A 55,068-nucleotide genomic window follows, 5' to 3' on the forward strand; every position below is an offset into this window, starting at 1 on the left:
GGTGTATTAGGGCAGAGAAATCTTCCGTGGTAGTGACGCAAATATTTTGATTGTCATCAAGCCTTCACATTGATGGCAATACCCGGTCCCATTCATTACAACAAAGGCACTCGGTTTCTGTCGGCATAGGTTGGCATGTTCCACATTTACACCACCAGTCCGTGTTCGTTCTGATTCTCCCTTCGTCTTACAGCTTCCAACGTTTGTAACTCCTCGTCTGTGTATTCTGGCTCAACTATATGGTTCTTGATCTTGGTTTGATACACAGTAAAATTCCTCTGAGTCTGACAATTCCTCAAAGTCAGCCATGATCACGAGTCACGTTTGTTTTGTTTACGGTCTCGTGTGCTGCGCCAATCACTCCGCCCAAGTAGCCACTCAGCCCAAGTAACGTTAGCTGTGCTCCTACGCCTAGTGAGAATATAGTTCCCAGTATTTATACGATTAAAAATAGTCTCTGTCTCATATAGCCTTGTTATTTGTACACGCTGTGACTAAACAGATCACAACATGTAAATAGGAAAATGTTTGCATTATTTTGTCACTTATTGGGATTACTATGCTACCAGTATCCATTTACATCCAGTCTTTGTGCTAAGCTAGGCTAGCGGTGGGTGCGTCAAATAACACTTACAGAACGCGCAGAAATGAAAAAGGTATGTATGGACTTATCTAACTCTGGGGGATACTGTGAATAAGCTAAAGTCCCAAAAAGTCGGAGTGTTCCTTTAAGGCACGCAAGTTGGTTGCACTAGGAAGGAGCAGAGACGTGAATATCATGCACAATAATTCTTTATTACCAATAAAAATCATCATTTTTAAAATCTCATTTAAAATCAACTGGGCGTGCCAGGCAGGACATGCCACCACAACTGATCATTTATGTGATCAAGGAAGGAAACATGGTCGTTTTAACAAACACTCACAATGGCATACAATAACACTACATTCAAGAGCTTTGGCTGAGGACTCAAGGGCAGGCAATACCTGGCTCCACACACACACTCTGGGGCAACTCACACCACTGCACACAAAATCCGTGCGTCTCACTGCACACCACACCCTGTGTTCAAACCATCACCAATCCACAGAAAAGGAAAAGGAGGATTCCTGGCTGGAGCCCCCAGCATCTAGCAAAAGAAACACACACTCAAACGCACACACACACACACACACAAACACACGCTTCCACAATACAGAAATAACTTCAGAATAAATCAAGTTAATGTAAACACAAATTATTACTAATAAACACGAACACTCTGGGAACAATAGCTCCCACTAACAAATAATCTCAAAATAAAGAAAGAAACAAAAAAAACAAATTATACCATCGTCATTCCAGTCATAAGACACAAGCCGTAACTATTAATCAAAGTGAACAAGCAAGGAAGAAATAGACTGTAGGACAACAGCGATTCCTCGCATTAAATAGGCCTTCTGAATCGAGAGCAAAAGATTTGCACGACAGATCTCGAACACCCGACAATGAAGTCAATCAATCACTCGTAACGAACCGCTTTTAGATGGTTTGGTTTCACTTTGATCCTGTCGCGTAAACTGGTCTGTATATCTCTGAAACAAGCCGACGATGAAATCAGTCAAGCGCCGAACCGCCCACCTCTAGATTATTTGCTCTCACTTTGATTCTGCAGCGTTGCATAAATGAGTTCACACATGCCTTCAACAAGCGTAGGCAATCGGCACCACACTCGAAATGCCCGCACGTGGGAAGCGAAAAGGGAACCCCCGAGTCAACAGGAAGCAGCGTATCCTAACAGGCTGAAAGAGGCTATTTATGGCCAATCGGAAATGACGTGTCCCAATACTTAAAGGGAAATTTACGGCGGGAAACTCTAGCTTAATTTGTTTAAAGTGGGCAACATGGAAAGCAGGGCACTCGGTCACAATCTACCCCCGACATTTTCATCGTCGACCCGACGATGGATACTTTTTGTTCACCTAGGATTTTTAATGCCAAGGTCGGAACAAGGCAACCACCGCACTGGATATCGGACTATCGCCTGCCCCCCCCCTCATGCCGTGGTCTTCCTACAGCTCGAGGGAGGCGGTGAGGATTAGGATGGTGTCCTGCCATCAGCCTTCTTGTGCGCCTTACCCCCGTAAGTCATGGGTAGTCGTGGCCTAATGGTTAGAGAGTCGGACTCCCAATCGAAAGGTTGTGAGTTCGAGTCCCGGGCCGGCAGTAATTGTGGGTGGGGGGAGTGCATGTACAGTTCTCTCTCCACCTTCAATTCCATGACTTAGGTGCCCTTGAGCAAGGCATCGAACCCCCAACTGCTCCCCGGGCACCGCAGCATAAATGGCTGCCCACTGCTCCGGGTTTGTGCTCACAGTGTGTGTGTGTGTTCACTGCTCTGTGTGTGTGCATTTCGGATGGGTTAAATGCAGAGCACAAATTCTGAGTATGGGTCACCATACTTGGCTGAATGTCACTTCACTTCACTTTAACCTGCTCAAGAGGAGTAGGCTCTGGGGACAGCACTCTGGCCATCACCTCACCTGTGGTGCGTGCTATAACCCCTGCATTCTCTTCCTCCTCTGGGAGATTGTCTGTGACGGTGTGGTCCCCTCCGGAACCTCCTACTGGGACCTCAACCAGTGGCACTGACCTCTGCCCCCCTTGAGGGGGGTCGGGTACCACTACAAACCAGTCTCCGATCTCCTCCTCTTCCGCAGCAGGTGCTATTGGTCCCCCCAAGTTACATTCAGGAGCGTTAACCAAAGGACTCTCACCCACCCAAGGTTTTATTGCAGAGCGATGTACTTGCCTCACTTTACCCAGATTGTCCACTGGAGCAATAGAACATACCTGCTCACCCGCTTTCACAATCTGGTATACTACCGGGCCCCAGAGGTCATGTATTTTATGTCTACCTCTCACGTTAAAAGCCCGAAGAAGCACCAACTGACCCTCCCGCAAAGGTTCCTCCCGGACATGCCCATCATGCCTGACCTTGCGACATTCCGCCGCGGTTCTTAGCTGCTCTCTCACCCCCTCAGAAGCTACTTTGAGCCTATTCTGATGTTCCAGGACCCACCTCTGCACACAGCCAGCCTCTGGTTCCTGGACTCTCCCAAGCAGAAAATCGACTGGTAGGCGTGGCTCCTGGCCAAACATCAAAAAATGCGGGGATTCCCCAGTACTCTGGTGGGGGGTAGTATTATATGAAAATAGCACCTGAGGAAGACACGACGGCCAGTCACCCTTCTGAGAGTCGGGCAGAGAACGCAACAAATCGTGCAAGGTCCTATTAAACCGCTCGCACTGCCCGTTACCAGCCGGGTGGTACGGAGTAGTGCGAGACTTCTCAACACCATACAAGTCACAAAGCTGTTGGATGAGAACGGCCTCAAAGTTCTGACCCTGGTCTGAATGTATACGACTCGGAACACCGAGTCGACAAAACCATTCAGATACCAGAACTTGTGCCACCGTTTCAGCCCGCTGATCTCTGGTAGCCACCCCCCATGTGTATTTAGAAAATACATCCATCATGAACATAATGTTCTCGATGCCAGACCGGGAGGGTTCCAGAACTGTAAAATCGATGGCCAGAACTTAATTTGGCCGGTAAGCCAACAGGTGTCCCATAAAACTACTGTGTGCTGAGGGAAGGCCCTTTGCATGCTGGCACCGCTCACAATGCTGGCACCAACGTGCAATCTCAGAGGCCATGTCCGGCCAATAACACCGTTGTCGAACCAGCTGGGTAGTCCGTTCCACACCCTGGTGCCCATGCTGCTGATCTAACTGCATCAGACCCTTGTCCTTCATAGACATCGGCAATATAACCTGCAAGATTTCTTCCCCACCGTCTGAGCGTCTCACCCGACGATACATTACCCCATCCTGCTCCACCAAGCGGTCCCATTGCCGAAGCATGGTGACCACTGGCTTTACTAACTGCCTACGTTCCCCCGATGTCGGGGGCACTTGTCGTCGCCAGAACCGTAAAAGTTCTCCAATATGTGGATCAGCCCTCTGACTGGAACGCATATCTCCCAAAGATGGGCCTGGGAACAGTGTTATCTGGCTCACCTGGGCAACCGGTCCTGCCTGGGCTACTTGAGCTATCTCTTCTGGGATAGCCAGCCCCGGAACTAGACTTTGAATGTCCTCCCTGGTGGGTGGATTCAGTCTAGACAAAGCATCCGCATTCCTATTGCAGCGACCCGACCTATACCTGATCTCAAAATCGAAAACAGCCAACTGGGCTGCCCAGCGCTGTTCGGTGGCCCCCAGCTTGGCTGTAAGGACGTAGCTGAGAGGGTTGTTGTCTGTGAATACCACACATCAATGGCCTAATAGGTACTCCCTAAATTTTTCCGTCATGGCCCACTTGAGCGCCAAAAACTCCAGTTTCATAGAGCTATAATTATCCATATGGCGCTCAGTGGGCCGAAGACCACGACTAGCATATGCTATCGTTCGTACCTTTCCTCCCTGCTCCTGGGACAGTACTGCCCCCAAACCCCCATAGCTGGCATCAACCTCCAGGACAAAAGGCAAGGAGAAATCGGCATAGGCCAGCACTGGGGCCATAGACAGTCGCTGCTTCAACTCCTCAAAGCTCTGTTGACACTGTATAGACCAGGCATCGGCAAAGTCCTGCTCTGAACACCTCCGACGCTTTGTATTTGTCAGCCTTGCTACTAGCCCATGTAATGGGGCAGCTACTTTTGCAAACCCCTCCACGAACCGACGGTAGTAGCTGGCAAATCCCAGGAAGGAACGCACCTCACCTGCAGTAGTGGGACAACGCCACTGGGTCACTGCCTCAATCTTACTTGGGTCTGTAGCGACCCCTTCAGATGAGACCACATGACCCAAATACTTTACCTTCCTCTGAAAAAATGAACATTTCCCCAATTTAGCTTTTAATCCCTCCCTCTGCAGACGATTCAGGACCACCTCCATCCGAGAGAGATGTTGATCTACTGAGGCCGAAAACACGACTATATCATCGAGGTACAAAAGGAGGGACTGTCCCTGTTGGTCACCAAACAGTCTTTGCATCAAACGCTGGAAGGTACTAGGAGCGTTACACAGCCCAAAGGGCATTCTGTTCCATTCAAACAAGCCAAATGGAGTACAGAAGGCCGTTTTGTATCTATCCCCCTCCGTAACCGGTACCTGGTTGTACCCACTGGCGAGGTCCATGGTAGAAAACCATTGGGCACACGTCAGTGAGTCCAAGGTCTCCTCGATACGAGGTAACGGAAAAGCATCCTTCCTTGTGCTCGCATTCAGACGGCGGTAGTCTACGCACAAGCACAGACTACCATCCTTCTTTCTCACGAGCACTATAGGTGATGCATAGGGACTACTGCTCTCCCTAATTATTTGTGTCTCGAGGAGCTGATTTATGTGTGCTTTCACTACCTCATACTCGGACGGAGGTATCCGCCGATGTCGCTGCCTAATGGGAGTATGATCTACAAGGGGTATGTCGTGAGAAATGAGACCTATGCACCCAAGATCCCCCTCATATGTGGAAAACACAGACTCATAATTCAACAGCAAGGCCCGAACTTTCACCTGGTCTGCCATTGGCAGTACAGACAGATCAAGGGAATCAATCTGATCCCGCACCGAAGTAACTCGAGCCGCCTGTACGCTTGCTGACACTGCCACCGGCTGAACCTCGCTAACTTCGGAAGGCAAACTCACCACATCCACATATCTTAACGCACCAATAGTAACCCGTGGATACAGAACGATATCAGTTGTACCGACATTTACTACCGGTATATATACGGCTCCTCGGACCACTCTCACCAAGGCAGGGGATGCTAACAAACCTGCTGGGAGACCTACCTCTGGTGGTTCAAATAAGACTGTCCCACTGGAATACTGGGTTGAACAGGTAGCAGCTACTAGCTTTAATGTCCCCCCGGGAAAACGATTCACATGGCGACCTTGTACCCTGACTTGACCCCTGACAGTTACGACAGGCTTAATGTCTGCCTGATGACAGTGTTGCAGTGCCTGTGAAACAAAGGAAGGAGCCTTTGACACAGCCGGTAGCTCGAAGAGAGCGGAGCCATGCTGACCAAAGAGCTCCTGATAGCAGCGGCCCAAAACATTCATTCCCAAGACCCCAGGGACTTGGCCAGCCAAACCACCAGGAGGGTCCCGGACCACCAAAACCCCACACCCCAAGAGCGACCGACCACAAAGTTCAATATCTAACTCCAGGTACCCTATATACGGAATCGACAAACCGTTCGCTGCTCGCAATTGCAACCACTGGCATGAAAGGAGTCGTTCTGGTCCCCAAGGTTTAAAATAAGTAGTAAAACAACTTTCTGTGACAGTCGTCACCATAGAGCCAGTGTCCACTAGACAAGACACAGGAACACCTCCCATGTGGACGACGAGCTGCGGACAAGACGACACCAGACGAGCAAGTGAGTCTGGGCTAATCAGGTGACTTGAGCCCCTCCCTTCCCCAACCGAGCAGTGGCTCCACTGCTCGGTGGGTATTAGTTTTCCGGCGGCTGGCCGAATGGAGCTGGTCCCCCTCCCCGGGGTGGACCTGCCGGCATGGTAGGCTGAAACCGGGTAGCTCTACGCTCCCCCTCGCACTCTCTTGCGAAATGTCCCGGTTGGTTACACCGCCTGCAAATAATATGACTAAATCGCTGTACTCCACCCCCCAGTTGAGTTCTCTGAATATGGGCTAAACTTTGAGTAAGTTGATTTAATTGTTGTTGCTGCATTTTCATCATCTCCTTTAATTCACGCAACTCAGATGACCCTCCTGGAATGTTACCGCCAGGCTGCGACTGTCCATGCACCCCATATTGTATACAGTGTGCCGTTGGAACGGAATAGCTACGTCCCCTTGCACCCCCGGGGGTCCCCTCTCGCTCCCAATGAATTGCCTCACTACGCACTTCAAGCAACGTACTCTCGGGGCTACGTCGAACTAACTTTTTTAACTCACGTCTAAGTGTATTATCGCTAACATTTTCAACAAACTGATCTCGTAGTAAGGCCCCAGAATTGGGCATTTCGTGTGGCGCCTGTCCTTTAACCTTCTCCCATAAGCTCATCAGGGCCAGGGAGAATTCCACAAGGGTCTCCCCTTCCTGCTGTCGCCTAGAGAAAAACAGTTCCTGTAACGCTACATATGATCGCGTACAACCATACAATTCGCGCAATGCTGCGATGATTTGGTCTGGATCTCGAATATAACGAAGCTCTTCACGTGCCTAGCCCTCCAAATGATCAATCAAAAAGAAGGCTTGGTCAACGGTAGACATATGACGTGCCCTCATACAAGCACTTGCCTCCTCTACCCATTCATTAATATCAATGCCGGTCCTACCATTAAATTTTGGGCACTTATGATCCCTCGGAATAAACACAAATCGCTCGAGTGGGCCGGTATCAGGAAGTGAAAAACTACCTGCTGAAGTCGGTGCCACAATAGATGGGTTACTAGCTGAAGCATTAGGAGCTGGGAGCATGGCTGATGTCCCCTGGCGCAACTGCTCATTATCAGTCCGCAGCTGGGCCACCAGTGCCCGCAGCTCCTGCAATTCTTCCTCCATTCCACAGGGTTACCTAAATGGGCCGAGACCAAATCCAAAAAAAAAAATAATGGCTACACCACCCAAGCACTACTGGCCGCACAGGGTCCCCGTTGTCCTATTCCTGTTCAACAAAATAAAACAAACAAAAAACAAAAAAAACAACAGCACAAGATGAACAATATATTATTCACATCTCTGTCCCACACTAATGCGTAATCCTGCCGACTACGCCACAATGTGGCATGATTTAGACTGCAACTTTATAGAATAGAATAACAGGCAGCTTTAAGAAAACCGACTACGCCACTCTGACATCACACAGAGAATAATTGATACACTATCTTAAGGCACGCAAGTTGGTTGCACTAGGAAGGAGCAGAGACGTGAATATCATGCACAATAATTCTTTATTACCAATAAAAATCTCATTTAAAATCAACTGGGCGTGCCAGACAGGACATGCCACCACAACTGATCATTTATGTGATCAAGGAAGGAAACATGATCGTTTTAACAAACACTCACAATGGCATACAATAACACTACATTCAAGAGCTTTGGCTGAGGACTCAAGGGCAGGCAATACCTGGCTCCACACACACACTCTGGGGCAACTCACACCAATGCACACAAAATCCGTGCGTCTCACTGCACACCACACCCTGTGTTCAAACCATCACCAATCCACAGAAAAGGAAAAGGAGGATTCCTGGCTGGAGCCCCCAGCATCTAGCAAAAGAAACACACACTCAAACGCACACACACACAAACACACGCTTCCACAATACAGAAATAACTTCAGAATAAATCAAGTTAATGTAAACACAAATTATTACTAATAAACACGAACACTCTGGGAACAATAGCTCCCACTAACAAATAATCTCAAAATAAAGAAAGAAACAAAAAAAAACAAATTATACCATCGTCATTCCAGTCATAAGACACAAACCGTAACTATTAATCAAAGTGAACAAGCAAGGAAGAAATAGACTGTAGGACAACGGCGATTCCTCGCATTAAATAGGCCTTCTGAATCGAGATCAAAAGATTTGCACGACAGATCTCGAACACCCGACAATGAAGTCAGTCAATCACTCGTAACGAACCGCTTTTAGATGGTTTGGTTTCACTTTGATCCTGTCGCGTAAACTGATCTGTATATCTCTGAAACAAGCCGATGATGAAATCAGTCAAGCGCCGAACCGCCCACCTCTAGATTATTTGATCTCACTTTGATTCTGCAGCGTTGCATAAATGAGTTCACACATGCCTGCAACAAGCGTAGGCAATCGGCATTATAAAAACACGCAACCGCTGGCGTAACACCACACTCGAAATGCCCGCACGTGGGAAGCGAAAAGGGAACCCCCGAGTCAACAGGAAGCAGCGTATCCTAACAGGCTGAAAGAGGCTATTTATGGCCAATCGGAAATGACGTGTCCCAATACTTAAAGGGAAATTTACGGCGGGAAACTCTAGCTTAATTTGTATAAGTGGGCAACATGGAAAGCAGGGCACTCGGTCACAATCTACCCCCGACATTTTCATCGTCGACCCGACGATGGATACTTTTTGTTCACCTAGGATTTTTAATGCCAAGGTCGGAACAAGGCAACCACCGCACTGGACTATCGCCTGCCCCCCCCTTCATGCCGTGGTCTTCCTACAGCTCGAGGGAGGCGGTGAGGATTAGGATGGTGTCCTGCCATCAGCCTTCTTGTGCGCCTTACCCCCGTAACCTGCTCAAGAGGAGTAGGCTCTGGGGACAGCACTCTGGCCATCACCTCACCTGTGGTGGGTGCTATAACCCCTGCATTCTCTTCCTCCTCTGGGAGATTGTCTGTGACGGTGTGGTCCCTTCCGGAACCTCCTACTGGGACCTCAACCAGTGGCACTGACCTCTGCCCCCCTTGAGGGGCGTCGGGTACCACTACAAACCAGTCTCCGATCTCCTCCTCTTCCGCAGCAGGTGCTATTGGTCCCCCTAAGTTACATTCAGGAGCGTTAACCAAAGGACTCTCACCCACCCAAGGTTTTATTGCAGAGCGATGTACTTGCCTCACTTTACCCAGATTGTCCACTGGAGCAATAGAACATACCTGCTCACCTGCTTTCACAATCTGGTATACTACCGGGCCCCAGAGGTCATGTATTTTATGTCTACCTCTCACGTTAAAAGCCCGAAGAAGCACCAACTGACCCTCCCGCAAAGGTTCCTCCCGGACATGCCTGACCTTGCGACGTTCCGCCGCGGTTCTTAGCTGCTCTCTCACCCCCTCAGCTGACAGCTGACCAGTGCTCTGTTTGACCGGTCCCAGTCCTGCAGATGCAGTCATTCATCTAGTTAGCAATAATGTATTCATATTCTCACAATAAATGTTGTTACTTTCATTTTTAAATCCGTAAGAAAGTACATCCGTTAAGTATACTCGTACAAATATAAAATACTACTTTTTTTCTCACAGGACAGCAGCATTACAAAAATATGGTCTTTTACAACATGATGCATTGTTGTAGATTTAACTACCCAACAGTTTTACTCCCAATACCTTAAGTATATTAGAGTATGCAAGATAATACTTTTACTTAAAGGACAGTTCAGCCAAAAATTAAAATTCTGTAAACATTTACTCACCCTTAAGTTGTTCCAGGTTTGGAATTTTTTTATTTTTGGGTGAACAATCCCTTTAGCAAAGGTTTTAAATATGACAACTAGTAGTTTTCCCCCAATATGGTATTAGTTGTTATTCTAGTTTACTAAAGTATCGCAATATTTCTTGTACTAATTATGTTGTCATAGCTCTAAACAATTTCTCTTTTCCTTCTTTCTCTAAATCAGACCAGACCCCTGTACTGCAGGATAAAGCTGAATGTGTCAGCCCTGGACAGGTGTCTAATTGTTTTGTTCTGAGCAGCCAGGCCCTGAAAGAGCTGCAGGATCTTCTGAGAAGTGCCACAATCCAGACCCTGGTGTTTCTGATCTGTCTGCCAGTGGTACATAAAGATGGTCTCCAAAGTGTTTGACGTGCTTCGTTCCACTGTCCACCGCATTGTCCTCCGAGTCTCTGAGGAGGTGCTGACCATTCACCAAGAGACTCACCTCCTGAAGACCCCAGAACACATGGAGGCAGCGCTGGGCTCAAACTGATGTTAATCCTAAACTATGCTGTAAATGGTTGTAAAAATTACTTTCAGTATATGTATAGAACAATTTGTTTTAATGTGTAAAAAAATATTTACAGGACAAAAAAAATAAACGCATAAAATGTTTTGTGAAAAAAATAAGCTGCATTAAAAAAATTACAATGAGTACTTCTCTTTTATTTACACGTGAATATGAAAAACAAAAATACAAAATGTACAGAAAGTTTATGAATAAATTACACACTAAAAAAGAAAAATGTATACAACTTATGCATTTCATTTTTAACTTGCATCACAAAAATAAACTAGAGAAATTAGGTTTTTCCATTGACAATATGATATTTTAAAAAAATATATTGAAAGACTGTAATATACCCATTTTCTCCTACTGTTATCTCTTGGCTAATGAAGAATGTGTGTGTTAAGCATTCTCTTAAGAAGAGAAAACTTGTGCTCTTCTCTCATTCTCTGTAGTTTGATGTCCTCCCTGAGCAGCTCCACTCGCTCTCTCACCTGTCCCAGAACACTTTAGCAAATAAACCATGCCTGCTAATAACAACAGCACAATGAATTACACCAAAAAAAAAAAGTACATTAACTTTGTATTTTTAAGTCTTTCCCAGTAGGCTCACTTGCTCCAGAATAGTAATAAAACAAGAGAAAATGGAAACACCTATGAAAAATATAAAGACAGCTTTGTAATCTTAACAATAGAAAATATGACACAGCAGGATATGCATACAAAATACTGCAGTGCTTAAGTTTGGTTAAAACATTTGTAGACATATCTTGCATGACAGCACTTCAAAAACACAACAAAGAGAAAGACAATTGTCTTATATAGCGGCTGTCTTATGTAAAAAATTTTAATAAAAAACCTTGCTTTTAACACTTTCGCTAGGTATTTGAGTGAATGAAAATACAATAGCCTACTTACATATTAATGTGAAGTCCTCCACAGAACTCTCACCTGCCACCCTCGTCATATGCACGCAAGTGATTCTGGGATATGGTAGGGTGCGAAGTGTCCATAGATGTACACTTCATTTTCATGGGAATTGAAGGGTGCATTTGAAGTCGCTTTCGAAATTCGTCAGCCTTCGTCGCGCCTAGGTGATGCATTCGCACTTCAAATGCGCCCTTCGAAGTGCGCATTCTGACTTTGGGACAGCTGTGACGCAATCGCACTCCACATCCGCACTTCGGAGTCCACGCACTTCATTTTGGGACACCCTTCATCGCGCTGCTGTGACGCATTCGCACTTCAAATGCGCACTTCGGAGTCCATGCACTTCACTTTGGGACACAGCTCATGTGTCCTTTGGAACTTGAACAAGAGTAGGACTTGACAAATACACATAGAAACAGCGTATCCTTGTGGCGCGGCTGACACAGAAGAGCGTACGCAGTTTGAGTGATGTGGAGAGACACAGAGGAGACTGTTGACAAAGAAATTGTTGAATAAAGTTATTTGTTTTCTCTGCTTACAAACCATATTCTTATCAATTCATAATGTGCTGAAACACTGATTGACAGATGTACTATTCTGATGATGCTTTTCATACTTTCATGGACCTTGACAGTGTAACGTACTACTAAATAAATTGTAAAAAAAAAAAAAAAAACTAACATAAGTAAACCTCTATGAACATAAAAAACAAATAAATAAAACATTCATTACCCTTTTAATAATGCTTGGGGAAGAAACAGAAAACTGCTGGCAAAAAGCAAAGAAACAATTGTATCCAGGTCTCCCTTCGGTTTAAATAACCATATTGAGACTAATCACAAACAAAGCAGTCTATCACCATCTTTTGTCCCCAACAAACTGTCAAGTGGAAAACAGTTACTATGGAAGTGAAATTTGTGGCAAAGTTATGGCCTAGTGGTTAGAGAGTTTAACTCCTAACCCTAAGGTTGTGGGTTCGAGTCTCAGGCCGGCAGTACCACGACTGAGGTGCCCCTAGAGCAAGGCACTGAATCCTCAAATTGCTCCCCTGGCGCTGCAGCATAAATGGCTGCCCACTGTGTGTTCACGGTGCGTGTGCACTTTGGATGGGTTAAATGCAGAGCACGAATTCTGAGCATGGGACACCATACTTGGCTGTATGTCACATCACTCAAATGTCTGCTTTTTGACACTAACACAAAGATGACACCATAACAGGTACACACCTGTCCTGTATAGAGAGGTTTGTTGTCCTTATTCTCAGTAAACAGGAACATGTCTATAAAGTGGATGAGAATACTGGGAGCAGAGTCGGAGGTTATGGGGCCATACACCACCCACCTATAGATGACCATGAAGATCAGGTATCCAAACAGACACAGCATGAAACTCAGCTCCGGGATCAGCACCAGAAACACACTGCTGATATCATTGAAGTGTCTACACAGCAGGAGGAAAAGAGCAAGTAAGTTGTAAAGTAAATGTTCTCAGTTCACCTGCCCTTGGCACATGGCAAAAGGTTATTTTAAACTCTACACTATTTACTTTTAAAGGAGCCATGAATTGAGAAATCAAATTTCTCTTTGATCTTTTGAAATACAAGAATTTAAATACAAATATAAAAGGTACTACTTCATCAGCGCTTCTTTATCCCAGCCTACTCGTGTTTTATATGGACAATCAGGAAAATAACACCAGCAAGATCAATGGACTAAAAATAACATTACTTTCCAAAGGATCCTAATGTTTATTTTCAACCATACGATTGCCTCACTAGAGCAATACTGGACCCAACAACAATGCCACAAAATGTAAGAAACTGATCATTCAGAGTGGTATAATGTCAGAGGGCTAAAATCAGGGTAAAATCAGGAAAATTGCCTTTTTTTTCTAAATTATAACAATTTCTGATCCACGAAACAATATAAAATGCAGTTCATACAGATGCATTTAAAATGTTAAAAAAGACACCAATTTGCAGAAAACATGAATAAACTCTCAAGATCAGCAAAGAAAAAATGTATTCGAGCTGGTTACTTTCGTAACCTCAGTTCCCGGAAATACGGGAAATGAGTACTGCATCGCTGGAAGTTTATGGGCAAAACTCCTTTTTCACAGAGGACTGTTATAATCACACAGTGTAACTGCAATGCCATTGGTTTGTGCAGTAAATTAAAAACGAACGAATCACTTGGCAGTGGAGCTGGACGAGCCTATGGCAAAGAAACCCACCAAAATGGGCGGGACCATCTGGCTATTTAAGCAGGCATTTTGCCTTAGGATCTCAGGTAAATTTGACTGAAGTGACAACACGAAGTCGTGCAGCGTCATGGCACAGCAAGGAATCCAGTACTCATTTCCGTATCTTAAGGAACTAAGGTTACGTATGTAACAGAGTACATTTCCTTTCGATACTTCACCCGTACTGTATCGCTAGATGCTTATGGGAAAACCAATACAATCCTCTGAGGGGATGTTGCTCTGAGATAGCATGTCTGCTCCTTGGTTCAATACGGTGGGCAAATGTGCTGCCCTCAGTGAACGCAGGTGGAGATGTGTCCACTCCAAGAGGTGTTTTACCATCTTGAAAAGTTGTTTCGAGGTGAGCTTGCCTTGGCGATTTCTATAAGATACCACTGTCATGCTGTCTGAGCGGATTAGCACATGGTGTCCCTTCAGGTCCGGTAAGAAGGTCTGGAGGGCTCGACATACTGCAATCATCTCATGGCAGTTAAAATGGCCTGCCCTCTCACAGAGCTCCCCAACCCGTGTTGGATGCATCTGTCGAGACAAACTTACTTCTGTGAGTCATACCCATAGTCAAGCCCTGCTTGAACCACTGTAGGTCTTTACAAGAAGCCAGAGTGGTCACACAACATATTGAAAATGTTTTTAATTTTTCTCGCTATAACAGCAGCTGTTTGTGTGGACACTTTTGGAACGGGCCCAGTATACACAACAGTTTTTGGGACAAACATACTTCCACTGGCACCCGGAACCAATCAGAGTGCTTGGGGGCATAACAGAGGGTGTTGGGGGGGCGGTCCAGCACTAGTGAGATTTTGCCCCCTCCTCTTCCTGTCCAGCAGATCAAGACGATGCCTGATGCATTGATGAAAAAGATGCATTGGGATCAGCATTTATAGACATTCTGAACTCTATTGGGGTTAGACATCACGTTTCAGGACCTACTCATTGTCGAAATCATACTCTAGATTTAATACTGTCACATGGAATTGATGTTGATTGTGTTGAAATTATTCAGCCAAATGATGATATGTCAGATCATTATTTAGTTCTGTGCAAACTTCATATAGCCAAAATTGTAAATTCTACTTCTTGTTACAAGTATGGAAGAACCATCACTTCTACCACAAAAGACTGCTTTTTAAGTTATCTTACTGATGTATCCAAATTCCTTAGCATATCCAAAACCTCAGAACAACTTGATGATGTAACAGAAACTATGGACTCTCTCTTTTCTAGCACTTTAAATACAGTTGCTCCTTTACGCTTAAGGAAGGTTAAGGAAAACAGTTTGACACCATGGTATAATGAGCATACTCGCACCCTAAAGAGAGCAGCCCGAAAAATGCAGCTGGAGGAAAACAAAACTAGTATTTCGTAACTAGTATTTCGTATTGCTTGGCGGGAAAGTAACCTATCCTACAGAAAAGCATTAAAAACTGCTAGATCCGATTACTTTTCTTCTCTTTTAGAAGAAAACAAACATAACCCCAGGTATTTATTCAATACTGTGGCTAAATTAATGACAAATAAAGCCTCAACAAGTGTTGACATTTCCCAACACCACAGCAGTAATGACTTTATGAACTACTTTACTTCTAAAATCGATACTATTAGAGATAAAATTGCAACCATTCAGCCGTCAGCTACAGTATCGCATCAGACAGTGCACTATAGACCCCCTAAAGGAACAGTTCCACTCATTCTCTACTATAGGAGAGGAAGAATTGTATAAACTTGTTAAATCATCTAAACCAACAACATGTATGTTAGACCCTATACCATCTAAGCTCCTAAAAGAGGTGCTTCCAGAAGTCATAGATCCTCTTCTGACTATTATTAATTCCTCATTGTCATTAGGATATGTCCCCAAAACTTTCAAACTGGCTGTTATTATGCCTCTCATCAAAAAACCACAACTTGACCCCAAAGAACTAGTTAATTATAGACCAATCTCGAATCTCCCTTTTCTGTCCGAGATGCTAGAAAAGGTGGTATCCTCACAATTATATTCCTTCTTAGAGAAAAATGGTATATGTGAGGATTTCCAGTCAGGATTTAGACCGTATCATAGTACTGAGACTGCTCTCCTTAGAGTTACAAATGATTTGCTCTTATCATCTGATCGTGGGTGTATTTCTCTATTAGTTTTATTGGATCTTAGTGCTGCGTTTGACACAATTGACCACAACATTCTTTTGCATAGACTTGAACACTTTGTTGGCATCAATGGAAGTGCATTAGCATGGTTTAAATCGTACTTATATGACCGCCATCAGTTCATAGCAGTGAATGAAGATGTATCATATCGATCACAAGTGCAGTATGGAGTACCTCAAGGCTCAGTACTAGGGCCGCTACTCTTCATGCTTTATATGTTACCCTTGGGAGATATCATCAGGAAACATGGTGTTAGCTTTCACTGTTATGCTGATGATACTCAGCTCTATATGTCTTCGCGGCCCGGTGAAACACACCAATTTGAAAAACTAATGGAATGCATAGTCCAAAAAACTGGATGACGAGTAATTTGCTAAAAACTGCTAAATTCTGAAAAAAACAGAGGTGTTAATTATAGGACCTAAAAACTCTGCTTGTAATAACCTAGAACACTGTCTAAGACTTGATGGCTGCTCTGTCAATTCTTCGTCATCAGTTAGGAACATAGGTGTGCTATTTGATCGCAATCTTTCCTTAGAAAGCCATGTTTCTAGCATTTGTAAAACTGCATTTTTCCATCTCAAAAATATATCTCAATTACGGCCTATGCTCTCAATGTCAAATGCAGAAATGTTAATCCATGCATTTATGACCTCAAGGTTAGATTATTGTAATGCTTTATTGGGTGCTTGTTCTGCACACTTAGTAAAAAAACTACAGCTAGTCCAAAATGCAGCAGCAAGAGTTCTAACTAGAACCAGGAAGTATGACCATATTAGCCCGGTCCTGTCAACACTGCACTGGCTCCCTATCAAACATCGTATAGATTTTAAAATATTGCTTATTACTTATAAAGCCCTGAATGGTTTTGCACCTCAGTATTTGAATGAGCTCCTTTTACATTATAATCCTCTACGTCCGCTACGTTCTCAAAACTCAGGCAATTTGATAATACTTAGAATATCAAAATCAACTGCGGAATCAACTGTATAGATTTTAAAATATTGCTTATTACTTATAAAGCCCTGAATGGTTTTGCACCTCAGTATTTGAATGAGCTCCTTTTACATTATAATCCTCTACGTCCGCTACGTTCTCAAAACTCAGGCAATTTGATAATACTTAGAATATCAAAATCAACTGCGGCCGGCAGATCCTTTTCCTATTTGGTGCCTAAACTCTGGAATAACCTACCTAACATTGTTCAGGAGGCAGACACACTCTTGCCGTTTAAATCTAGATTAAAGACCCATCTCTTTAACCTGGCTTACACATAACATACTAATATGCTTTTATTATCCAAATCGGTTAAAGAATTTTTAGGCTGCATTAATTAGAACCGGAACCGGAAACACTTCCCATAACACCCTATGTACTTGCTACATCATTAGAAGAATGGCATCTACGCAAATATTTGTCTGTTTCTCTCTTATTCCGAGGTCACCGTAGCCACCAGATCCAGTCTGTATCCAGATCAGAGGGTCACTGCAGTCACCCGGATCCAGTACGTATCCAGACCAGATCGTGGATCAGCACCTAGAAAGGACCTCTACTGCCCTGAAAGACAGCGGAGACCAGGACAACTAGAGCCCCAGATACAGATCCCCTGTAAAGACCTTGTCTCAGAGGACCACCAGGACAAGACCACAGGAAACAGATGATTCTTCTGCACAATCTGACTTTGCTGCAGCCTGGAATTGAACTACTGGTTTCGTCTGGCCAGAGGAGAACTGGCCCCCCACCTGAGCCTGGTTTCTCCCAAGGTTTTTTTCTCCATTCTGTCACTGATGGAGTTTCGGTTCCTTGCCGCTGTCGCCTCTGGCTTGCTTAGTTGGGGTCACTTCATCTACAGCGATATCGTTGACTATTTAACTGAACAGCGATGACATCACTGAATTCAATGATGAACTGCCTTTAACTATAATTTTTCATTATTGACACACTGTTTTCCTAATGAATAGTGTTCAGTTGCTTTGATGCAATGTATTTTGTTTAAAGCGCTATATAAATAAAAGGTGACATGACTTGACTTGACTTGATGTGCAAGTTCCAGCATCAGCTTGGGCCCGGATCCTTGGCACTGTAAAACACTCGGCAAACCCCTCAACAGCGAGTCAAAATAGGAGAATCGAGGAATGGGACTATAACAACATTAGTAGATCGAGGAGGAGGAGACGGGGAACCAGCAAACATTCAAACATAATTTTAATAAACAGATAAACAAACACAAAATAGCCCAGGCCTGGTCCTCTCTCGTCCTTCCCCGTCTTTACTCCTCTTTTTTTAATCCTTTTGGAGCTCCTCCGGGGGCACATTTTCATTAACTCCACCAGTCTAGCTCCAATCCCACGGCTCTCGGCCCCACTCATTACAGGGACCTTGTCAGCCTCCTTGATTTCAGTGAGGTTTATAGCCACAAGTGGCGCACCAACACCACTAAGCTGGCCATTGGAGGAGTTTGGGCTGAAAGACCTGGAGCACGGACATGAAGTGCAGAGCTGAGGCAGCCTACCTGGCACAGGAGTAGGCTCCAGCGAGGGTAAACGTCGTCCTGCAAGGTTTGGACAGGTGAGTGACCTTCCCTTTACATTCAATGGCAGTCGGTGGGCAGAGGTGCGCAGCCACTGACTCATCGAGGGGAGGCAGTTTCTCATTGCCTTTTTCTTCAGCACTATCTACTGATGATAGCGCAGAAGAAGAGGATGCACAAAGGCGAGCCGAGTAGGGATAACGCCACGATTCCGTTAGCTTGTCGTGGACCTCGCTGAAGAATCCCTGACGTCACCCAGGCAGGAATCATTTGTCCAGATGGTTAAGAGTGGCCTTCTCCAGGGTAGATCACTCAAATCCCAGCTCCTTGACAGCTTTAGAAAGGACGCAGGAAAGTTTGGCATCCATCCATAGTTTGGCGTTGCTGGGAACTGAAGATGGCAATGGGGTGGGGTCAATGGTATAGCCCGACATCTCCTCCGCGTCTGGTGCTGCTAGAGACATGCTGTCATCTAGCAGTTCAACCTCAATTCCACAGAATAAGACCATGTCGCTCGCATCCACTGAGGGACACTGGTCTGGTTGTTCGAAGAGGATGGGAGAATCCTCTCTGTTTTGCAAAGACAAGGCTTGCAGCCAAGTGCTGAGTCCCCCTGCCCTGCTGTTTTTTCCTCACAGGTAAAGAAAACACGAGGGCAGTAGGGGCGGAGCTGCTCACCGAGAAGAAAGTGATCTGACCGGGGCTTGCCCAGTCAGGAAACACACTATGAGTGGCTGTTGTCAGCATGCAGTGCAGTCCTGTATGCTCTTTTAGAAAAGGAGATTTGCTTTTTTTTTAGCTCGCCGGATGGTGGCAGGGGTGAGCTGGTATCTGTGCCAGACACTGAAGTGCCTCGGAGAGCAGGCGGGAAAGGCAGAGTGGTGCAGGCGACTCAGCTTCTTGTCGGCAGCGAGGCACGTCAACGGCGAGCGCTTCAAGTCCCCTAGATCAGCTAAGGTAAAATCGATCTGAGATCCTATTGCTTAATGCCGCTTATATAGCCAGATGGCCCCGCCCATTCTGGCAGGCTCTGGTGAGCTCCAATGCAGAGCCAATGGTCGTGCAGTTACATTGCATGATTATAAAGGCTTCAGTCCTCTGAGAAAAATAAGTAATACCCATAAGTGTCTAGCACGCAGTACGAGTGAAGTATCGTAATGGAAACATACTTACATGTAGTTGAATAAGGATAAACACACACCAAAGGTCATATGGAAGACTCCAATAATGACAGACATCTTCATCTTATAGCTGTTGAGGAACGTCAGATGATTATTGGCCAGACCCCAGATCTGAAGGAGATAAAGAATTAGCAAATCTGTGGTTAAAAACAAATAAGCACAACTTCTTGGATGCTTCTGGGATGAGTTCCACTTTGTTTTATGACCTTTCCTCACTAAATTGTAAAACACAATCTACTCCACTTTCCTGTGGCACTGCAGTTTTAAATGTATGTAAATTCATGCCATGATGAATCAATCTTCTATTGATCAAATGGTTTCATATGATACATACTCGTGGGTCAGAGTTCACCAAACTTGAACTTCGGAACGCAGCGCAATCTAAAAGCTCTATACATGAGTTTGCATTTCTGCTCCAAATGGAAATCAATGGAAAGACTAGTACAGTGTGACTGACCCTTAAGCCCTTGATCCCTTGGAATCCGCTATGGAGTTTATTAGCAATTTTTCCCTTACTAATTTTATTGATGCACCACTCTTCATGTATATAGGTATTATGTGTTATTTATTTATAGGTATATATGAATTAGGGCTGCACAATTATGACAATCATAATTGACAATCATAATTGTAGATTATTCCTTTGAAATTGTAATTGTGATTATTAATTATAAATTATCACAATTTGAATTTAAAGATGTTTATAAAAATATGCATGGTATTATAATGTTTAACTAACACTAAAAACCCTTACGATAACATGTAGAAAAAAAAACACCCAGAATAACATACATAAGTGGACTTTGAATGATTAATTGCCACTTTGAACGATTACATAATTGTGGCATCTGTAATTGTAATCGCGATTAGAAATGAGATTAATTGTTTAGCCCTAATATGAAGGTATATGTACTTTATGTATAAGGTATAAGCTGTTATAAATAAACATATAAAAAAATAACTGATACGATTATATTAAATTACAGTAGCTATAATTGAATAATTGTTGTAAGAGTCATTTGGGGTGGAGGTAAATTAAACGTGATCTGCGGTGACGTCACAATTGTGTTGCATTGTGGTGTAGAGAGCTGCCTGAAATATACATAAGTATGAAAATCGAGGGCTCGAGGGTCTGTCCATATACGTACAGTAAACCTCCCTTGTCCACTTAACAAAGTGGAACGCACAAAGTGCTTAGGGAAGAGTGCGTGTCTAAAGGTAAAGTGGAACACAGCCCTAGAGATACGCAGACTTGATTAGTTGGTTCAAATGAGTTTAATTAGCACTCGGCAGCCATATCACCCTGGAGCCCAAGACCGGTTTCCCACTGAAGCTAAGCAGTGCTGAGCCTGGTCAGTACCTGGATGGGAGACCTCCTGAGAAAACTAGGTTGCTGCTGGAAGAGGTGCTAGTGAGGCCAGCAGGGGGTGCTCACCCTGTGGTCTGTGTGGGTCCTAGTGCCCCAGTGTAGTGATGGGGACACTATACTGTCAACAAGCACCGTCCTTCGGATGAGACGTTAAACCGAGGTCCTGACTCTCTTTGGTCATTAAAAATCCCAGGATGTCTTTCGAAAAAGAGTAGAGGTGTGACCTCGGCATCCTGGCTAAATTCGCCCATTGGCCTCTGACCATCTTGGCCTCCTAACAATCCCCATATCTGCTGATTGGCTTCATCACTCTTGTCTCCTCTCCACCAGTAAGCTGGTGTGTGGTGGGCGTTCTGGCGCACTATGGCTGCCGTCGCATCATCCAGGTGGATGCTGCACACTGGTGGTGGATGAGGAGATACCCCCAGACTATGTAAAGCGCTTTGAGTGCCTAGAAAAGCGCTATATAAATGTAATGAATTATTAGTATTATTAGAGATAAACTCATCAGGAAAGTGACTCTTTAGGAGCAGGACTGGACACCCCTGACATAGGACTCTTTCCAGTTTTCTGCTTGAGGGTTTAACTCTTGCAAGTGAAGAAAAATAGTCATAAGTATTATAACTTTAATGCTGCAGTGTTAAGTAAAATAATAAAAAAATTATTAAATTAATAGTGAAGTTAAAAGTATCAGTATTACAATGTTAAATAAGAAAAATATGATGAACATTATTATTATTATTATTATTATTATTATTATTATTATTATTATCCTGTTATCCTCCTCAAAGCAATATTGTCTTAACTTGGAGATGGTTTAAATCTTACACCCTTAATTTTGTGGCATTTCTTCCACTGTTATTGGATATTTTTATCTTGTAAGGTATTGTATCAAAGTTCCAAAATTCCAGTATCGAAAACGCAAGTTTTTAGAGAGTGTTTGCATGTGTTTTAAGTTTTTTTTACTTCATTAGTGTTTTTCCTCAGTTTTGAATCCTTCTCTTCCAGAATCATCCAGAGAGCCACCAGCGTCATCAGAAGACCGTGTCCAACGTCCCCGAACATGACGGCAAACAGGAAGGGAAACGTGATGATGGTGTAGACAGCTGCAGACGTGTGAAAACAGACAGTAAAAGATCAATTCAAGTTTATTTTGTATAGCGCTTTTCACAGGCTCTCAGGATAGGGGAAGGTTTGTGTGTGGAAGCTGTGTGTTTGTGGAACATTGCAGAAAACTGAATAAACAAGGAAGCAGTACATTGCACCTGTTCATAAGTAATTTTTGAATGAGAAAATAGTCCAGCATATGTTTAACTACTTCTAAACAGAAAATTTTGTGTGAAGCTAAACCAATCGCAGCCTCTGTATAACAGCCCTTCATCCGTCCATTGTGGACAAATCTGGCCACGAAGGTCTCAGGTGTGATCCCAATTTATTTATATGTATTGTTATAAAATGCCATGTCACCATCTTCGATAATAATAAATCTTAAAATGTATTTATTTGTGATTTTTTTTACCTCTAAAATTACCATATTTTAATGTAAAATATGCTTATTTTTATTTTATATTTAATATTTGGTTTACTTATTAAAGGGACTGTAAGTAGGAATTACTCCCATCTAGTGGTGAAATTGTATTTTGCATTCAAACAAATTTTGCTCTCCAGCGCCTCGCTTTTTCAAATGCGCGTTGCATCTACGGTAGGCGATATGTACCAAAAAGCTTTGACAGGATGTCTTCTAATAGCACTTCGTTTTGGCGACGATGTTTTCTTCTCCTGTGGCGCGGCATACGTATGGTCCATAATAAGAATGCAATCCAGACTTTTAAACTTGCCGGTGCAGTTTCAAGCGCCTCTCACTGCTCTGCACCTGCGTTTCTGGCTCTGACCGAAAACGCGTTGTGGAAACGCGTTGGCTTAGTACTTTTTGTCCCTCTCTGCTATTATAGTTTTGCAAGATGGCGGAACTACATGGAAGCCTCTGTCGACCTACCCGTCCCATGTATATAAAGATAATAAATTCTTCATTTACGAGGATTAGTTTAAACATTGGCATAGGTATTTGTACACCATTGAGGGCATATTTATGAATAAAAATATTGATTTTAGATAATAAAATACCTAAAAAGTTACTTATTGTCCCTTTAAGTAAAAAAAAATATATATATATTATAATAATTCCAGTAAATTCAGACAGTCAAAACCTAAAAAATTGGAGACTTTGGTGACATCTGGTGGCTCAAGATGAAATAGAAATATAAAAAACCTAAAAATACTACAGTCAGCTAAACAATAACTTTTTTATATGTTAGGTTCATATGAATTTTAATTGAAGTGAAATGTTAATTCAATGGGGGCATGATTAAAGATAAATAGTGTCTTATACGTGCTATTAAGTGCTTATTATTTATAAATACTAAAATTCTTAAAAGACAGATTCACCCCAAAACCCTCTTGACATCTACCCAGCCAGTTGACACCAGGACTTCTGTGGACACCGAGCTGATCCGTGTCCTGTCTAAGGCTGTTGAGGAACTTAGGCAGGAGTGCTCTGCGCCTGAGGAGCCCTCAAGCAGCTGACTAGACAAGTGGTTCCTGCTCGGACACCGCCAGGCCCCTCCCCAGAGGGATGCAGCTGTCTCCCTGAGGTCCACGAGGAGCTCACGATGTCGTGGCGTGCCCCTTATTCTGCTCGCCTCGAAACATCTTTCTCTAATAACCTCACTGCAGCTGACTGCCAGGCTGCTTCAGCATTGCACTCCATGCTGGTGCTTTAAGTGTACCAGGCCAAGCTCCTCTGCACCATGGACGAAGTGGGGCACAACTTAGCCACATTTAAGGAGTTGCGCAGTGCTACATACCTGGCCCTGCATGCTACTAAGGCCACCGCCCAGGCTATGGGGTGTTCGATGGCCAGCTTGGTGGTGTTGGAACGCCACCTCTGGCTGAATCTGACAGGCTAAGTCCCGCTGCGGCCGGACCACTCTCCAAATTGCCTCGTCTCACCTTCCGGTCAGCCAGTTCTGTTTTGGGTGCTCGAAGCAATGTGTTTGTTGCCTGCACAGAGCCCAACATAACACCCTGGCAGCAAGGTGAGCCAGACATGCAGTGCAACCCTGGCCCCATGGACAAAACCCAGCTGGCAGGGGGCAGCGGTGGGGATAGTTGGCAGGCAGAAAGTCACCTTCACAGATGCTTCCAAGACGGCCATCTGACATTTGGCATCTGGACGAGTACAGAAAGCAAGCAAAGCCCAGTCTCCTCCTTTATGCTCCCCCCTGCCACAACCACCCCCCCCCCCCCCCCCCCCCCCGATCGCTCTGATCACCCAAGTCATCAGACGAATCAGGGAGGATGCCCACAATATCCTCCTGGTAGCCCCTCTTTGGAGGAGCCAACCAAGGGCACCTGCCCTTTAGACGGGACCTCCTCTCTTAAGCGAACAGAACGATATGGCCGATAGGAGTTAGAGCACACTCCACAAGGGGCATGGCCTCCTCATTGCCGTGGTCTAGTGGTGTGTCTACCGACTGCCTCCGTGTCACTGGGGTTAGCGTTGTCCCCTACGTGTTCCCAGGCCCCTTGGCACCTGAACTGTAGGAGGTCAACAATATGACTTGTGTAATTACATCCCCAACTGGTCTGGGATATTTTGCGTATTCATTACAAGCCCTTCTTAGTGCTCTGGGTGAATACCCGGTCATCCTTCCTGATAGCACGGCATGATTGTATTGTCCCCATAGCGTCTCAATGCAGTACGAGTGTAGTATCGAAAGGGAATGTACTCTGTTACTAACGTAACCTCTGTTCCCTTAGATATGGAATGAGTACTGCATACTTTGCCGTGCTTTACGCAAGGACATCTCATGTCATCGCTTCAGTCGAATTAAATCAGCTTGCCTGGATGAGACGGCCGCTTATACAGCCCGATGCCCCGCCCCGCCCCTTTTGGTGGGTTGGACAGGCTCGCTCACCATAGGCTTGTGGAGTTTCACTGCGTGATTGAAAAAGGCTTTAGAAATCGGAGAAAAAGGACTTTTCCCTGTAGCGTCTCAGCCTAATGGCTTACGACATAGCACTCATTACGTATCTAAGGGAACAGAGGTTACGTTAGTAAACAAGTACGTTTTCTTTCTGGTTCCAGATGACTGGATAATGAATTTTAAATATCATTTTATACAGATCAGTTTGTGAGAGAAAATCCACAAGAATGCATCCATGACCTTTACAAGAACTTATTCATTTCCATTGTTTTTCTGGGATTCATTCGATTTTCAGTATAGAAAGCACACTGTTTAAAATGTCCAGGTTTCCTTTAAAATCACCAAATCCAGATCACCTACCAGTCGCAGATCTTCTTCACTTTATGACCGATCTGAATTCCCCAGAACGAGATTAAAAACACGGTCCACTGCACCTCCTCACCCTGAGGAAATACCACTGAAATCTCTCATCAACTTTACAAAACAAAAACAGATATACAGTCTACCCAAAATTTATTCAGACAACTCAGACGCCATTTCTCACAATATATCACAGTTTATTTTCTATGGTTTAGAAAATGGTAATAAAATATGACCAAAACTCAGAACTGTATCCAAAGAAATTCATCTTGATAACGTCAGATAACTTTGATAGAAAGGCATGTAATGAATTCGACTGAATATCTGTCAGCAGTTAAATTAAAGCACACAATTATATAATACCAATTCAGCTCAACCAGTTACCAAGCAATGCTTCATATTGATCAGTCTGTGGTGGGAAAAGTTTACATTAGCAATTAAAGAAAAACAGTTAAGCAAAACATCCTCAGGTCAAAGTGTCTGAAAAATTTTGGGGTTATCAATTTCACTGGTAGTCCAATGCATGAAGAATTTTTGGGTATAATGTGTCACAGTTTATTAAAAAAAAAATTATATCTGGTGTCTGAATAACTTTTGGTTGGATTGTACATGTTTCTATAATCTAATAAATAAAAAAACACTATAATCTTATTGTAATGGTTCTTACATGTACACCATCATCTGGTTATACAATAACCTAATTGTCACTGCCATGCCGTCATCTTCACTCGCTCCACCCTCTCGTTCACTCTCCCCTGAATACTAATCACCCTCACCTGGCCATCTCATCATCTCATGCCCTTTATAAACCACTCTCACTTACCAGTCACCGTCTGGCCTCGTCAATACCACTGACAACAGACTCACCCGAGCTACTCACCTCTGAGAAAACCACTTACCTTCTAAAGTCATCATTCCTGTTCATCAGCCTTCCGCCTTCCTTCGGAGAACCTTCCCGATCTCTTCCTCCAGCTCCTAAACCAGAGACATTGGTTACCATTCAGTTAAGTCACAGAGTAGGATATCTTCAACTTCATTACTCACCTTTGCATCCCGGCCCTGTTGCACTTGTTTAATAAATCTCATTTCGACTTACCACCTGTCTGCCTCTTGTGATTCCGTGACACTAATAATATTTAATAATGATTTAGGTCTCACAGAATCAGGATGTTTAAGTTTTTCTTCCATCTCATGAAAGTCCACAATGATGTAACCACGACATGCCCGCCATAACAGCCTCTCGAAGGCGGGAACTTTCCACGGATGGACCACGCCGGCCACAAAGCTCAGCTGGACGTCCTGCCGGTTCTCTGCCAGAGCCACCGGCTCGAACGACACCAGCGGAGCCTATGATGCATAAACACATGAACCAGACAGACTGACGCTGAAGTGGAGGAGGAGGAAGTGGACGTATTGTGACAGTAAAGTGCAGTTCCTACCTGTGATGCTGTGAGGGAATGTGTCTGTTTTAAAACCCCTCTGTACTGACACAGCTGAGTGTACGGAGACCGCAGACTGTCTCTGTTCCTGGACACCTGCACATGTGTGAAATCACAAACGGACAGCATTACAGACTATATGAAACAACTTCCACCATACTTAATAAACAACACTAATGTTATGCATTAACAGGGAAATGATGACTAGACACTGGTACAGGAAAGCACTGGAAAACATTTACAGTTAAAGGGATTTTCACCCAAAATAAAAACTTTTCCGTCAAAGCTGTTCCAAAACTGTTTGAGTTTCTATCTTACATAAAACAGAAATTAAATTATTTTGAAGAACTTTGGTAACCAAACAGTTTCTGGTCCCCACGGACTTCCACAGTATTATTATTATTTTTACCATACTGTGGAAGTCATGGCAATGTTCTCAGTATTTAGATTTTTTTTCAAATCGTTGTACAGGTCCTTCTCAAAAAATTTGCATATTGTGATAAAGTTCATTATTTTCCATAATGTAATGATAAAAATTAAACTTTCATATATTTTAGATTCATTGCACACCAACTGAAATATTTCAGGTCTTTTATTGTTTTAATACTGATGATTTTGGCATACAGCTCATGAAAACCCAAAATTTAAAAAAATTAGCATATTTCATCCGACCAATAAATGAAAAGTGTTTTTAATACAAAAAAAAGTCAACCTTCAAATAATTATGTTCAGTTATGCACTCAATACTTGGTGGGGAATCCTTTTGCAGAAATGACTGCTTCAATGCGGCGTGGCATGGAGGCAATCAGCCTGTGGCACTGCTGAGGTGTTATGGAGGCCCAGGATGCTTCGATAGCGGCCTTAAGCTCATCCAGAGTGTTGGGTCTTGCGTCTCTCAACTTTCTCTTCACAATATCCCACAGATTCTCTATGGGGTTCAGGTCAGGAGAGTTGGCAGGCCAATTGAGCACAGTAATACCATGGTCAGAAAAAACATTTATCAGTGGTTTTGACACTGTGAGCAGGTGCCAGGTCGTGCTGAAAAACGAAATCTTCATCTCCATAAAGCTTTTCAGCAGATGGAAGCATGAAGTGCTCCAAAATCTCCTGATAGCTAGCTGCATTGACCCTGCCCTTGATAAAACACAGTGGACCAACACCAGCAGCTGACATGGCATCACTGACTGTGGGTACTTGACACTGGACTTCAGGCATTTTGGCATTTCCTTCTCCCCAGTCTTCCTCCAGACTCTGGCACCTTGATTTCTGAATGACATGCAAAATTTCCTTTCATCCGAAAAAAGTACTTTGGACCACTGAGCAACAGTCCAGTGCTGCTTCTCTGTAGCCCATTTCCTGCACACGCCTGTGCACGGTGGCTCTGGATGTTTCTACTCCAGACTCAGTCCACTGCTTCCGCAGGTCCCCCAAGGTCTGGAATCGGTCCTTCTCCACAATCTTCCTCAGGGTCCGGTCACCTCTTCTCGTTGTGCAGCATTTTTTGCCACACTTTTTCCTTCCCACAGACTTCCCACTGAGGTGCCTTGATACAGCACTCTGGGAACAGCCTATTCGTTCAGAAATTTCTTTCTGTGTCTTACCCCCTCGCTTGAGGGTGTCAATGATGTCCTTCTGGACAGCAGTCTTACCCATGATTGCGGTTTTGAGTAATGAACCAGGCTGGGAGTTTTTAAAAGCCTCAGGAATCTTTTGCAGGTGTTTAGAGTTAATTAGTTGATTCAGATGATTAGGTTAATAGCTCGTTTAGAGAACCTTTTCATGATATGCTAATTTTTTGAGACAGGCATTTTGGGTTTTCATGAGCTGTATGCCAAAATCATCAGTATTAAAACAATAAAAGACCTGAAATATTTCAGTTGGTGTGCAATGAATCTAAAATATATGAAAGTTTAATTTTTATCATTAAATTATGGAAAAAAATGAACTTTATCACAATATGCTAATTTTTTTAGAAGGACCTGTATCTTGGCCAAATATTGTCATCAAACCATACATCAATAGAAAGCTTATTTATTCAGCTTTAAGATGAAAATTTTACACTTATGACTGGTCCAGGATCACAAATAACAAGATTTTCAATTTTTGGATGAACTAAATTAACACAGTGTGTTCTAACTAATCGCAACACTATACTGTGACACGTAATAAAAGGTATCTTCTCCATGTTAATCTGAGTTTTTGTCCTAACCAGCCATGACAGCAACATACAAAATTTCTATTTTAGAAACAGTTTCTATTTCTGCAACATATAAACTATGACATAGGTATATATCTCAGGTACTTATGTGCTTTATTCAATGTTAAAGCGTGTGAGTTTAAATATTAAATAATTTACCTCAGATCTTGAAAACAAATCAAAGCAAACAAGCATTTTGCATAACAAATATGTCACTTAGTATGTACAATTAATAATATAAAAAAATGCTTAACATTTATGAATTGGATTATAAATATTCTGTTGCGAGTGCAATGTGCTTCCAGAGAGAGCCCGCCCACACACACTTCTGATTGGCTGTGATATTTGATTGATTCTGTTGATTGATTCTGGTGCGGACAGACAAACCCTTATGAAAATTAACCATGGTTTTACTACAAATAAAACCAAAAAACCATGGTTACTATAGTTAAACCATGGTAACCACAAATTAACCATGGTTTTGCTAAATTAACCATAGTTTAACCATGGATTTGTAGTTAATCTGTGGTTATACAAATGGTAGTCAACACGCCAAAAAACCATGGTTTACTACAGTTTTACTATAATAAAACCATGGTTATTTTTCGTAAGGGAATTGTCACTGGAATCTTGTTGCATCGTGTGTAAATAGGAGAAAGTAAGAAAGCAAATTAAGAACAAGAAAGCAAATAGGATCAGTTTTGATGAAGTTTTTTATTCCTTTCAACAAGCAGACATAAACACATTTGCATGGAAACACACACACAAAGTTACAAACCTCTCTGAGCTCTCGGGCCAAGCGCTCACTGTCCTCCTCAATGGAGAGGAGTTCTCTGGACTGAGGGGCCGGAGGGGTCGGGATGGGGGGCTGCAGTTTCTGAGAGAGACTGCGGACAATCTCCTGCTCCAAAAACACTGGAGCAAAGAAAGAGACTGTTTAAAAACCTTCAAGTCAACATAAAATGCCATTATGTAAAAAAGTGAGCTAATGAAGACAAGTTTATTCACCATATGCTTTAGACATGTAAAATATAGTATAGTTGTAAGGTATATAAAGTGGCAAATTCAGAATAAAACTGAGAAAATAAAGTGTAATGATATAAAAAATAAATGAAACAGAATTCTTCCACCAAACAATGTGGTTCCAAACAAAGTGGTTGCCGAGCAACACACAGAAGTAAACAAAGGTGTATGTTTGTAGAGTGATTTAAATCAGCTTCGGAATCTGAATCAAGGACTGAAACTATCTGTTTTATAAAGGTAATTATGCTATAAATAATGTTCAGTTTCCTGCACAGACTGATCGTTTCACTTCATAAAACATCAATATATTGTCAGAAGCCATGTGCATTCATATGGTGTTCAGTGAAATGCTTTTTTTATTCTCAAAAACCTGTAGCCGCTGACTAGCACTTTATGATCATGGACCACAGTTTAAGTAAAAAATCTAACGTTACTTTACCATTCTACTGAAGAAAAAACTATAACTTGAGTAAATTAACAGCAAACTTTCATCATAATAAACCTCTTATTCTCACCAAGGCTGCATTTATTTAGTCAGAAATACAGTAAAAACAGTAATACTGTGAAACATTATGATTACATTATGAGCAATAATACATAAGGTGTCTTTCACAAATCTATAATATCTGCTATTATTGTTGTGATTTTATTTGCACTAACATTAATCAGCAGTAAATTACTGCTTCACCTACTCATACAATTTTTAGATTGCTTTGATTGCAGCAAATAACACAGATATTAAACTATTGTTTAACAATTTAAAGACGTGCATGGCCTAAACGCCATCAGCTCATAACAAACTGCTCCAAAGCAAGGAGCGGTTACATTTAAATGAAATGTTTTTTCCACTGTTCTCTATGGAATAATGTGTACTGATGACTCCTGCACAACAGCACTAGGAACCTGTGTGAACAGAAAGAAGGAAGTCAGGATCATGGGAGCTAAGGAGGGACAGACTCATCGAAGGTTTTCTCCAGTTCCTCACATCTCCTCACCTCGCTCACAAACTTCCTCTGGAACGCATTCACATTCGGATTCAGCTGAGATCAGGATTTCAAACAAAGACACGTGTCATTATCTCCTTTGCGACATCGGCAAGTCAATGTAACACGTAAAGAATAAAACTAATGGTTTGTCAGTTATTGGTTCTCTCACATCTCTGAACTCCACGATCTCCAGCTCTCCCAGTTCACTGACACAGTTGTAGGCCGATGCCGTCTGGAGGAAGATCTGGACCAGACAGACCTCTTCACTGTGGAACAGAGAGCCCATGACCTGAAACACACACAGATCACACAATCAAACAGCAAGAATGGGATCTGAAGTTCTTATGTGAACAGACACAGCACTTCCTTTTCTACCTCGAGTCAGTAAGCGTGCGAGCATGGGCGTGTGTTCCTCTCGGAGGACTTTTTTAGGTTTCATAATGACACCTGTGACTGTAAAATCACGGGCTTACATGAGCAATGTCAAACTACATCAAGATTTGTAACGGTTTATTTTCAGGTCAAAGACGTTAAGCATAAAAAAAATAAAAAAAATAAAAAAAAACAAGTGATTTTATGTCCATAGATAGCATATTAAATTCAAGTAAAGTATCTACTTGTAAGGTTTCAAAAAAGTTTTTGGAGAATAAAATGTGGTTGAAATAATGTTACATCGTCATTCAGTGTAACAATATTTATGTAAAAATTCAAACAACTTGCTTCTTCTGACGTGTACATATTAAAATATATAAAAGAATAAGAGAGCATATTCAATTTGATTGTGTTTTAAATGAGTACAAATTCTTACTGACAAATGGGCAAAACCTAGGATAGTGAGAAATTTTTAAAAATGTAAAATTACAAATAATTAGTATTTTGGATGAAAGTAATTAATCCTTTAATAATGTCATGAATTGATTTTTGTTGTAAATATGCCTGACAAGAATGTTACAATGAGTTACAATTTAGTGGGTTACTTCTGTAAATCAGGGGAAAATGTATGATTCTTATATAATAATTATAATTTTTGGCTCGGAAAGACAAAAAAAAAAAATTTGCAATTACATTTTTAAGTTATAAACTTTTTTTGGTGGGGGGGGGCAACAACAATTTAAAGCAGTATTACACTTAATAGTTTTTATGCTTAAAACCCTTTTTCATCTTTGACCCTTTCATACATTTAATATATCAACAATACATATATTTATACAACATAACATATCATTTATGTACAAGGCATGTAGTTAATCTGATTTTATGGAATATCTGAGTTTATAATAAATGAATCCATGACATCGCAGATCCATTTAATTAAACATAAAAAGAGTTTATTGGGAAATCGTGAAAAACTTTAAAGAAAAGCTACAATATGTTAATTGTGAACTGTCCTTTATATGTATATATATATCTTGATGTCTAAAAAAGGGTGTGTTTATCAACTACACAATTACTACATTTGGGTCACGCTTATCAAAATATAAATCACGACTTAACAGAAAATAAAAGCACTGTTATTTGTGTTTCATGTTTGACCTGAGAGCTGACATCCAGAGCATGTGATTTTATTTTGATCACATGCATCATCACAGGTTTAGACAGCTAATTACTAGAACTAGCAGATAAACACATCATTGACCAAGATATTAAAAAAAAAGTTACCACCAAATTCTTTAAAGATTGGAAGCAGCAGAAGCCTGAACAAATCACTGACTGAATGAAGAAATACAAGGAAAATACAAATCTCTTTCTACAGGAATTCCACTACATTATAACAGACTGTTTTAATGAGGAAAATTATTAAAATTCCACCGTGCACATAATATTATCTTATATACGGTTGACTGTCTATTCATTTGCATAATGCATATCAAAGTTTCATTTTCGCTTCCCGGACACTGTAAACCGTCACGAAAATCATGAAGCAGAAGGTATTCATCATGCTCAGATTATTAATGTTTCGATAATGCCGAGAGTAGAAACTGGTTGAAAACTTTGGTGAAATCGTGTGTTTACAGTCAGAGTATGCATCAGACAATAAAAGGAGCAGAAAAAAACACCAGTGTAAACATCAACTATCTCCAAACTCACCGGATGATAAACACCGACACGACAGGGATTCACTCTTACCGTCTGGACACGAATGTTTTGTAACGGAGCGCACGGCGGTGTCTTTTTGAAGGAATGAAGTAGTAACGGCGGAGAGAATCAGAACTTCCCGTTTCTCCGAGTCACGTGACATCAGGACAAACTCCTGAACAGTCTTCTTACGAGCCAGAGTGTTGATGTTGTTACGGATTTATGCTATTTTAATATACGCTTTGTGTTAACATTTATATCGTTTCGTATCTGTTTGTAAGAAATTATCTGCGATTTGCAAAACTAAATGTAAATGAAGTTGCTATTCCACTCGGGGGCGCAGGAGCTGATTAAGCGGAATCAACTCAGTACAGATAAATCTACGGGTTGTTTTTTCTTTTGTCACATTCGTTTTTGGGTTTAATCTTTTAAATAGTTATTTAATCTTATATATATATATATATATATATATATAAAATTGCTCACTCAGTAACCTCAAACGACTGCGGAATGTTCCAAGTAGCGATTTTACATAAGCGCAAATTCTCAATAAAACAATTTTTAACGTTTAAATGTTTATAACGCTCTCTGTACCTGAACATAATGCGAGGAAAACATTACGGTCCTGTAAGCTTTTTTGTATTTTTAATTGAACTTACAATAAAAACCAGCAACCAGGGAAAACGCATTCAGGATAGAACAAGAAATGGATCAGCATTGTTCATCTACAACCAGTAATTAGCATCATTTCTAACTAAAATAAAGTCTGTAACATTGCCCAAGATAAAGACCACCCGAAATGAGAGGATGGAAGCTAGAAACTGCAATGTTAACCGTGATATAGCCTCTTGACTCACAGCAGGAACTTTCTATACAGTAAAACACATATTCTTGTGCTCAGGTAATGGTTTTTGCTGTAGATTTGTTAACTAGTTGTACATCTCTAGGTCTTCCTTTGAGATTAAAAACAAAATCTGGTACCTTTTATTTCATTGGGGGGGGGGGGGGGGGGGGATTATGTCAAAAGAGTGGACACGTTAATAAATACCTCCATTTAATGAACTTTGAAGCAATCTATTTTTACTTTACAGAGATAACACTGCATGGACTCAATGTCCAGAAAAAACATCTGTGAAAAGAAAACCATACACAAAGCCATGATTATGCTGATCAAATATGAGCACATGCATTTCGCTCTCAATTTCCTTTGGCTAATTTGTAATTAGAGTAGAGGGAGACATCTCAGTATTAACTTCAGCATCATGCAAACCAGAGTTCTGGCAGACACCTTACAGGAAAGGCCAAAGTACACTTTTTAGAGCAGGTTCTTTAAAAAAAAAAAAAAAAAATATCCAAAGTAATTTGAATGCATTATATAGTTAGCGGAGCACTGAAAGTTGGAGGCAGGAGAACTTTCTGTAGATCTTCACACAGCTTTCCTACAACAAAAGAGATTGGTCAAAACACAAATTATGACTTCCAACACTAAACAATGTAGCAGGCTTCTTTGTCAGATTTCTGTAGACGGTCTCAACAGAAATCAGTGCCAACCCTGCAGATGCTATCCCAAGTTTAAAAGACATCACAGAGAAACTGTTCTGCTATGATGGTATCAACTTGGATCACAACACTGAAGTAAAAGCTCACCCACAACAGGAAGATCTTGAATAGTGATGGACCTTCCAGACCTTTGAACATTTACCTTATCCTGTAATGAATTAGAGGAAAAAAAATCAGGTCAAAGTAACGTGATCAACCTACTTAGGTGTTTCTAGCTTGATCGTTTTCATATAACAATATGGCATGTGGTTACTTCAAGCAATGGCATAAACAAGGTAAACTGAAATGGTCTCATCTGAGAAAACTAAACAAGTACCCACCTCTCAACACAAAAGGCCACTGGGATCATGGTGTTTGGGGGTCTTGTGTGACCTGTAACAACAGTCCTAGTTAGAAACGCTGGCTCAAGGCTCATGTTTGAGGTGTTCGCCCCCAGACTAGGCCTGCCTCATTGTGTGAGCACAGACCACTCTCAGGAGACACGGCTCAACCGGTGCCGCCCCGCAGGAGTCACTAAAACAGCCAAACCTGCAGGAGCACACAGACAGCACCTCTCTCTTCCAGCAGAGTAACACTAGCTCAGGCACGGATAGACCTGGACAGCTGACTACCGCTGGACTCCAGAGACAGAGAGAGAAATAACCCACTTACATCAGAGCTGCAGCAGCTGGAGTCTTCATCTGGAGGAGATCGGAGCACATTCAGCCTCCTAAACAAGAGACCAGCACATCAATACTGTACTACAGTGGACGGGCGGCTCAACTACTAATGTAAAGAAATGTAAGTTACTGATTTGGAGCACGGGGAAAGTGGGAATTATAAGACGGTTTAATTAAAGTGAAACCACCAAGCAGTCGAGGAACCAGCCACGTGCCAAACCTCGCGCTCGAGTAGGTATCAACCATTTCGAAACGGACCGTTTTGATTAACTAACTACTTTGAAAACTTCTATAATTCAACAAACTGTACGTAACAACTTTTTCTGGTAAAATCTTACCTTCCTGTAGCAGCCGGAGTTTCCCATTTTTAGAAGAGCTGATGTTCTTCCGCGGAGACATCGCAAAAGTGAGAGAGCGCACTGAGTAGCGCGCCCTTATTTATAGCGCGGCTGAATACCATCGAAGAAGAGAGAGCGTGACATCACGTGGTGACGTCTTTTTTCTTCATTTTTTTGTTACTCTATTGAGAATATTTACTGAAAAAGAGCTTGATATTTCTTCTAAATATTGTGTTAATAATAAAATAAATATTTAATAAAACTGTTAAAAATCTAAGTCTGTCAAATGTTTCAAATACTTTGATACACTCTTCAGTCCCCCTTGTAATATTTGTAATAAATATTTATATCCTTATTTGTTAAAATTTAATGTGAGCTATGCATTACAATAGTCCAGTGCATTACAATAGTCCAGTCTAGAGGTCATGAATGCATGAACTAGCTTTTCTGCATCAGAAACAGATAACATGTTTCGTAGCTTGGCAATGTTTCTAAGATGGAAGAATGCAGTTTTTGTAACATGGGAAAGATGGTTTTCACAAGACAAGTTGCTGTCTAATATATAACCCAGATTTGATTTTTGACTGTAGAGGAAGTAGCAGTGCATCCGTCTAGTTGCAAATTGTAATCTTCAAGATTCTGTGTACTGTTTTTTGGTCCAATAATTAGTATCTCTGTCTTATCCGAATTTAATAAGAGAAAATTATTGGTCATCCAATCTTATACATTTTTTAACACACTCTGTTAGCTTAGATAATTTAGAAGTTTCATCTGGTCTCGTTGAGATATATAGCTGAGTATCATCAGCATAACAGTGGAAACTAATCCCGTATTTTCTAATAATATTACCAAGGGGCAACATGTATATTGAAAATAGAAGGGGACCTAGGACGGATCTTTGTGGCACTCCATATTTTACTGGTGATAAATGAGATGACTCCCCATTAAAATAAACAAAATGGTAGCGATCGGACAGGTAGGATCTAAACAATCTTAGAGCCTGCCCTTGAATATCTGTATAAGTTTGTAATCGATCTACGAGTATGACATGATTTATTTTCGACGCAGCACTAAGATCAAGTAAAACTAGCAATGAGATGCAGCCTTGATCTGACGCAAGAAGCAGGTCATTTGTAATTTTAACAAGTGCAGTTTCTGTGCTATGGTGGTGGGTGAAATTCTTCATACAGATAATTTTTTGCAGGAAGGAGCTCAATTGAGCAGACACAACTTTTATAAAAATTTTTAGACATAAATGGAAAATTTGAAATAGGCCTATATTTTGCCAGTTTACTAGGATCTAGTTTTGGTTTCTTAATAAGAGGCCTAATAACCGTCGGCTTAAATGGTTTTGGGACGTGACCTAAAGATAACAATGAGTTAATGATATTGAGAAGCGGTTCTTTGGCTACAGGTAACATATGGCGTTATTTCCCTTTCAAATGTCGAGAGCGCATTATTGTAGCGCGAAAGTACATTAATGAAATGCGCAAGCGTGAATCTCTCAGTCAGTCGTTGAAGCCTATTTCTGATTGGTTGTTGCCAAGAGCAAAGAGAACGAAATCAAAGAGAAGAGTACTTGGCCATGCGCGAACGCACGGGACACAGTCTAAGCACATACACGCTTACTTTAAGCGAAGAGGAGAGATTCGCGATTGCACTGAACACGTTTTAAGTGCAGACATACTTTCTGAGCGAGCCCAGAGAAAATTCTTACAAGAGCAACATGTATCTGAGAGCGCGCGCCCAGTTCCCGCGCCTGAAACTGAAGTGTTAGACGCTGTAGAATCTACATTTGTTATTGTATTTCTAATGTTATCTATTTTATCAGAAATTCATAAAGTCATTACTATTAAACGTTGATTGAATATGAATCAGGTGGCGCTGGTAATCTGTTAATTTAGCCACTGTGCTAAATAAAAACCTTGGATTGTTTTGGTTATTTTCTATGAGTTTGTGGGTATGTTCTGCCCTAGCAGTTTTTAGAGCCTGTCTATAGCTGGACATACTGTTTTTCCATGCAATTCTAAAAACTTCCAAGTTAGTTTTTCTCCATTTGCGTTCAAGACTACAAGTTTTTTTCTTGAGAGTGTAAGTATTAGTGTTATACCATGGCACAGTACGTTTTTCTCCAACCTTTTTCAATTTTTAAAAAGGTTTGTTCCTTATTCAGCTCAGACCTGCATTTTAGTCTGAGTCTAAGCTTAAGCTTTGTCTCTGAAACCCATAGACTGTATGAAACCGAATAGTTCTTCTTAAGATACAACCACCAAACTAGAACTGCTTACTAGAATCTAAGCAAACCTCAATCCTCGATCAAATCCTCAATAGCAACTGCCTAGGAACATCCCAAAATACCCGTGCAATATACACAACAAGACCTAGATTGCTTTTGATAATCTAGGGCAGTTCACTTTGGAAATCTGGTTCACTGGTTTACAGAAGCCTGTAACTTAATCGTAAACTTTTTCAGTTTTGAGTTAATGATGAAAATGTGTGTCTAAAAAATGTCAGAAATCTCATTTTGTCACAGTAATGTTACTTCAGCCACCATGAAATGGCATTTTAAGCGGCACACACTGAGAAATATTTGACAGAAAAAACGAAGCAAGTACTTGTTTGCATAATGCAAGTAGTCTACATCTTATATATCGTGGATAAATTGTATTTGAGTTTAGAGAGGTGTAACACCTCCAACAGACATATTATATTCTTGTTGTGAATTTTCCAGAAGTTTCATTGCATTTCCCACAGAATAATGATGTCATTGACAGAGATTGATCAAACCAGGAATGCGCTGAATGACATGTGCACATGGATACACGGACAGACAGCAGCGGTTTATTGCCTTTCCCAAGAGTTCTGGCGTCATTATGTCCTATAAAAGGGTCGTTCCCACTGAGACCCCAAGTCTAGCATCTTTTTCTATCCCGTCTCCCACTGTTCAGCTGGAGATTCTTGACCATGCCTGAAGCATCACCATAGCAACGTTTACAAGTTGGGAGTGACTTATGTCAAGAGAAGGGGATGAGAGATTGTAGGGTAACCGCGGGCCACAAAACAATGAGCTGTTAATGAGGAAGTTTCAGGACCTTCTGGTTCCTTTGCCCACACCGACCTTATCATTTTGGCAGAATTCATTGATCGAGTGAAAACGATAAAGGCTATCCAAAAGAACCTTAATACCAGCAGTGCTGGGTAGATTACTTTAAAAATGATGATCCTTTCCTAATTCCAAATTACATGACAAATTACTTTTTACCTACCTCATTTTTCACATTTATTTAAATAGGATAATCATGTACCATATTTATATAACTTATTTATTTTTCAAATAAGGCACTTTTGTTTTTTTTTGCAATGAAAAATAAGTAAGCAAGCCATGCTTAGGTATCAAAAAAGGAATGTAATGCATTACTTTCCATAATACATTTTTAAATAAAGTAATATACTATCAAATGCATTATTTTAAAAGCAACTTTTCCCAACACCGATTACCACCACCATTAAACTTTACAAAATTAGAATTTGATTGTATGTAATTTCTTCCCAAATGCATTCTCCTGCTGCATGATCTCATCTCTAATGTTTAGATGCTTAGTTGTTTAAATGTTCTGGAAGAAATCTTTTCCACCTGTGTTCATCTCACAATAGAGATTAATGATACTTTAGACAAATCCGTTTCAAATGTTCACTCATATAAGATGAAGGCTGAGCTGTCTGTTGTACTGAAGAGATGTACTCAACACCTAAGGATGAAAATCTGTCCAGACAGAGGCATATTTTTAGATTGGATGACACAGTTAAGGGTGCCTAATGATGTAGCTGCCATTTTGAGATCACATGACCAGCTGAACAAGTCACTTTTGTATCACTGGCAATTTCAGGGATACCCCACCCCAAAATGAAGATTGTCATTAATCACTCGTAAAAGCTTCGTTCGTCTTCAGAACACAACCTTTGTTATTTTAACCAGCATTCATTTAATGTTAAAGAACATTTACTTGCAAAAAGAATAACATTAAATTCATTTTTATTTCAAATACTCATTTACAAATACAGATATTACAAATGGCAGCTGTGTTTTTGATTCTGTTAATTTAACATTCCATATAAACATAAACAAGTACAGCAGATTACCACAAAGACAGTTTCTGCCAGCATGAAATCTCTCTTTCATTTGTAAAGTGCATCAGATTTGAAGGAACCCAACATGTACAAATGGACACACACCTCACACACAATTTGCTTTTGAATTATTACATGCATGATTTTAACTGAAGTTGTGTGTCATTATTTTGTACTTGCAACTCAATTAAACAGTCAATTTGACCTGAATCAAAGGGCAAGTTAAAATCAATATCCCACGTGACATGAGCGTTCACTTGGGTCTGTTTGACTGTGACAGCTCCATTCGAACATCACAAACAAAACACATAATGAAAGAAGGTTCTGGCAGGAATCCTTCTGATGTGCGCTGTAACCTGCACAGAGCACTCGAGTGTTCAGAGGTAGAGCTAAAGACAGTGCACGACAAGACCGTTTCCAACAAAGTCCTGAACTGAGAAGCAAAGTTCGCTGTGACCTGAATAATCAGTGGAGAGCTCAGAAAGCAGCAGTCACTCTGCTCGGATGCATTACAGTGTGTATTCTGGGCCAACCCAATGAAAGGCTCCTCTATTTACTGGCATTCTGCAGTTTGAGTTGACCGCTCACACAAAAACCTTGACAGGCACCAGTGAAAATCATATCAATTTAGTTCCTTACACATGGTACGACATGCACAGATATCATCAAGCTACTGCCACACAAGAAAGCAGATATTATTTCCACATGGGCTGGGCAGCCGGTTTGGGAATATTAGGTCCTGGGATTCTGGTGCCTGGGGTTTTGGTTGTCTTGGCTTTGGCTGCACTTATGATGGCCGTGCGGATTGTCTTCACAGTTGTAGCAGTAGTGCGAGAGTTAATGCTCTGGGGAGACTGGGATTCAGAGTTGGGCGCTAGGCGTTTGGAAACACGAAGTGGTGAACCCCTTACAAACGTGTCCTGACACTTGTCCTTATCCTGGGTCAGCTTCTCAGTAGTGTTTCCTTTTTGTTTCCCTGTATTGGATGGGGCGTTTACCCTCTGGCGTGCATTGCTGTTGCGTTTGAGTTCATTTAGCGATGTGCGAATGGACGAGGCACGTGTAGGGGAAGCCCGTGACATCTGACAAGCAGACAAACTGTCCGCAGGAGTCGGTTCTGCCTTTGTGCGGACTCTAGGGATCCCGCTGCTGTTGGAGGGCCCTCCTCGCTGTACCAGCAGTCTTTTGGTTGGCCCTCGAGTCAGCGTCTTTAACAGACGGGAATCACCCTTGGCATGTGGTGAGCTTGTGCCATCTCGCTCATCGGCTTCCTGCTCTTTCTTCCATTTGGAGCAGTGATTGGTGGTCGGCCGTGTCACAGTTGGGGAAAGGCTCTCGTAGGAGCGTAGGGCCCTCACTAGGGTGTGACACTCCAGCGTTGGGTAAACATGCTCTCTTTCTTGGCCACATGGCTCCTGGGCTAGATGTTCAGGAGGAGAAGATGCACTTGTCCATGTCTCTCCCTTTTGAGATTCCTCATTTACACACTCTTTATTCTTAGCATCCTTCAAAGTATCGGTTTCTATCTGCCTCAGCCTTTCAGAGGCGTCTTGAACCAGTTTCTCAACTTTCAAGACTTTGTCAGGGGATAGTCCTGTGACAGGCAAGACATTCACTGCCTCCTGCTGATATGACGTTTTTGTTTTTCCCAAAACAACAAAAGCGTTATCACTGCGGACTGTTCTCGTGTTCAGCCTAGAATGGCTTTTCGTAGCATTCAGGGAAGTAGCTGCATCTCGCTGCAGGCCACATGTTGAATATGTGCTTAAATGCTGACCTTGTTTGACTTTATTTATCCCTTTAGTCTCCTCAGTGTTGTCCTCATTCTTCTGCAGCAAATGTTTGAGCTCTGGGTCTCTGCTGAATCCTTCAGGATCGAGAGCATGTGGGTCGGAGTCCTCTGATTGCTGGTTGTGAGATTTCCCGTTTCTCTCGCCGGAGCGGAGGAAGTACTGCGAGAGTCTGCGCAGGCTGCGGCGGCTCCCCGTGTAACTCAAGCTCCTCTGCAGCGCGTGCTCCAGCTCAGAAGACTCCTGCTCTGCTTCCAGTCCGGTGCACAGAGCCAGAGACCGACGCTTCTCCACATTCTCACGCTCGCGCACCAAACGCCGCTGCTCTTGTACTTCCCTCTCGGTGTTCTCCTGTTGGGAAGCAAATAGGAACGAATCATTTTTGAGATTCTGAACTTTATTCCCATGAATCAGTTTAAAATGACCATTTCAATTAACTGATGGGTCACAGATTTGTGTCATCAGCCACCGGATATTTTTTAATTTATTGAGAAAATTGCATGCACGTAAATGTAGTATAAATTACCATATACAGTTATTGGATATTTACAAAAATGTCTACATTTATAACATGAAAACGTATTTTATTTTTGCCTATTTACATGCTTTATATTGGCATAATCTGTAACAAACATTTTACATTGAAAGAATTTGTAATGTTTGGATGACTGGAAAAACACATCTTTGTTTTATTTCATTTCAAACAATATTACTAGGATTCAGAAAACAAATGAAATAAATTTTCCAGATTTTTTAGTAGAGAATGATTAATGATTAATCACATCCTAAATAAATGTGTGTGCACTGTGTATATTTATTATGTTTATATAAAGACAAACAAATGCATGTTAAGAATTTTTTTATATTAAATATTTACATATAAAATTTTAATTATATGAATATAAATATATGCATGCAGATACATGTACAATTTTCAAAATATTTACTATGTATTTATATATGCATAATATACACAAAAACTATTTTTGATGCAATTAATTACGATTTTTATATTATCAATAACATTACCAAATCAATTAAACATCACTTCAGTGCTTTTTAAGTGGCTATGAGTCACATTTACATGACAAAATATCAAGTTAAACTTTGTGTGTCAGATTTTGGCTCTAGCTTCAGGCAAGTACGGGACATTTGAAACTTTATTTGGTTGTTGTAATTTAAAGAGACAACAGGATGCTGCTCACCTGCACGGCTCTTTGGAAGCGATGGCAGAAGCAGTGGAAGATATGACAGGCTTCCTCCAGTTTGAAGGATTTGTCATCTTCACAGAAGAAATCCACAAGGGCCTTACTGGTCTTCTGTAAGCTTTCCAGCTCGTCCCGAGACTCCTGCAGCCTCACTTCAGCAACCTGAATGAAGGAATGATGAAATTGTAAGTTGAATAGACACATGCACATTTGTGAATATGATGTTGACAGATGAGAACCAACCTCTAGTAAAGTTCTGGTCTGCTGCTCGATTTCAGCATCAGCCTGAGCTCGAACTCTGAGTTCAGCGACTCTGCTTTGTAGTCGAGAAAGATCCTCCACCACAGACTCTTCTGACAACCTGACCAGACAGAAAAAACAAACAAACTTACGGAGATTTAAGTTTTCTTTCTCATATTAATCACAGAGGAACATGTTGCTCTAAGGGCAATATTTGTGAAATATATTAAAAAAAGTTATTTTCATAAACCTGAGTCATATTAAACTCCAACATATAAATTAAAAAAAGAAAAAAGTCTGATGTAAAATACTTAAAAAAAAAAAAATTATAGTAGAAAATGTGCATAATTAAAATGATGTCACAAAAAAAGAAAAAAAAAACACCAACAACAACCTTAAACCATTATTGTCTATATTTCTCTTGATTTTGGGAAGTGATGTGTTTCGAGTCCATTGATATTCTATTGGATTGGGAGCTTGGGAATTTTGACACTGTTAAAAGCTTGTTTGTTTCCTGACCTTGAAGCTGGACCGACGTGACTCAAGCGGCTGGGCAACATCAGCAAGTCTTTATCCTTCTTCACAGCCTCCTGAAAATGAAAAAAAAAGAACACACTGAATTTGATCCAGAATTCTGTCCTACTGATTCTACTCTATCACAGCGATGACCACAGCAGCTTCGTTTTCTTTGGGTTTATTTAAGATAGTGTGGCTTAATACATGTTTACCGGTGACTCTTACCATGGCCACAAAATGGAGGAGGTTCATGCCTGGCTTGTTGGCTTTGGTGTCGGCCAATTTGAGTAAAGAGGAAATCCTGAATCCAGCAGCATTCCCAGCATAACCACCCTGAGAGCGCAAGAGACATCAGCCTGACTTCACACCAGGAGATACGTGTTGATGCACAAGCGTCAGAGACAACACTTACAGCGTTCATGTAGTTTCCCGCCTTGAGCACCAGTCTCAGGATGTAGTGAAGCTCCGGGCAGCTCAGCAGCTCTGCACAAACAACACATGAGCGCCAACCACATCAGGATCCACTTACACCATCACATACCAGAACAAGATCTCAGATACTCAGATATCACGTGTGGCTCACACGTGAACTTCATTTAGGAAGTGATCTAAAGTTTTCAGGTCCAAACAAATCAAGAGAGAGGAAGTTTTTACCTCGAGCCGCCTCCCGCAGACATCTGGCCGCCACACAGAGAGAGGTCACCGCGGGGTCAAACTCCTGCTGGAGGATCATGACGTCCAGACGCATGCGAAAGCTAGAGATGATGAGGAGCAGATTAATGAGCATAGAATGAAGGAAACTATCACGGGGAGCATTCAGTGCTGAACTCTTACCTGGGTAACTCCACCAATGAGAGAATGAAGAGATCCGGCTCTGCCAGTAAACTACGGTCACCGCTGAACTTCTTCAACCTGGCTTCCTGGACGAGAAGAAAGTAGATTCATACAGGATGATGAATACTGTAGACTAGGGTTGCACAGCATACTGGCACTTTGGTAGTGTCACGATACTAAAGCATTAGATTCACTGATTATAACCAGGGTTGTCAACTTTGGTTGCAGGATTGGAGGGAAATTTTAATGACATGGACTCAATCAATCACACAACTGCACTATTAGAGGATCTAACAATTCTTTTTAAATTTACTCATGCTCTTCATCAAAATCCAATTACAGTTTTAATTCTATAAAGTTTTATAAATGCTCTCAATTACTGCACTTATTTCTCGTTTGAGCTGCGTCTGTTTCATGCACGACTTTTAAAAATTAATTGTAATAATTAGCTTCTCTAATCTTTTTGTATTCTATCGGTTTGTTTTCTTTTTATTTCTTATACCATTAACAAACGCAAAAAAGACCTCTTACACTAGCTTCCTCTATTCTTTTTCAATTCTACCAGTTTTCTTTTTATTTATTATATAATTCATATATGTGATCCTGGAGCACAAATCCAGTCATAAAGGTAATATATGTTTTTTAAAACTGTGATTTATAGACCATCTCAAAGCTGATGAAGAAACCACTGATGTGTGGTTTGTTAGGGTCAGACAATATTTGGCTGAGATACAACTATTTGAAAATCTGGAATCTGAGGGTGCCATAAAATCTAAATACTGAGAAAAACACCTTTAAAGTTGTCCAAATAAAGTTCTTAGCAATGCATATTATGAATCAAAAATTAAGTTTTTAAATATTTATGGTAGGAAATTTACAAGATACCTTCATGGAACATAATTTTTATTTAATATCCTAATGATTTTTGACACAAAGTAAAATACAATCATTTTGACCCATACAATTTTTTTTTTTTGGCTATTGCTACAAATATACCTGAGACTGGTTTTGTGCTGCAGGGTCACATATAATGCATATCATTGCTCTTTTGTTGTTTTTGATTGCTTCCATTGTCCTCTGTAAGTCACTTTGGATAAAAGCGTCTGCTAAATGACTAACTATAAGTGTAATATTTTTCCTTTCGAAGAAGTCATTATTACGATTATAGTTGCATTCCTGTGACTTGTTCAGTTTGTCTCAGTGTTTTAACTTGTGTTAAACAAACATTTATGAATGAGAAGAAATTAGCTGGAAACAAAAGTAGTTGAATGCGAGAAAATGTTAACTTTTTTGATGAGTATATATGGATTTCTGTAAATGGGGTTTAAATTGAATATGTATTGAATATTTGAATGTTGAATCAACACTATTGTGTGGTACCATGACACTTTATCACTATACAGGTCTATGGGTGCCCTTTTTCAAACTGCAAGTGCATAAGAAATGAACCTGAAAATATTTGAATGTCAAAGACGCTGGAGCCACGGAGCAGCACACACCTCAGTTACACAACAGTCACGCACCAGTAGCAACATCAGTTCACGCTCTTTAACCGCTGCAGTGAGGTTTGTGCTGCTGAGCTCCACAACAACTGCCCTTTGACCAGATTTACTTCAAAACGCTGTCACACCTGTTCAGATTTTCACTCCTAGTATATTGTGGTTTTCTCTTTAAAGGAATGATTTCTAAGGCAAATCGTCTCCATCTCAGCCCAGCGAGATTCTTCCTGGTCAGAAGTATTATATATCTAATAATCAGAAAGTGTAACAGGAGATCATGCGGAGTAAACAGATGATTTCAAACAAGCAGCATCATGTCTAATTGCTTTTAATATGCAGCAGACCGAAGCGTGGAAGAACAGGTGTGTCTGTTTGTGTGTGAATACAATACCTCTTCATTATCAGGCAGCAGCTTGCAGAGTTCAGCCAGTTTCTCGGCTCCGTAACGCTCTCCAATCCCTCGCCGCACATCCTCCACAATCTCCCGAGCAGCGCTGAGGGAAGAGACAACACGGACAATCACAACACTTTCTCTATTCATATACAGAACAAATCTCTGGCTCAGCTGGAGCAGGAATAAAAGTCTACTTTTATACCATCTAAAAAAAGAAAAGAAAAAGCTTTTTATTTAAACAGAAATTACTTTATCCCTCAGTTTAGTTTTAGTTATTGAAATTTTAGTACTTTCATTTAAACTAAACCAAAATGTGAAACGCTGCTTTGGCAACTAGCTGTAATAAAATAAGCTTGTTTTATTTTCTTTAAGTTATTGAAAAAAAAATGGTTTTATTGTTTTAGTTAATAATAATCCTTGTGCATATGCATGCAATTACAATGGAAGTCTATGAGGCAAGTGTCCCTTTCTGTGTAAACAGTCCCTTTTTGGTGTCTAGCGTGTGAAAACGAATAGTACGTACTATAGTTGGACAGGGAAAGGTCAGTGACTGAGTTTTAGCACAGTAGCACCACATTAACATGGTCTCTATGACAATACTTGTAAAAATGCTATGCTTTTAAACCCTTCTCTAGTGCAAGCGCTTGCCACTAGACTTTCATTTTAAATGCATTGGTGCAAATATGATATGATGGCCTAATTCTTCATGTCAGAAAGTATTGAGGCTCTTGCGGTTTCCTAATTGAGTGCAAAATGGAAAAAGGTACATGGGTCTACGGAAACAAAGACCTGCTTTGGCCATGGTGGAGTATAATTCATACTAGCACACTTCAAAAGTGTGCGCTTACACACACAGGGAAATTTGTTTGCCTGCATAAGCACTTCTCTATAATTCCTCCACATGTTCTGACAGATATCAGTCCCATGGAAAGGCTTTCCAAACTCAAATAGGCACTGCTGCACCCATAGATTTCCTCAGCAAGCAAGTGCTGACATGAAAAAACAAACCTTTTACATAAAACAAAAACAATTGCATTGAAAGAGATGAATAATGATTAAAGGCTTATGATTTCCTGTATGAGCTGCTTTCACGCTGTAATATTTCATTGGAAACACCTGAATTAAAATTGACATTTAATCTCAGTGCAACTGATGAGAAGCCAGTGCAGAGATCAGGTTCTAGTTCTCACCGAGGCTCATTTGGCCAAGAAGCAGCTGTGACCTTTGACCACGTTCAGAGCCCATCAAACCCAGCTGTTCTGACAGGACAGCATCTTCTGAGCGCAATCAATGGCTCAAAAATAAACATAACCTACAGCGACTGCTGTCTGAAGTGTTAAGACGCTCTCTCTAGGAAACCTTCACTTCCTGTTTGTAACAAATGGGACAATATCACTGCCCCATTTCTAAAACAGTCAATACAAATGTCTATAGGGCAGGGTGGCCAAGATAGTAAATATATTCATGTGTTTGCTGCAAATATCATCTTTTCAAGTGACCTGGCTAACATATACTGTTCATCATAACTAGTAAATATTAAACCAAAACTTACATTTTCAACTGCCGCAGAAATATCCCAACATTCATGCTGCGTTTTGAGTCAAGCAGCGTAACCTGCAAACACAAATCAAGGCAATCAGCACACAAACTCAGTTTAAAAGTCTTCAATAAACATGCTGAGAATACTGAAAAAAAGTTGATTATGATGCAATTTATACATTTATTAAAAAAAGAAGAATGTTTTCCATTGCCTTTAACAATTAAGACAATTACTGCAAATATATATATTTTTTAATTAAACATGCAGATGAGGTCTTTTTCATTGCATCTAGTTTTTTCCAGCATCTTGAGGCATGAGCGTGTGAAATAAATGCTTAACTTTCATAAAACTTTCATATAACTTTCATTTTTTAATGCCATGCAAGCATAGAGGCTATTTTTGTGACGATCTCTGAATAAAATATACAAGGTTCTAAAAGACTTTGTACACTAGACAAACATTCTAAAATACATTCAGGTTATACATTTTTAAATAAATCAGTTAGACACTCCTCTGATTAAAACCGTTCATCATCAAAAACAGTACAATCCAATATAATTAGTTTTCATCCATGTGGTAGATAGTGTAACGTGCTCTTACTTTGTCCGCACTCGTCTCTTGTGGAGACCCGCAGAGGCGTGAGCCGCGCCGGAAACTGCTGGCCCGGTCGGGCCGCTCACCCTCTTTCTGCCCAAAGAGCTCATCCAGAGAGCTCAGGTCAATGGAGAGCTCACAGTCCTCATCCGGAGAGCCGCTCCACACGCTCTTACGGCCCTCCACACGCTCTTTAGGGATCCGCTCCCAGTTGAGGTTGCGAAGCCGGTGTTTTCGGCCAGAGTCGACTCGGGACAGAGCGCTGGATGAGACGGGCGGAGGAGGAGGAGGTGGAGGAGGAGGAGGGAGAGAGGGTGGAGGGATGGGGATGGTGGCCATGAATTTCACTTCTTGTTCTTAGGCGTCACCAAAGTGTGATCCATGAAAAGTCAAAGATTTCGTTTCCAAACCAATGATGTAGCACAGGTGAAAGGTCGTCACTCTTCTCACGGCTGTGATGTAGATCTGCAGCAGGAAACAAGACAGAGAACACTGAAACAACAACTCTTACACGGCAACTGGTGAAACAGCATGCACATTCAAATCAATTATAAAAATATGAGAACAAAAACAGATCAACTAACCAACTTCTCTAAATAGCTTGTGACTTATCTATAATTAGTTGTGGAAATACAATGAATAGCTGTCATATATATATATATATATATATATATATACATACATACACACACACACACACACACACACACACAATTATTCAAAGGTTTGAATTAAAAAAATAAATGCTGAAAACAACCAATGATGAATTACTTTGATCAACATAAAAACACTAAAAACAATATTACTGTTTCTAAAAGTAATATTGTTTTTTACCGCTTTTATGTTGATACAGTGTACAATTTAAAATTATATCTGTGAATTAAAATAAATGCTCTCTATTTTATGTTCCAAAAAAAGAAAAAAAATTCTGTGATAAATCTGAATTTTCAGCATCATTCCTCCAGTCTTCAGTGTCACATGATCCTTCAAAAATTATTTTGATATGCTGATTAGCTACTCAAGAAACATTTCTGATCTGCAGCTGAACAAATGTGACTGTAAATGGCATTCGTTTCCATTCCAAAGAATTCTATTTTAAATAATTGATGCTCTTTTGAACATTATAATCAATGAATCTTGCTCTTTAACATTGATTCCTCTCAAATCATTTTTTTCTTTTTACTTTTGACTGGTGTTGTATACATATATGTCATACATTTTAACCTAAAAATAACTACCCAGAAATTATTTGGGTTTAATACAAAAGCAAAATGTCCTGTTTAACAACAAGAGCCCAGCTGATCACAACTATAGCATACAGTTCATCCTCACTTGTGTGTCTCAAGCACACGAGCACCGATCAATAAACACTGAGGCTGTTTACAGCAATGGGGTGACCCAAAGTGAGCCTGTGGGGTCTGGCACCTGGCAGCTCTTGTCCCCCAATTAACACGAGGGTGTCTGTAATGAGTCTGAGCTCGAGCTGCTGCCAGGGAAGAGTTTAACCTGAGGTTACACTTTCAGAAGGTCCGAGGTGTTGAGATGTTCCAGCACGTGAAGCACTCAAGCCCTGTGTGCTTCCTTCCTCCTCGGAGAAACTCCTGCCACATGTGCTGTGAGCTCGGAGCATCCTCCAGGACAGCTAATGAACACGAATGAGGCCACAGGACAAAAGTGAAGCTGACACAGATTCTGGATTACTGGCAGAGCAAACACGAGTGGGTGCTGCCAATCTGCCAAAATCACATATATTATATTAGGTACAAAATTTGTTTGAATTTTTTTGAGTTCACATGTATTCTGGATTTCGTATATTTATAAAAAAAAAAAGAGAACTATTTCCAGTATCGATTGATAATGTAGTCTGCAGATGTTTATTAAAGAACCTGCAGAATCAAACCTATCAGTGCAGATCACCTTAAAAAGTCCCACCACTGGCCCATTTATATCGGTCTATCAGAAACGTGATAAGGTGAGAGAAACTGAAATAGAATAGAACTGACAGACAGAATAGAATGTTGCAGTTAGAACACGCCTTTATTTCGTGGCTACAGAAACTTGACTGAACAGACCGAACTCGTTACTTTTTAATTCTTTTCAACAGCACCTGAGCGCGCGCATCAACCTTTGTTGCACTAAACATTTGGGGAAAAACACAGACGATAAGATCTGATTAAAATAATTATTATCTTAACAGACAGTTTAGTTTAATACACACCGAAGCTTTTTGAGTAACTCTATGAACATCTTGAGAAGTTGTCTCTGCAGTCGGCGTCTTCGACTTACAAACAATATTTACTTATTAAACACTGTTATTTTTTAATATCATATAAATTATATTAAACAGCTTCAGTAGAAATGAGTGGAACAGAAACGCATATTTCCCAAACATAGGATGAATGTGCCTTAAAATAAATAACTGTGCGATTAAAGAAAGACAAAGACACTATCCAATGGGAAATACTGTTCGATAATGACAGTAAAACTTTAAACTCGATGCTTAACTCAGTTCAGAGAGGTCAGTTTGGTGTGCGGTGCAGCAGGAGAGAAGCACAAATAAAACACTACTTACGTTTCACTCCGTATCATTACGCATGTAATCCGATTTAGAAGTAAATATAAGAGTTATAAAAGAAATCCCCGTCCACTGTGAGAAACTTCCGCGCGTGTCAATGAGCATAAAACACTGGCAAACACACACTGAACGCCGGGCGTCCCATTAATACACTCAGCCCACCGAAAACTCCCAAACTTTTGGTGCGCTCGGACGCAATGCTGTCTCGCTCAGGCGCATGCGCAGCAGCTGATCACTGAGATGCGCTCATTGGGCTCCCCCCCAGGGAATTTACCAATTCTACTATGGGAAAGACTTATCTTCTGCATTAAGTCTAACTGATTTAGCAGAAATGCACACTGATAAAGTAGTGGACACTCCTACAAAATCGTAAAATAATTTGCTGCACTATTACATTTTTTTTTAAACGACGTTATTAAACGCTAGGCCTATATGGAAAAGCTACGAAAGACAATAGAAGACCTTAAAGGGATATATAATACCTTTGTAGTTCCTCAGAAACTTCAAAGTGGTATCTATATTTATATAAAAAAAAAACAGAATTTGGCTGTTCATTTTTTTTTATGTTCAAAGAGACATGCTTCTTGTGTCTGAGCAATTACAGACAAATCTGGAGAAATGGAGAAACAGCACAGGTGTTTGTACTTTAGGAAGTTATAATGTGAGGATATGCTGTTAGCATGACGTTAGCTCTAAACTACTGGATGATACAAGTTTTATGAAATGGTAGGAGTGGGTTAATATGAGCCACTGGCTCACCCCTCCGGATTATAAAGTATTATTTTACCGTAATTGGTCTTGTTTATGAAAATTGGCCATTGAAGTATTTATGAAATTGTATTTCCCGGCAACATTTATATGAGGGATGTCAGCCCAGCTCTGTAACATCAGTTGCATTTGTTTTTTATTTGCCAGTTTGAACTTTTTTTTGATCTGAAATTTGTAAATAATTAAAATACCTTTGAAGCTGAACCTTATCTCTTAATGAAACTCTGTTGAGCCACAGGAGGAGAAAAACCCTGGATGGATGGCCAGTCCCCAATAATGCAATACTTAGTCCTACCCCTAAAATAAGAGTTGTACAGGGGAACCCCACCAAAAACATATTTTACCCCCCAGAGCTTGATTATTAACGGGGCCAGTTACCCGAAAATCGACTGGGCCAGTTTTGGGCTATTTCTATGTTGCAATTGGGTGGGTTTTGTTGTGAAATCCTGGCAACTCGGAGTCCACACAGATTATTAGGGGAATTTTTATTGGTTAAAAAGTTCAGTTTTTACTTCAGCATAATCAATGGCACAGTTTAACTCTGTGAGGCTCAACTTATCCCTCTCCCTAGACTCAATTTGAGCCAAGAGACCACGTATTTTTGAAAGCCATATCTTAAGTGATTATTCCCAAAGACACACCACATCCTGAAATGTATGCGTATATATTGTGTGTATGTATATATATTTACATTTAAATTGGACCCATTACTGTCATGTGCTTGCTTTAAAGACGTATGTTTAAAAACTGTCTCAACTCACCCCGCTCTCCCTTGCACACATGTACACATGGTAATGGTACTCCCTGGTATTTGTCTCAATAGGCATTCTTCCATGCTTACAAATTATTCAATCAATGGACTAATTTCCCTATTATCACTAAATGTAATCCTCATCTTTTTGAAAAAAAAAAACAGTGAACACAACAGGAGACCTGAGTGTGCACCAAGAAACAGAAGCGGCACTGATCTCAAGTCAGCTTCATCCTTGGTTAAAAATACCTTCATTTGAGACACAAAAGGCAAAATTGAGTGAGGATCAGCTCTCATACACTGAGAACATTCATATGGGCAGCCTGTGATCTTCTTGTCAGTTCCATTATCAGTGTAAGGCCAGGAGCTGCAGTCTTCCTGTGCGCTGGGGAAGGCTTTGATCAGATCTGGTGATGAGAACCCACGATGAAGTGAGCTGAGGACTGCTCATGGGAAACAGCACAGTGAGCTTTGCAGCTTTGGCCAGTGCCTGAAAGGAAAAACAGAATCCCCAACATCAGGGGGAACATGGAAACGAGAGGATATCAGGTGACCGAGCGAGTGCTGAGACCAATCACCTCTACATCTCCAGCTTTTCTCCCAGATGAACTCAAGCTTCAGCACGCTGACAGCCACAGCTCATCAGAACAGGCTTTTGTGAAGTTATGCCCCATGTCCCTCAGCACAGAGCCATATTAATATCTTTGTATCTGGAATCTCAGCTCTTTTTATTCAAAATACTACCAAGATACCAGGATGATACATATGCAATGTTATTTTAGCTTTGCTCTGATGTACTGGGGTGGTTACATACGTAAATAAAAAGACAGATTATAAATCAACCACTGTAAATGAACTAGCCTTACTAAGTAAGAAGTTTGACTATCAGTAAAGTCTGCTCTGCATTGGTGCAGTTTTAGAGCCACTCGCTTTCAAATATGTGCAACATTTCCAAAAGTAATAAATATCAACAACATAACTATTGATCAAAGATTTGAGGTTTTTTTTTCAAGACAAATTTTGAAGGAAGATTGTAATGCTCATAAAGACTGCATTTATGTGATCAAAAATACAGTAAAAACAGCAATATTGCAAAATATTATTGCACTTTAAAATAGCTGTTTTCTGTGTTAAATTTCTTTTAAAAAGCTGAATTTTCAGCATCATTGCTCCAGTCTTAAGTGTCACAACTACTTTATGCTCAAGAAACACAAATTATATATTTTTTTGCACAAACCACAATATGTTTTTTTAATGCTGGTTTGCTGAAGAGAAAGTACAGAAGAACAGAATTTGACATAGAAATGTGTTAAAAAATTATGAATGCCAATTTTTATGTATCCTTGTAATCTTACTGACCTAAAACCTTTGAAATGTGAAAAGAAAGCAGAATATACTGTTCTGTTTTGGAGTATCCCAACAAGTAAATAAAATTTACTTGCAAGTAAGTGCCTCACACAAACACTTTAATAAACATAAAAGACTTGTTGATGAAAAAGTCAATGTTGTACAATAACTGTACAGCACTGATTCTTTGTGGAAGCTGGTGACTGCATCTAGTGTGTTTTCTTGGAAGTGTTTGAAGACGGGTGAAATGGCCTATAGTTGAATGCTTACACACCTGCATTTGATCACAGACAGAGGCTCTTGGACTTTTAATGGAAGCCAGGTGGCCCTATAGGAAGCCAGAGGCAGCATTCATGCAAAAACGAGACAAAGAAACAGCGAACTTGGGCTCACAATTAAACAGGTGACATGCACTGAGCTGGAAGAACATCTTTCATGAGAAAACAGTGAAACTAGATGACAAATTCACAAGTTAGAGCCCTGAACATCGGTAACAAACCATCCCCAAAGATCTAGATATAAGCAGAGAATTTGAAGTTAGTCTAGCAAGTTGATTTATCGTCTTTTTTTATACACTACTGTTTGAATAAGATGTTCTTGGCCTGAAGCCCGGGAATTGGAAGCTGTATAAAGAGAGAGTTCCTATTCTTCTCTCCATTGTGAAGGCATTGTGTCCTGCATTTCCCACAAAAAAAGTGAATTCGTCAGAGCCATTGTGAGTTCCTGATCAGTGTGTGTTCTTGTTGCTCTCAGATAGCGAAACTAAAAGTAGGATTGCAGTCCAGCTGAAACAAAGACACATGAATTTTGAAAGGTGGCAATATTTTTGTCTTAGCACTGCTTGGGTGTGATGCAACAACCCAGAATGATTGAATTGATGAATTGATCTGATTATTCATGTGCAGAAACACATTATTGCGACTCCATGTTGGATTACGTAACGAAAGGGATTATCGCTGTTAAATTCTCCTTCTTCCCAGCTGTCAACACCATGATATTAGATCACACCCATGTACACAATTAACTAGTCTTAATTTAACTGCACCTTTATCATAGCACATAAAAACATGAACAACCAGATTTATAGAGTGCTTTTGTGAGTGAATGCAAA

At 41.0% G+C, this 55,068-nt stretch overlaps 2 protein-coding genes, 1 long non-coding RNA gene and 1 other non-coding gene across 5 annotated transcripts; all 4 read right to left on the bottom strand.

The window, feature by feature from the left end:
* Positions 1-9,258: 9,258 nt before the first annotated feature.
* Positions 9,259-31,426, bottom strand: LOC132110038 (V-type proton ATPase 116 kDa subunit a 3-like). The gene is made up of 16 exons (XM_059516623.1): positions 31,310-31,426; positions 31,115-31,194; positions 29,910-30,045; positions 26,935-27,030; positions 26,654-26,842; positions 25,496-25,578; positions 24,159-24,209; positions 23,618-23,709; positions 22,116-22,255; positions 19,773-19,891; positions 12,889-13,102; positions 10,670-10,672; positions 10,416-10,554; positions 9,770-9,889; positions 9,359-9,649; positions 9,259-9,308 (listed from the first exon to the last, which is right to left on the bottom strand). The coding sequence occupies exons 1-16, from the start codon at positions 31,424-31,426 to the stop codon at positions 9,259-9,261; spliced, it is 1,920 nt and encodes a 639-aa protein (XP_059372606.1).
* A 3,146-nt stretch (positions 31,427-34,572) lies between these two features.
* On the bottom strand, positions 34,573-35,875 carry LOC132110216 (uncharacterized). 2 transcript variants are annotated; one of them, XR_009424620.1, is made up of 5 exons: positions 35,774-35,875; positions 35,428-35,485; positions 35,097-35,148; positions 34,864-34,924; positions 34,573-34,655 (listed from the first exon to the last, which is right to left on the bottom strand). It is a non-coding gene; the product is annotated as an uncharacterized LOC132110216 (long non-coding RNA). The 2 variants fall into 2 exon arrangements; XR_009424619.1 differs by lacking the exon at positions 34,573-34,655 and having other exon boundaries at positions 34,705-34,924.
* Positions 35,198-35,394, bottom strand: LOC132110256 (small nucleolar RNA SNORA74). Its single transcript, XR_009424631.1, has one exon. It is a non-coding gene; the product is annotated as a small nucleolar RNA SNORA74 (small nucleolar RNA).
* A 3,914-nt stretch (positions 35,876-39,789) lies between the features above and the next one.
* On the bottom strand, positions 39,790-51,334 carry LOC132109993 (inverted formin-2-like). The gene is made up of 12 exons (XM_059516508.1): positions 51,089-51,334; positions 48,523-48,981; positions 47,935-47,996; positions 46,380-46,482; positions 44,490-44,575; positions 44,310-44,410; positions 44,068-44,138; positions 43,881-43,988; positions 43,659-43,729; positions 43,143-43,260; positions 42,897-43,061; positions 39,790-42,042 (listed from the first exon to the last, which is right to left on the bottom strand). The coding sequence occupies exons 2-12, from the start codon at positions 48,853-48,855 to the stop codon at positions 40,597-40,599; spliced, it is 2,664 nt and encodes an 887-aa protein (XP_059372491.1). The 5' UTR covers positions 48,856-48,981; positions 51,089-51,334; the 3' UTR covers positions 39,790-40,596.
* Positions 51,335-55,068: the final 3,734 nt, after the last annotated feature.

This window comes from Carassius carassius, chromosome 29 (assembly GCF_963082965.1).
Source record: "Carassius carassius chromosome 29, fCarCar2.1, whole genome shotgun sequence".
Classification (NCBI taxonomy): Eukaryota; Metazoa; Chordata; class Actinopteri; order Cypriniformes; family Cyprinidae; genus Carassius; species Carassius carassius.

Coding starts and splice junctions, on each gene's coding strand:
- LOC132110038 (XM_059516623.1), bottom strand. CDS start 31,426: ATGGGCTCTCTGTTCCACAGTGAAGAGGTCTGTCTGGTCCAGATCTTC. Junction 30,046..31,114: donor GAACTGGAGAAAACCTTCGA/TGAGTCTGTCCC, acceptor CTTTGCTCCAGT/GTTTTTGGAGCAGGAGATTG. Junction 9,309..9,358: donor GGTTATAGCACCCACCACAG/GTGAGGTGATGG, acceptor CCTCTTGAGCAG/GTTACGGGGGTAAGGCGCAC.
- LOC132109993 (XM_059516508.1), bottom strand. CDS start 48,855: ATGGCCACCATCCCCATCCCTCCACCCTCTCTCCCTCCTCCTCCTCCA. Junction 43,989..44,067: donor CGGGAAACTACATGAACGCT/GTAAGTGTTGTC, acceptor TTGCGCTCTCAG/GGTGGTTATGCTGGGAATGC. Junction 43,730..43,880: donor TCCTCCATTTTGTGGCCATG/GTAAGAGTCACC, acceptor TTTCATTTTCAG/GAGGCTGTGAAGAAGGATAA.